The 72,089-nt window shown below is 34.6% G+C and overlaps 6 protein-coding genes across 6 annotated transcripts in view; 2 read left to right on the top strand and 4 right to left on the bottom strand.

Moving 5' to 3' along the window:
• Window positions 1-16,925: 16,925 nt before the first annotated feature.
• Window positions 16,926-21,928, bottom strand: LOC133188139 (uncharacterized). Its single transcript, XM_061323521.1, has 2 exons — window positions 21,847-21,928; window positions 16,926-18,193 (listed from the first exon to the last, which is right to left on the bottom strand). Exons 1-2 carry the CDS (start codon window positions 21,926-21,928, stop codon window positions 16,926-16,928), a joined length of 1,350 nt encoding a protein of 449 aa, XP_061179505.1.
• A 4,305-nt stretch (window positions 21,929-26,233) lies between these two features.
• On the bottom strand, window positions 26,234-27,159 carry LOC133188908 (uncharacterized). The gene is made up of 2 exons (XM_061324384.1): window positions 26,937-27,159; window positions 26,234-26,667 (listed from the first exon to the last, which is right to left on the bottom strand). The coding sequence occupies exons 1-2, from the start codon at window positions 27,157-27,159 to the stop codon at window positions 26,528-26,530; spliced, it is 363 nt and encodes a 120-aa protein (XP_061180368.1). The 3' UTR covers window positions 26,234-26,527.
• Window positions 27,160-32,464: 5,305 nt separating this feature from the next.
• Window positions 32,465-33,619, top strand: LOC133188907 (uncharacterized). The gene is made up of 2 exons (XM_061324382.1): window positions 32,465-32,705; window positions 33,053-33,619. The coding sequence occupies exons 1-2, from the start codon at window positions 32,483-32,485 to the stop codon at window positions 33,190-33,192; spliced, it is 363 nt and encodes a 120-aa protein (XP_061180366.1). The 5' UTR covers window positions 32,465-32,482; the 3' UTR covers window positions 33,193-33,619.
• Window positions 33,620-36,023: 2,404 nt separating this feature from the next.
• On the top strand, window positions 36,024-42,641 carry LOC133188906 (cobalamin trafficking protein CblD-like). The gene is made up of 8 exons (XM_061324381.1): window positions 36,024-36,070; window positions 37,423-37,480; window positions 38,672-38,795; window positions 39,009-39,214; window positions 39,605-39,695; window positions 40,425-40,561; window positions 41,877-41,963; window positions 42,206-42,641. The coding sequence occupies exons 2-8, from the start codon at window positions 37,469-37,471 to the stop codon at window positions 42,491-42,493; spliced, it is 945 nt and encodes a 314-aa protein (XP_061180365.1). The 5' UTR covers window positions 36,024-36,070; window positions 37,423-37,468; the 3' UTR covers window positions 42,494-42,641.
• Window positions 42,642-44,265: 1,624 nt separating this feature from the next.
• LOC133188138 (mitochondrial protein C2orf69 homolog) lies at window positions 44,266-49,931 on the bottom strand. The gene is made up of 4 exons (XM_061323520.1): window positions 49,706-49,931; window positions 49,320-49,450; window positions 48,006-48,257; window positions 44,266-44,988 (listed from the first exon to the last, which is right to left on the bottom strand). Exons 1-4 carry the CDS (start codon window positions 49,929-49,931, stop codon window positions 44,284-44,286), a joined length of 1,314 nt encoding a protein of 437 aa, XP_061179504.1. The 3' UTR covers window positions 44,266-44,283.
• A 2,912-nt stretch (window positions 49,932-52,843) lies between these two features.
• LOC133188423 (DNA-directed RNA polymerase I subunit RPA2-like) overlaps window positions 52,844-72,089 on the bottom strand; it is a 30,344-nt gene continuing 11,098 nt past the window's right edge. The window contains exons 15-30 of the mRNA XM_061323849.1: window positions 68,698-68,804; window positions 66,471-66,606; window positions 64,342-64,415; window positions 63,461-63,667; window positions 63,053-63,250; window positions 62,811-62,918; window positions 60,574-60,750; window positions 60,237-60,320; window positions 59,442-59,599; window positions 58,983-59,124; window positions 58,486-58,544; window positions 57,926-58,023; window positions 57,425-57,550; window positions 56,765-56,892; window positions 55,798-55,962; window positions 52,844-53,379 (exon numbers count right to left, since the gene is read on the bottom strand). Coding sequence (XP_061179833.1) covers window positions 53,146-53,379; window positions 55,798-55,962; window positions 56,765-56,892; window positions 57,425-57,550; window positions 57,926-58,023; window positions 58,486-58,544; window positions 58,983-59,124; window positions 59,442-59,599; window positions 60,237-60,320; window positions 60,574-60,750; window positions 62,811-62,918; window positions 63,053-63,250; window positions 63,461-63,667; window positions 64,342-64,415; window positions 66,471-66,606; window positions 68,698-68,804 — 2,201 coding nt within the window. The 3' untranslated portion in view covers window positions 52,844-53,145. The remainder of the gene's footprint in view (window positions 53,380-55,797; window positions 55,963-56,764; window positions 56,893-57,424; window positions 57,551-57,925; window positions 58,024-58,485; window positions 58,545-58,982; window positions 59,125-59,441; window positions 59,600-60,236; window positions 60,321-60,573; window positions 60,751-62,810; window positions 62,919-63,052; window positions 63,251-63,460; window positions 63,668-64,341; window positions 64,416-66,470; window positions 66,607-68,697; window positions 68,805-72,089) is intronic.

Below are 72,089 nucleotides of genomic sequence, written 5' to 3'. Positions count from 1 at the left end.
ATATTTTCTTATTAACGAGTATCATGATAACAAAAACACGTTATACGAAGACATTAACGACATAAAATACTAGTAATGGCGTTTCCTTTGTTGATAGGTTACGTTGACATAAATCGAATTTGTTTTACTTCTTATCTGTTACTGTATTTAGGATTTTGTTATTTATAAAACCACACTTACTCAATTTCAAAAAAGAAAAATGTTAAACGTACGTACACGAAACCATACTATTGAAGAGCTCTCGAGAACTTTCCCTTAAGTAGAAACATAAAATTCTACCAGAAGTTTTAGAAATTGGAAGAATTTATACTATCATGGTTATTGAAAAAAAATTGAATTTCTTTCGACAGCATCATCATGCAACCTAAACCTCTAAAGGACCTATATTAGGGTTCTAAAAAAATAAATGTAAAAAGAATAATAAAACAGTTATTTAATAACTTAAGGAATTAATTTAATAGCTACCCAATTTATACGGCATAAAGTGGGTTGAGCAGTTTACGCTTTATAAACCGCCAAGCGGTTTATAGAAAAGCGTAAACTGTTCCAACCCAGTTTATACCGTATAAATTGGGTAGCTATTAAATTCATTCCTTATAATTTAATTTTCATTCATTTAGAGTAAGAAAAAAAGATGATTGTCCTTAAGAAAGACTTCAAATTGTACAAAATAGGTGTATCGATTCGTTTTTGACGTAATTCATTGTGACGTAGGCAACCCAACTTATACGATATAAAGTAATATTTTTTTTTATCCAATCAAATACCGCATTATAACCAGAATTAAATTATATGATTTTATTGTTATTGCTTTTATTGCTTTAAGACACACTTATCAATATTTTCCTCTCGAGCCATCTCTTTTTTTTATGCTGCCAAAATCTAGTATACTTTTATATCTGTGTTGAAATACGATGTAAAAACATGAAAAAAAATGAAATTCTCCTCCAAATAAAATAAAGCAGGATTAATACTTATCAAAATTTATCATGTAACAAATTAGAATGAATCTTAAAACAATGAAATACAAGAACCAAGGATAATAACCCACTTTCACCAGATATTGACAAGTTTATGTTCTTAATCAGAATACATTAAATGTGACTTCTATTGTAAATAAAAGTCATTTATGGCTAATGGCATATTGTTTCATTATGGTAGACGCATATATTGTATGCTTGTATCATAAGCCTAGGCTATAGAAATTCGGACCGCACCACACACACACACACACACACACACACACACACACTCATCCGAAAAATAAAGGAAAAACGGAGGAATGAAGACTAAGTACATATATTTTGAATCCGAGATCAAAGATTAAAGTCATACATATACAGTGTATGTACAACATTGCAGTACATAACATATACATTTGTAGTCCTATATGAAAACCAATTTCCCAAACATCAAAAGGAAAAAGTTTCGAAAGCACGTTTGTTGAGAACAAGAACAAAAAGAGGAAAAATAGGGTTAATTAGCTAAAGTTATAGGGTTTCTTTTTTTTTTTTCAAAAGGATAAATAAAATAATGCCTAGTACAACAGAACACAAAAGTACATTTATAAGTACGTATATATTTCAATTCGTTGAAAAAAAAGCTCCTTTATTCCTTAAAGGTGCATAGACACAGATTTGAAGTTTATATTTTCTCAAATTTTTTGTATAATATCACAACTTATATGTTGCTATAGCATTTCACACGAAAATAAAATTAAGAACTTATTTAATCTGGGAATTATTGAAACTACGAATTTCAGAAGGCGTTTGATTAACACATCCTTGCACTTTCACAATTTTTAACTTTATCCTTAATACTTAAGAAAAGTAGCAATTTTGTTGTGTATTAATGAATAATATTACATCTATAATCCAGAAAATTCAGACTAAAAATAAGCGAAAGCAAAACCCACTCACTTAAGTATTGTCAGCCCGTGCTCAGTGTTGTGTAGTTGTGTACAGAGTTTAACAAATTGAATACACCCGTGAAACGTAAACTGTTTTTGTAAACAGGGCACGAGCTCTGTTGTTGTTAATGTTTACATTTCACCGGGTGTGTTCAATTGTTAAACTATGCACACACAACTGAGCACGGGCTGACAATACTGGTGAGAGGATTTTGCTTTCTACATTTCTACTTTGAAATTTCTGCATTATAGTTTTAATATTTTTCATTAATAAATAACGAAATTGCTATACTTTTCTAAAGTAATAAGGATAAAGTTAAAATTTGTGAAGTGCAAGGATGTGTCTATCAAACGCGTCCAGAAATTCGAAGTTTCAATAACTTCCAGATAAAATAAGATTTTTATCAAATTTTCGTATGAAATGCTATAGCAACGTATAAGTCATGAAATTATACAGAAAATTTGAGTAAATATTAGCTTCAAATCTGTGTCTAAGCACCTTTAAGAAAACCACGGTCGGTTATCAATACGTTGAGCAAGCAACCTGAAGGATTTCTTGAGCAATGGCTCTTCCATCAATGAAACATAAAATGACGTACATATTGATATGACAATATTTAAGGTACCTCATCCTATTTTATATGACTATTTATAGAAACATAAATATAGACAATTAGCCTTTCTTTGTTTGACCTAAGACGTAAACATAGGTAGTGACTGGTCCTTCGCCAATCGCCCGGCACTAGAAGTGAAAGTCACGGGTCTTTTGGATGAGACCATAAAAACCGAGGTCCCGTGTCACGGTAGGCGTTGGCACGATAAAGAACCCTCACTGCTCAATGGCCCTAAGTGCCCAGTATAGGCCTTCACCGGCATACGGTGACGTCTCTATATGTGTGAAAAATTCTCGAATGGGACGTTAAACAACATACAATCAATCAATCAATCTTTCTTTCTTTGATAGTATGGGAATTAAAGAAGTCGTTTGACCAGTTCTGAATTCTGATCAGTTCCGAATAATTAATAATTTAAGAGCTGATAATTAATAAATTCCTAAGTGTAAACATAAATTCATACATGTGGTATGAAGGGTTATCTATGAGTGTTAGAATTATGTGAAGATTTGATTTTTTGCCGTCAGTTTGTGTTCGCTATCGTACTTGAAACAGGCGACTTACTTTTACAACAAATCTGAATCATCGAAACGCGTTTGTCTGCAGAAAAACGTCTGTAAAGACGTCAATTTTTTACAAAAACAACATTTCAACTATCAAAAGTAAGTTTCATATGTATTTTAACAAATACCAAAAGCTTGCCGAAAATAAATAATTAAACCATAATTAAAAATTTACTAGTTCCGAATACCCATTATAAAACTATATAATACGTTAGTTTTCTGTTTACTTATTGCTTCATTGTAAATGTGACCGTTATTTTCTCTTTATCCTTTGGAAATCCACTTACTTACTGGTAAGCATTTATTTTAACTTTTCCTAGGCATGTCAATTGATAATGTGTGGGACGGATATTTTTAATTTAGGATCGAATCGCATGGGATTTCCTTAGGTATCCGGAACTCGTCGGCTTATTCCTAATTAGTAAAATGAGTACCCATGTTAACTTGCTAAAATAAAAAGTTTTATTGAAAGGCTGAACTTTTTATGACACAACATTTAATTCCGTAAGTCATTGAGCTACTTTGACAATCGAATTAGAAATAATGCCGTCATATATTTATAGCAGCGCCTAATCGGTTCCCTATTCGCAACTGATCAAACGACTGTACCTATTCCGCTTACATGGGTTATGTTATTTTATACACCTGTAATCGAAGATTCGGGGACATAAGTTTTTGCTCGGTCCGTCTGTCTGTTTGTCCGCAAAAACTTTAACCTTGCCCATAATATTTGATTGGTTGAAGCTATGGCTTTCATATTTCATATATTTCACATATATGTATCCTTTGTGACAAGACCTTACTTTGGGTGCCAACATATCTGACCTCTTGACCTTGGAGTTTGACCCACTTTCGGAAAAATTTTACCTTGGCCATTAAGTTTTGAATGCTTATATATTTCACAAGAGTATATCTTGTGACAAGACCTTCCATTGGGTACCAACAATTTTGACCTTTTGAACTTAACCTCGGAGTTTATCCAACTTTTGGAAAAAACTTTAACCTTAACCATAGCTTTTGAATTCTTGGTGTTTGGGCTTTCATATTTCATAGGTGTATTCCTTTGTGACCTTTTTCTTGCATACCAATATTTTTCACCTCATGACGTTAACCTTGGAGTTTGACCTACTTTTGAAAAGCTTTAACCTTGACCATAATTTCTGAATGCAAAGGCCTTCATATTTTATAGGTGTATTCATTAAATTGTGACAAGACCTTTCTTTGGGCACCAAGAGTTTTGATCTCTTGACTCTGGAGTTTGACTTGCATTTCAGAAATTTGAGTTTTCGCCAAGAGCTGCCATACGGGAGCATCAGTGTTTCACAAACACATCTAAATTCCCATAATAACAAACAAAGAAAGCATTTTATTGTTTAAAGAGAGCACATGTACCGTAACAGAGTCATTGGTACACGAACATAAAATGATATTCTGCTATAAATATATATTTTTCTACATAAGGTAAGGTTTAAGATTTTTGCACTATACTGATGTTAGAGAAATGAAGAAAATCTTAAATCAACAGGGAATTTTCAAAATTTAAAAAATTTAAAAAAGCAAAAGAGAGAAATGATCGAATTGATTAGAATTATTATGTTCTAACTGGTAATAGCAACTGGGGAAAAAAAGATTAAAGACATGGGATACTCAAAAGAAAGTTAGAGAAAATTTTAAAATAGCTTTACAGGCTTTTTATATTATTGACAAACACATGTTTATCAGGAAGTTTCCTCGTAATGCATCATAAGTTCTGCAATTCCACACTTACATATCTTCATTGAAATTTAATCCAGAAACAGAAAAATGACCCCCCCCCCCAAATAAAAGGTATAAAATTGATGTACTCTAATTAGCTGTAAATTTGGATGAGTTTCTTTCCGATTGTACATTGAAAGGATTGAATGGATTCTGTCCGCGCTCAGTGACGTCTTTCTCTAGTCGGAAATATCTGACGTTTTCCAGGCGTTTTTCACGATTTTGATATTTTACGTGCCAGGAAACGTCAGAACCAGTGTCATTATGAAAATTGGAAATTCGCCGCCTCCAACCGGAGGCGGCATTCTCGAGTCGATTTTCATGCAAACCGAATTAAATGTCGAACTCACATCTTATCAACAGTACAATGTTTCTAGTATTTACCAATATCCCTTTTATTGTCCCTTTGTAATATAAAATATCTGGTGCAAACATTCTATCACCCTGTCGACGTTTGTTTTGATTTCGTGCATTTTTAGAAATCTTGTGAGACCTGATTGAAATGTGGAGTATATTTTCTTTTAAACGATATTGTTGAGAGCTAGAAGCATTGTGCATTGTGAGTATGACTTTTAATTTAATTTGCAAGTATCGAAAATCGAGTTCAGTTGGGGGCGGCGATATTTCCATTTTACTCCCTAGTGGATCTTTAAAACATGAGATTTCAGCTTTCAAACACCTACATGTATATAAGCTCTTTTAAAATAATTTTTAATTTATTTTTTTTATTGTATTTTTTTCAGAGAAAATGTAAAAATTGAAATTATTTTGGATTCCAATAAGACACGTAAGAGCTTAAAAGTCATACATATTTAGACGCCACCACTTGCCGGTGGAGGGCTGCAAAGTTAGACATGTACTCGGCACTTATGGCCTTTGAGCAGTGAGGAATCTTTTTTTTTTGTGATAGTACCTTCTGCGACACGGGACTTCAATTTATATGGTCTCATCCGAAGGGCCTGCTTCTGCGTCAAACAGTTGAGTCGAATCCGCGACGTAAGGATCTATATTATTCCTTACTTCGCGACTCTAGAGCAAACGCTCTAACCATTGCGCAACAGTGGCGACTATATGAACTGAAAATATATAATAAAAAAAATGACCAAACACTTAGTTAAAGATTAATTTACTTGAACTTGCCAAGCAAAAAGATTTCTCAGTGGCAAGTATAATATATAGGCAGAAATTTGAAATTTTTGATTTTGTATTGATTTTGATCGGAATGATTATATTTCAATCGGGATCATTTGAAAATTAGATTTTTTTTCTTTACATTTCCTAATTTCTTTTTAATATATGATTGCCTGGTATTTGTTTTCTTAAAATGACATGTTTATGAAGGTTTTTTAAATAGATTTAAAATAAAATCATCTTTTAAAATTTAAAATATCTGCTTGACTCTTGTCAGGTTTTTGTTAGATGTTTATGTTTTGCATTAATTTACACCAAATTTTAAGATTGAAAGGTCTTTTTTGCAACTAACACTTTTTTACTTTTCCTGAATAATACACAAAATATATATTCATAAAATAATCAAGTGCTTATTGGTCATTCAATGCTGAAATCGTATTTCAAAGGAGTTGATTTAAAAGATCCAGTGTATGAAATTTTGGTGCTGTTTTCTTCCTGAATAAATAAGTAATAATACATTCCTGTCTGACGATGAGGTAATTTGTACAATTTTATTCATGAACAAAGAAAGACCATGTTAGAGACAATGTACATTAAATAACCTTAAATGATTTCACCTGAATCCAAATTTAGCCTCTTTTTACTACATGTATTTCAATATGAATATTCATAGCTATTTTAAGAATTCGGGAAATTCCGGTAAGAATGCTCGCTGTGGTCCGCTCTTGTTTACGTGTATCAGTCCGCGCCTCGAGCGGGCTTGTTCACAGGTCCGTTAACACGTGTTTTTACTTAGTTCACTGTTGTACGTGACAACAATTCTTACTATTATTAATTTCGTTAATTATTTCGCTCTTTCCTTCCCCCTAAGTAAGCTCATTAAATATATCACTTAATGTGTAAACTATCGCAAGGACAGTAGAGAGACAAAGTGTGTTCGATTTTTTATATATCTTCAAAGAAATGCATTTCAAATTTATTTCGTAAGGATCGGAATTTTATATGCTTTTGGTTATCCAAAAATGATATTCTATCATTTAAAGTTACGAGGTAAGGCATTTATTTAAACACTAATATCATTTTAAGATAAAGAAAAAATTGATACATAATTTGACAAAATGATGTTTTTCCTTCATGTTGATAATTGAAATTAGTACATTGTATATTGTTGTAAGTACTCAAAATTAAGACTTTTGCATAACACATAAAAAAAATATTGTTCGACCTTCTGAAACAAAAGAAAAAACAAAAAAACATGAAGCATAAAGATTATGTAGCAAAAAATATTGATGCGTCATGCAATGAAAAATTACACGGACGTGATTAGCACATGAAGATTATTCATGAACAAGATAAGATGAACACGGCCCAATTTAACTGTATCCCCAACTGATACAAGATCATTCCGGGATATAAAAATATACTGCACTCTCAATTAAGTTAAACTAAGTTTAAGATTTATGTTTTGAATACGTCAAGAAATAAACGGATCAGTATTTCTAAAATCTAAGAGAATTTAAAATATTTTAAATAAAAAAACATAGACAACGCAATTTAAGACTTTTGAACTCAAGTGTTCAACACATTGCAAGATGTATTTATCATTTAATTTCATTACCCCTCATAATTTATCGGATTAAATTTAATTCTGTTTATGATCCTGGAATTAGGTTTATTTTTATTCCAGAACCTTCCTAGCCATGGACATGCGGATACGAATGCTATATTGTCATCTCATTTGGATGGGAATTTATTTGCTTGCTTCGTCCGCACCACAAAAGTTTGATGTGTATGTTGCTTCCGATCGGGGCATTTCTCAGGCCAAACTTTCTTACCTTGTCAAGCAAACTGAAAAACCTCCACTTGTCTACTCTACAAAGGAAGATCATGGTCCTAAATTCCAGTTTGCCAACACTGTTAAGAATAATAAAATTGTGCCTGCAGATGCTGAAAATTTCAAAAACTTTCGTCAATATATCAACGGTAGGAATTATTCAGCAAACAAACAAAGATATGGCATCAGACCAATTACTGAAAATATACAACAAATTATTCCATCTAGATTTAGATACCACACCAATCCAAGTGTGAGAACGGGGGACTTCTCTAATGGACTGAAATCCTTTACAAAACAATATGACCAATCTACAAGTGTAACAAAAGATTCCTTAAGCAGTGTATCGTTTCTATCTTCATCCAAACGAAACACGCGAAGCAACAAGTCTCCTAGTATTTTATCCAGTATGTTTAGAAATATGAAAGGGTTCCGTGATATTGTGCCCCCAACTAATCAGCTCCAGAGGCCCCGTGATATTTCGTCCTACTGGCCTGATATCGCTAATGACAGACTTCAGCCCATCTTAAACGATGCCATGTTTCAGGAGGAAGATGCCCGGATATTGAAAGGTAGTGGACATGTCTTTCTTCCTCCTTCGTCTACAACAGAAGTCACGACAGAGAATATTCCAGAAAATCAAATCTCAATGTCTGCTACAACTAGATCAATCTACGAGACAGAGCAAAATAGTAATATGGATTTGCCGCAAAATAGTACATCTAAAGATCTGCAGCCGAAGCACAAAATTGAAAGTCATCCCAATTCCAGTGATGATGTTCATCAACTTCCCATTCATTATAATATTCTAAACCCCACAATAGAAATTCTTAAGGACAGAAGCCAGCAAACAACAATTTCTCCGAACCAAGACGTAAACACGGACACCAGAAGGTTAATGGTCTCTTACACAGATTCAAATATATCCAATTACAGTTTTGGAGAAAAAAATTTACATAAAGATGTAAAAGATGCAGACATTAAAGGCACGATTGATGAGACGCTAAAAGGAATGACCTATGAAACAAAGAAAGATTTGGTACATCTCCTTCTTCACAAGTTTCCTTACAACACGATGGAAATTTCTTCAAAAGCGAAAAATATCAAGGAAAGACACAAAATATTAATTGATAATGGGAAATTGTATAAAACTTTTTATCAACTTGCGAAAGCCATTCCACTAAATAAGGTGTCAAATGAGAATGTTATAGATCAAACAGCATCAGAATCGGATACATTAAGTAAAAACATTGAGACCGATAACAATACAATGATCCAACAACATTCAAGCAAAAATAAAACAACTCATGGAAAAAATATTCGTTTTGTGAGTAATGAAAACACAACGAAAAAAACACAAATGACAAAACAAGAAAAGTCTATTATTTCTCAGTCTAATTCTATTATTACGGTTCGACCTCCAATTGCTTTAATTGCTGCAAAAAATAAAAACACAAAGCAATCAAACATTGAACAACAAAATTCATCTAAATACAACGACAGTTTTCCTCCAATAAACATTTCAAGGTTAACAGAGAGGTCAAATGCCACAAAGGAAACACTGACCGGTAAATCTTTGGCAAGAATTCCCCGTTCCACAACGCCCACTCCTTCCTTTTTGTTAGCAAATCTGCAAAGCAATTTGGTAGCAAAAGTAGGACAACAGACGGATAAGGCCACTGGAACGACAAAAGATATTGCTGGGCTCCTTGTAGTCGGTTCTGAAGCTACGAAAAAAGATCCATATTCATCGACACAAATGATTACTTTAGGAACATCAAAAGACATGCCATCAAAATCAACATTCACCCAGAGTAAATCGTATCCTACCACTACAATAACAGCTGACAAAATACATCATACTGGGACCGATTTCAGCAGTACAACGTCTTCATTTGTGTCTGAAAATACAGAACAACAGAAATCCACTTCACTAACAACAGGGTATTTTAAGAATAGTACATTGGGCAGTTTGCCTCCAATTACCACACCAAATACAAACAATTTAACAGATATCTTGCTGACATTTAAATCTGATCTAACCATACCTAATGGAAATATGACTGATGTATCGACGATGAAAGCAATAAAATATGAGAAAGATGTCTCCGACTTTGAAAGCGCAAGTGAAATAACTTTACCCTCTACTAATATTGGAAGTCAATATCTTGTAAGGCTTGATGAAAACAAAAATAACTTTATAACAACAGTACAAACAGTGACGCCAAATGAACTTTCTATTGATCTTGATGAAATCAGTGATTATATTGAGCAATTCATAAATTCAAAAAATAAATCGAAGCATATTGAGAAAAACAAGAAAGACACAACGATCATTAGCACCGACAAAGGTAGTGAAAACGAGGATGCCAATGTTCAGATTCATAATTTTACCGCTAAAAATAACTCCATTGATAAAGACAATGAGAAGATTAAATTACTTAATACTGATGGCCAACAATCTTTACTCTTGGAAGCTTCTGAGAATGATATTACGGACAATATGAGACAAAAAGTTAAGGATATTGAGGATTTGGTTCCTATTAAGACAATCGAAGGTAAAAACGCACAGAAAGGACGTAAAGGTGATATATCAAAAGTTACCGTCGAACTTAAGGACAAGAAAACAGTTTATGACTCAGTCTTAACACCAACAGAAAATTCTACGTACAATGGCAAAACTAATTTCTCTTTAGAAAGTAAAAATTTAAAAGGAATGAATATATCGTCAAAGAGCACAAGGCGTGACAATAAAGAAGCTTCAGACATTCAAATGTTTAATTCAGCTGTCAATGCTAGTTTGGGAGGAGAAATCAATTATTCAGTGAATGTTACCAATCCAAAAGTTTCAAAGGATGTTGAACAAAGCAAATCTAGAGACATGCACATAAAAAAAGCAGTCGCATTTAAGAATACAAACATTGCATTCGGAAAAGACACAACTAAAACTTGTACAAATGGAAAAGATGATAGCTCTCTCGCAGAAAAAGTCAGAAGTGAAAACACATCAGTGGATACTCAACGTTTTAAGAAAGCAGGACCAATGAAGACAAAACACAACAAAATCAAACTCAGTAAGGGGAGAAGTAAGAGTAAAGCAGAAGAGTCAAGAAGTGACATTGCAATAACAAAGCATAACGCAAAGGACACGAAAGGCTCAAAGAATGTTACAATGAAACACAAAACAAAAGTTTCAAACACTAAAGAGAGAAAGGTCAAAAAAGATAATAAGAAATCCCACAAAAGAGAGACTGAGAAAAATCAAATTTCATCGGATAAAAATACGAAAGTTCCTAAAGAAAGAAATGTCGTATCAAAGCAAACAGTCTCCAACAGAAAAGGAAATAACCTCAAAATAATGAAAAACGTTTCAGGAAAAGCAAAAGATGAAGTTAAACAAGAAAAAGTAAGGTTGAGCAAAACTGTAAAAACACTTGCAGATGGAACAAATAAGTTGACAAAGATAAAGAAAAGATTAAAACAAAAGGAGTCCCAACGAAAGAAAGGCGTTATAAAAGCAGATAAAAAGAAAAGTCATATAGCTACTGTTAAAAAGAAAATGATGAAAGTAAATGATAAATCAAAAAGGAAAAACACGACATCAGACAAAACAAGAAATAAAACCAAAAACGATATCGTTGAAGCAAAGGCTATACTTAAACAAGAAAGAGTCCAACCAACTGAAACATTTCGTAAAGAAGATAGGAAGAAAAATTTTGAAATAAACATGACAAAGCCCATAACTAAAGGAAAGAATGGTAAGAAACAAAGAAAGGATCTGTTCAAGAAAACCAGTCCTAGAGATGAACGAAATATGCTGAATGTAAAAGAAAAAATAAAACAAAAACCAACCAGACTAAATAAAACTTCTCCAGGAAGTGACGTAAGGAAAAATAATATAACAGAGGCAAAAAGCGTTAAATTGAAAGTAAAGGATAAAAATTATCCAACAAATACTACAACAAAGCACGTACTTGTAACTAATAAAGAAGAAAGGAGCAATGCTTCAAAAGCTATCGAGACCATGAGACCAGTGTTTGTTATGTCAAACAAAAACGCAGCGGGGAGAGACAGAAAAGTTATAAGGGTTAAAAATGCAAACGATAAAAAAAGTCAAAATTCATCGACAAACAAGACTATAGCAAAAGCGATTGCGAAGGAATCTGTTTTGAAAAATGGGAAAAAGAAGCAAAAAATAATGAAACAGAGGAGAAATAGAAAAAGCAAACAGACCAAAGGAATCAAAAATACAGATGGAAATGAAAAATTGCAAATCAAAAATACGAAAAAATCCGATGTAGGAAAAAATGCAACTAAAGTAGAGAAGGTAAAAGAAGGTAACATTAATGCAGCAGCACCAGCTGAGGAGAAGATGAAAAACACACTTCCATTGCCACGTATACCAAGTATTAAAATGGATGTGATTCGGAATGTAAATACTTCCAAGACTTTCTCTGTCAAAGAGAATAATAAGGGTATAAGCAAAAAGCGAAGTAGGGACAAGTTTATTGAAGTCACAAAAAGGTTATTAAAGAGAAAGAATGACACTAAAGTGTACCAAAACGAAGATAAAACTCCCAAAAATGAAGAGCTCTTTTCTAAAATATCAACTCCGAAGGAAAATAAAGAGGGTTTAAAATCCAAGGTAATATCAAGTAATAGAGAAACTGAACCAATACGTAAAAGAAAACTTTCAGAGACCAGTCTCAGCATTTCAAAACAGACTGAAAACTTTCCAAATACATCAAAAGAGACATTTCGAAGTCAGAAAAACCAGAGCATGCTTTTACAGCACAATCCCGCAAAATTCAGTTTGAGCACCAACGTCACTCGGCGTACAATTGTTACACAGAATAAGACAATGATAACAACAATTCCCAAAAAGGAAGAAAAGAAAAGAATTGACGAAGGATATACTAAGTCAAACAAGCTAAAGGATGGACACAAATTAATTTCAGGCACTGAAACTATTTTAGTTCCGGCAAATGTCAAAGAGGAAATTAAAACCACTATAAGTGATAGAGCGGAAACTTCATCAAAAAAAGAAACAGTGTTACCCTCAGAAGTCTTCTCTGTAACAGCTTTGACGTCAACACAAGTCACCCCGGTAAGAACTGATACGTCAATGCTACCTTCGCCAATACCATCAATAGTTGAACGTACTGTAGTGAATACTTTGCTTCCTAGAACTACAAAACCCTTGTCTGGTCAAATAAAACAAACTTTGTCTAACCGAATTAGTGATTCCAAATTGCCATACGGTTTGGTGTCTTCTGTAGAAAAAGGATTCCTAGACACACTATCTTCATTCACTCAGACATCTAACGATGATGGAGCGATGAATAAAGTTATTGACAATAAACCTTTAATTAGAAATGCAACTGTAACAGTGGTTCAGCCAAAAACTGCAGAGACAGTTAACAAAACATCGTTACGGAGAGGAGAAAGGGGTTATTTGTCCCTTATACAAACAAACAGGAAACCAGATGAACGCAAAGAAAACAGATCACAAAACACAAAAGATTTGGACTCAGAACTAGAGTTACCTTTATCTGAAAATAAGTTGGAGTCAATGATACCCCCGCCTCCTGTGATCCCGACATCAACAGCCCGAACGGCAACAGAACAGATTATTCGATTCATAGGGAAAGCGTCTGATCTTGTAGAAAAATTAAATGGAAAAAAGAACAAAATGTCGAATATGTTGATAAATAATGATCATGAGAAGGGAAATGCATTACAACCTACTTTCGAACCAGTAAAAAGATATAACAATTCATCTATTGAAAAAACAAAGAATTTAACAGAAAGTATTTCTAATGGTTATCAAAATCCAGACTTTCTAAACAAGAATCACAGAAAAGTTACAAGCGAGTTACATGATTTGGACAAAGATCTTGGAAAGGGACAACGCATTCTAGAAGATTATAGAAAACTTTTGATCGGTAAGAAAAGAAGCATTAAAACTTCTGCTTTTGATTCCGACATAAATAGCATGCATCAAAATGTTCTCCCTGGAGTTAATTCTAAAACGGTTCTTAATAAAATCAATCCAAACGGGGAACAGCCATTTGTTGAGTGGTTAGCTCGTCGGGATAATCTTCAACAGAATAAAGCTATTCCTCCACAAATTCCCACAATACCTGATGGACCTCAAAACAAGAAAACAAAAGTTTTTTCAGGTAATTCTATTCCAGATATTCTGAAATCAAACCTAAATTCCGGAGGATACACAAAACCCCTATTACCATCTGTGAAAATAAACGGAACCTTAGGGCAACGATCATATTCCTTACCGTGTAACTCCTCACTGGGAAAGGAGGAGATAATGTCTCTAGCGGTGAATGTGCTTCGTCTCCTCGTTTCTAATTTGAAATTACAGCAAGCTCTGCAGCGTTCGCATGAGAATATTGTATCGACAAATCTTCTCAGTCGAAAGTACCTTTTGATACCATTACCACAGGGAAACACACAAACCAATGACTCAGATTTCCATGCGAATAAAATTGATAAGCAGATTCGAAAAGCCAGTTATTCATCTTCAAGGTTTTTACAAAATCAGATTGAAGCTTTTCTGAAGAAAAGTCCTGTGCAAGCCAACATGGATCAGACACCCCTAGTTAAACGAAGGTCAATTCTAGAAAAAACATCTACGAAACAATTGAGCCAAAAATGGTCGCCTGTGGTAGGCAGGAAAATGAGAACAAAAAACAGTCAGAAAGGTAAACGAATTCGTCAAAATGCATTATTACGCAAACTGTCTACACGGAGTGTGCAACACAAAGAAGAGAAAGCTTTACAGTCAACATATCGGAAAAATGAATCTAAAAATGACGGTGTTGAAAATCTTTTATCAAAACCAGAGACACGGATAAAATTCCATCCAAGAAAATATTAAAATAATTTAAAGATCTCTTCATACATTGTGGTGCTTTAAAGTTTATTTTATCCATATATCTTGGTTTGAAAAACATATTTAAAGTGATTTTGTTGTTTTCCATTGAGCTACAGAGATTGATTTAACTTTACGCTGATACTCACAGCCCTCAGGAATAAGTGGAAATAATGGAGGCATTTTCGCTGAACGATGCAGGACTTTATTATCATTTAGCATCTTATTTCTTAACATGTCTAATACACCAATCATAAGGAGGGTTAACCTATACATGGATGATAGTTTATCATTAACTTTGTGTAACAATTATATTCTGATTCATTAAAATTGTGTTTTCCTCATAAACAACCTCTATGTAGATCTCAGAATTCAAATATAATGTAGAATGGTCTCATTAAAGATTTATTAAAACCAACAAGCAAATTAATTCTGATTTACAGACAATAATTCCATCGATCCTTTACAGGGTATTATATTTGTGTAACCGTTAAGACCCTTGGACCTCTTGCTTGAAAGATATTACATGTACTGTTTTATATAAATTATATATTTGTATTTAAATATAGTAAAAGACCGATAAAAGACACGAGTAAGATTTTGCTAAGGAAATAAGATGAAAACGCCCATTATTGTAGATATGACTAAATTTTTTTGTTGTTGTTGGAAACGTACCATTTTAGGAAAAATTCTCAATACCTATTTTAGGTAATGAAACCAAAAATCGAGAGAAATTGGGCTTTTATTACATTAGATTCTTGATAATGTTGTTTGAAATTCAAATTAATTTGGTAAATTAGAGTATATATATATATATAGAGAGAGAGAGAGAGAGAGAGAGATTTCAATTTTCTTCATGTTTGTCTAACATGCGAGTAAAAATTATTGTCTAATCTGAGTATTTTCATTAAAGATCATAGCAACAATACACGAAGGGGATTTTTATGATTTGCATTTTGTGGTTGTTCAAGATCACATCTCACTCTCATTGTGAACGTTCGGCAAATCAATATGTCTTCTTTCTGTTATTTTTTAAAGAAATTAAATGCATGTATTTTCTTAGCCATTGCGGGAATTCATATATATATATATATATATATATATATATATATATATGTATATGTATATGTATATATATATATAAAGCTTAAGCACAGATGATACAAACAAACTTTTTTTCAAAATCCATAAAAATAGCAACTAGTTAAGTTTTATATAAGCAAAATGAATAAATTTAGCAGCTTAGATTTTAATTATTCATTCAAAATGTGTTCTATAAAGTTATTTAAAAATTGTATAGATTTCTAAGGCTGATTGGACAAAGAATTTTGAACATCATTGAAAGTTTACAATCTCTTAATATTTTAGAATTTGTTATTTTCATCATTTACAACCAAAATAGGTCGAAACATATATTTTTTGTTTGCATCATCTGTCCTTAAGCATTCTTTCGCCCGTTGTGTGCACTTTCATGGATTGGGCCACGAAACAAATATTTTGCTAAACGCAAAAAATTTGTCTTTTGTCGAAATAATATCAAAACACCTGGAAGTAAAATTTCCAATCGATGTTGAAGGGGCAAGACCATGATTCAATAAGAAGTTTTTTTAAAAAAACGGGATTTTTAAAGATTTATTTGATTCTAAAGAAATGTGACTGACATGAGGGATGTGACCTTTGGTCCTCTCTGTGGCTTTATTGCCTTGCTCTTAATTATTTCATATGTCGAAATTATGTGAGTGGGTTAAAGTAAAAATTACTTAAGATCACAAAGGTGCGTAAAGTTTTATTTATTCATCTGTATTTATACATTTAAATTCTTTAAATAAATCAAAAATTGAAATCTTAGTCAAAAGTCAAAAACTGGATAAGCAAGTGTATATTACAGCAGTATGCATACAAGATATTATGGTTTTTTTTTAACATAATAAAGCATTAAAACTCTTGCATCTCCTTCCATAAGAAAAAATAGCAATCCAGTGCTTTGAATTGGCATCACACTTCTTCAGATATGATTTTGTTACATTACTAATATATATATTTATGGAGACAAAGGATAAAGCAAACTTAAGTTGCATATGAATGTAACGAGAGCAAGTCAATTCACTTATGTAAAACATGCCACGAAAGACTGGCTGGCTACTTACGGTAGAGCAGGAAAAATACATTTCTTAGTAATTATGCAAATGTTGGTTACACTTGTCGCATGCAAATGTTTGATAAATCGTTACACGTGCACAATAAACAGACAAGTTATTAGAGTCGCAAGGACTCCTATTTTGATTTTGAGATTGTCCCCGTTGGTTCCACGAGATCCTGACCTAGGCGTTGTAGACGGTGTTTGTCTTTCAGTAGTTTTGGATGCTTCCTCGACCTTAGGTGGACTTGTTTTTACATCATTCAATTTGGTTGAGAACGGGGATGTTTTGCTGATAGTTGTGTGACGCCCAATTTCATTTGTCTTCGTATGCGTGCTCTGCGAAGTGACCTTGACTAGAAATGATGTAGTCGTAGATTTATGTGTGGGTGTAGAAAAATCAGCTTGCAGTGACGTATCTAACAATGTTTGATTCGGTGATGATGACGTTAAATGAAGTTTTTTGGTTGTAGTTGTAGTTGTCGGTGACGTCAGGTCCTGTAGAATTTTTTTTGTCGTCGTAGGTCTACACAAGGTTAGGTAGCTTTGATACCAGTCTGACAGACTAATTTTCTGAGAGTCTTTCGTCATTACATCACAGTAGTTGTAGTCTATAAATAGCTTGTAGGAGGGGTTTTCAAAAATCCAGTTTATTTTACAATCGCACTTGATATTGTTACTAAACATTATGAAAATATTACTTATTTTTGGATCATATAATTGGGGTTCAACACTTAGGAAATGATTATTTGAAAAGTCAAATGACGTAATGGATGAGAAGTTTGTAAAACAATTCTCTCTGACGATTTCGATGGTGTTGTTTTGAAACTGGAATAACTTCGTTTTCTGTACATCACTGAATGACGCAGTTTGGAGTTCCCCGATATAATTGTTAGTGCATACGATTTGATCATCTGCTTCAATTATTGAAAGAGCGTGCGACTCAATAATGTCAATATTATTGTATATAATTGAGATTGACGAAATGTTCATATCAAAGAAAGCAAACGACTCAAATCGAGTAATATTGTTTCTTTGGAATTCTACGTCGCTAAGGTTAAGTAGATTCGTGAACGCAAGACTAGCAATGGTGTCTATATTAGAAAATCTGACGTAGACACTTTTAATCTTAGGTGACAGAAAGAAAGCGTTTTGTGGAATAGAGCTCAAGTTCGAGTACAGAATTTGAAGTTGGGCAGTACTTTTTGGAAAATATGAAGGAAAATCCTGTAGACGTTCGCAAATGACGTCAGTTTGCTGGGTATCGTCATCTTCAGTGCATCGACAGCCACCGGGGCATAGCGTTGTGGTACTCACAAAGGATATTCCCAAGGAAATAACCAAGTAGAAATATGACACTGAAAATAGAATTCTCAAAACTGTGGTATCTTTTACTGTTTGTCATTGTTTTTCAAGGTACATTAAATAATAGATATTTGTTGTTTAATTTTTTTTGTCCTTGTTGGTTCATTCTACAACACAATTTTTAAAGGGAAAAAGACATTCTTACCTGAAATCAAGGGTCTATTAGTCTCTCTCATTTGTTTATACATTTTGATTTTATTTTATTCCTTTTTTACATTCATACGTTCTAGATATAATAATTAAAGGTTTTTTTTCTAAACATTTCACAGTGTTATCTCTTTGTTTCGCATTCTGGGAAAGATATTTATTTAGAAATCTGAAGTGTAAAATTCTATGTTTTAAAATATTTATTACTTAACACTCTAGAAAGTACTTAAGTTACGTTTGTGCTGCCCAACCTCACAAGACCTTTTCTTTTTTTTCTCACGCATTTCAAACACCTTCTATCAGAACCTTCTATCTGAACAGTTTTTGTGCGTCGTTTGTATTTGTCATCTTTGAGCCGTGTGACTTCAAACTTTTACCAAACTCCAAACTCACATGCATATGTTATCGATGACTGACTTAAATAAAGATTTTGGAATTTTTTTCTTCTATTCCAAATAGTCAGCAAGACATTTTTACAACTTTGAACCGTTTAATTTACGCTTAAATAAGGCCATACTTGCTAGACTTCTTTTTATTTTGATTTGAAAAATGAATTTATAAGATAATAAGAAATGTGAATTTATCAAAATTGTGGGAAAGGAGACGATAGTAATTCTGAAGAAATATGAAAACTTACAGAGGTTTTTTTTTACCTAATAATTGATAATTTTTTCCCTCTATGGTTATATTTAACCGCGACTTGATTATAATAAAAATGACTTTTTAATCTGAATATTCTTATTACAAGTACAGTCTATGTGTGTTAAACGATCCTTGCAAAAAATCGCATGAATATAAAACGGCTGGTAAAAATAACTCAGTATTATTTTTTCACAGTTACATGTATTGTTTTATTTTTGTAGATGAAGGTTATAATTTTGCATTCAAACGTTTCATTCGATTGAGGAGGAAAAAATTACAGGATTGTGATAATAATGTTTACTTTTTTATAAGTATTATGCTTCATTATCAAAGCAATATGGACATCGACATTTAATGCAATTTAATTAAAATTAATTAAAATAAATAGAGTAACAAAGAAACTTCAGTAGATCTCAAATTCAATTGAAAATGAAAATAATGGACATTTATGCAAAACAAAATGTTTTTACTCTCACGTTAATTTAAAAAATGAAATAGAATTACTACTAGTAAATTAAATCAAACTTACTTTTTAGAGCGTTATGGTCTTGATGCTGGACTTTTCACAATGTTCTCAGGCAATGATAACGTTCTGTTTTTCTGACTCTTAAGATAATTATTTAGAAATACAGGTGTTATCGTGGATGTTTGACCATTTGTTTTCACCCCTCGGTTTTTCTGCTAAATTTTCCTGTTGACTCCTATCTTTTCGGGATGTGTATAGTATGCGAGAGACAGAAGTTTACGGCGTAAGGAAAAACACGCACAAACAGACAGATAAACAACGATATGGTAAATCAATAGCCCTATTCATAAGTACATTTTTGCGTCAATACATGCGACAAATTGGAAGTAATTTTTTTCCATATTAATGATTGCGAATAAAGAGATAAAATCAGCTTATTTTTCTTATCACAATAAAAATATACATTTAATTATCAAATGACTGATTTTTCTCCAGTAATAACAAAGACCTATCTTTAAGACAACAAGACTGGAGGAAAAAATACGATCTATATGTGTATAATATTTCATAATTTGCTTATACAATTGATTATTCCTTATATATATTGTCTCTGATAATTAAAGTATATTAAAATATGTTAAAGAATGTTGAGGAAGGTACTAGTATTGTTTTATATTCCACAATTTACTAAGTGCTTTGTTCACCTGCGTGGCGCAGTGGTTAGAGCGTTTGCTCTAGACTCGCGGAGTAAGTAGTTGATCCTTACATTGCGGGTTCGAATCCCGCTGTGGTCCTTCGGATAAGACCGTATAAACCGAGATCTCTTGTCGCAGTAGGTGCTGGCACGAAAAAGATCCCTCACTGCTCAATGGCCCAAAGTGCCGAGTATAGGTCAAAATTTGCAGCTCTCCACCGGCAAGTGGTGATGTCTCTATATATGAGTGAAAATTCTCGAGAGGACGTTAAACAATAATAAACAAACAAACTAAGTGCTTTGTCTAAGTCCGTAATCTGAAACATTTAATATACATCACTCTGTACTTTGTTCACATTAAATGCATGCATTATAATTGATGCAAGTACGTGTATGATGATGGATGTAAATGCGTCTATTATAGTGGATGTAAATACATGCATTATAATGGATATAAACACTACGCACACTGGCTTTAATGCGGAACAAAGAGGCGTTTACCTTGTCATTCATCTGTTGACAGTATTTTTGGACGAATTGCCGAGCAAACCCGGATTAAAGATTATCCATTTGTTTTTGTCCACAATGTCGTAAAGTAATGTCTGTTGTAGGTAAGCAGTCCATAAATAAAGAATGTTACGTATATCAGCCCGAGTGGCCCCATATGATCAGCCCTTGGGCTGATATGGGGTCAAGGGCTGATATGGGGTCCGAGGGCTGATTTGACATATGAAATGGATTTCAGTATGTAGTATTCTATTTATCATAGATATGTAAGTTCACATAAAGTCATTGAGGAATGTTTCGTGCATGTTTATGACCCTTTTCTTTAAAATCTAATAGAGCCGGTTTTAGGTCTACAAAGGTTACTTCCGGTTTGATATGGATTTTTGCACGCCGGTCCTATACGTGATATGGATTTTTGGACCGGTCCTTGATATGGGGTATTGTGACGTCACCCGTATTGCACAGTGCAGAATCGGTGTATTTACTCCTAAATAAAAAATTTTATACATACATTGTTGAAAAATCATCATGAGAGCTTCAAACATCGTAATGGATATAACCTTGACCTCTGACCTTGACATTAGATAATCATTGACTTCTGTTGTGGATGATCTATTGATATATGTATGACTATACTTGATAGATAGATAGGAGGAGATATTTCAAACATTACATTGAAAGTGGCCTTGGTCTTGACTTTGACGTTGAAACCGGAAGGAACTTTAGATTGCCTGATTGTCAGTCTGTCCCACTTGTTTTTCCAGACTTTTTTCTCTTCAGACTTGCAGATATTGAGTTCAATTTTTTTTCTATGCTATATATAAATGACCATAGTTTAGTCATTCTCTAGAAAGTTTTAGAACTAATTACAACGCAATGCTAATTTGCATATTTGCATATTTAAGTTTGTTCAAATCTTGGCCCCAAAGGTTACTGGTAATGTTAAAAATTTACACTGGAATATATACATGCAAGAGAAAAAAAATTATCTCAAGTTCAGTAAGGACTTGCTTGGTAATGTTCATTTGCAGGCATTCTCAGGCAGTACAGATTCAAGTTTGTTCAAATCATTGCCACCGGGATTATGGTAAAATGCGGCGACTATGTTCCTCTCTCTCTCTCTCTCTATCGCCCACTCCTCTTCTCCCCCTCTCCATTCTCCCCCTACTCTCTCTCCCCTCCTGCCCCACATATCTCTCCCTCCTCTCTCACAACCTTCTTTCTTCCCTCTCGCCCACTCTTTCTCTCTCTCAATCCTCTCGCTCCCTCCATTCTCTCGCCCAACCTCTCTCTCTCTCTCTCTCTCTCTCTCTCTCTCTCTCTCTCTCTCTCTCTCCAGTTGTTTAATTACAACTTTGATCACAACCAATGATTCTTCATAATTGTATTGATCTTTCTTATATAATTATAATTTACCAAAGGAATTAATCTACTTATTCATATCCACAAGATAAAACCATACAACTGTTTAACGTATATAAAACGTTTACGCAAAGAACACTGAACCACCGAGAGTACTTTCCGTCGCAAACTTTACAAGTTTATATATGTATGTCTGTTTGACACCGTTAATAGAAAGAAATATCTCTTAGAGTTTTCATTATAAAAGTATTTAGAAATAAAGATTTTGGTATCATCAAATAAATTCCTCTTCGGAATAATTCAAAAAAGGGTTTGTCCTGTCTCTTACCATTCTTTCTTGCCTGATGAGTCTTTCCACTTAATAAATTTAGTCTTTCTCATCTAAATAATACTCCATCACTTACATAAACCTTCCTTTAGACCTGCCACATTCATGAAACGTATTCTTAAATGTGATTTCTCAGAGCTGTTTTAATTTATATGTAGCAAAATTTAAGCAAATATATGCACCTGTATTTCAAAACAAAAAAAAGAATGACAGTTAAAACAAAAATATACATATAAATATTAAATATATAAAAATTGTCATAGCAACCAAACTCAATAAAATATTTTGTATGGGATGGTTCGACATGCTGAAACAAAAAATGTGTGGATGGGGGAGGGGGTTTACCAAACGGCATTTCGGAACATATTGGTGTTCTTAGAGCATTAAAAATGCACATAGTTCCTACTGTGAATTCTATCGAGCAGTGACAAGGTTTCGTGTGTTTTATAGGTTATTAAATGTTGTAGATTGTATTTCCAGTGGATTTCATAAAGAAAATTACACTGAGTGTAAATATTAAATATTTGTCAATATTGATTCTTCATTTCTTTCCTAAAAATATGGAACTCAGACACAAATCATGTGTATAGCTAACTTTTGTTACCATGGCAACCATGATGTTTATTTTAGACTAATATTGCTGATTTTTTTCCCATTTAGTTAAGGTCAAATATTTTTTATTGTTTTTACTGTTTCTCTGATCATACTTAGCCTATCATTATTGAAAATTGCGCTTTTTCAGGCTAAAAAAGATTAGCCAAAATATCTCTATGGTTAACTCCTATTTAGATTTTTATTCAAAATAATTTCTTAAAAGCACAGGTGGCAACAAGATGTAATGATGTGTTTACCTAGTCATTCTGCCCGCGTGGCGCAATGGTTAGAGCGTTCGCTCTAGAGTCGCGGCGTAAGGTATTGATCCTTACGTCGCGGGTTCGAATCCCACTGTGGGACGTGGAGACCTTCCGATGAGACCGTATAAACCGAGGTCCCGTGTCGCAGTAGGTGCTGGCACGAAAAAGATCTCTCACTGCCCAATGGCCGTAAGTGCCAAGTATAGGACAAAATTTGCAGCTCTCCACCGACAAATGGTGGCGTGTCCATGTATATGAGTGACAAATTCTCGAGAGGGACGTTAAACAACATCAAACAAACAAACAAACCTAGTCATTCTTAAGCCTCAATAAAAATTGTGAGCAGCTTCAATTTTTCTAATTTCACTTTTCAGGACACTTCTATGCAAACAAAATTCTGTTTCAATAATTATAAGCAAGTTTTCTGATTGGATCATTGGAGACAAAATGGTTTGGTTAAGTAGTTTCAGAGAATTGCCATTAAAATTTCAGTGTTTTGTATTTATTGTTGAGTATTTTTAAATACTTGCGTTTGACGATTTTTTTAAACTTATTTTATCAAAAGCGCAACATAAATAAAGACTTTTCTTGGTTTTTTCATGTACTGTAGTTTTATTTCCTATTATTTTTTTGTTATTCTTTTTTATTTTACCATTTGATTCTGTGTCTCTCATTCATGAATAGATAACATGATGACCACCATACATGTATGATTTTGTTTAAGTTTTTCACTGTTAATTCAGATCATCCTATACATAAATTGATAAAAAAAAACTTGGTATCGGAAGTAATTAGCTTCCAGGGGCGTAGCTAGAACTATGATGAAGTATAGGCACAAATTACCCTGTGTGCGGCGAGGGGTCTGGGGGCTGCCCAAGGCCCTCAGCGGGTCCAGGGCAGCGCCCTGGTAGGGGGTTCAGGGAGGGGGGTGGATTTCACGATTTTGAGACCCGTGGGTGACAAATTCTCGGCGTTTAAAATACAAAATTCTGGGTCTCTAAAATGAAATTTCATATTAAGTAGAAAAACTAAGAACGTGCAGTCCAACTTTTTAACCAGAAATCTTTTGTTAGAAGAGCTTTCATATTTTTTCGGCGTAATCAAATTTAGAACTTGAAGAAGATAGTTATTAAAAAAATAATCAGACACAAAGCAATTATTTTACAATAAATAATAAACAAATATATATTTTTTTTTTCAGAAAAAAGCTAGTCTACCCTCAAAGAAGTGGTAAATTTGGATGGACAGCCATAAAATAAAGTTAATTGCTGTTAATTCAAATTAATTAATTATTAATACCAAACATAACATATCTAGTGAGCGTCAGGGGAGTTTTATATCTATATTTATAATTACATGTACTTGCATATAGAAAGAATCTGGGGGGATAAGACGAGCCATGTGCCCATGCCCATTTTTCGGCTATGCAAGAACATTTATTGGAAAAAATCTCTCAATTGTTCGAATTTACTTAAGCATTTTAATGTTTACCGTAGTTTTCAAAATGATATTTATATTCTAAACAAGCTAAACAGTTGACTTTCATTTAATGTCACAAATGTCTAACATGGGTAAGGACTTCTATTAATTAATCTGCATATTGAGTGTTTACACTTATTGTGGAGATATTATAAAAATGTTAACATCGTATATAATAATAATGGTGATCTAGAAGCGCTTTTATTTAAAATAAATAAAACGGGAATAAAAGTATTCAAATATCTATTATAATTTTTATCCGGCATTTTAAATAATTTACTGTAAATAAGTTCATTACTACATGTATTTATTTTATTTCCAGTGAAAAATATGTTATTCCTATAGACATTTTTTATAAAGTAAAACAAAATTAAAACCAAAAAAATCAACACCAAAAAAAAAAAAAAAAAAAAAAAAAAAAAAAAAAAATCGGAGCATGACTCGAACACTTTCCTCAATAAACGTCCCTTTAAAGAGCTCATCGCTAACTACTAGACCACGGAGTCACACTAACATTTCCATTTAAATAGCATACAGTTCTCTATATTTAGCAAGCGTTTTTGGACTTAGATTTTTTTAAGACCACGGTGAAAATTTAAGTAAGTTAACTTAATTTTTTATGTAGAGTGGGTCTTCATACCAAATTTTTGCAAGTGTAAAAAGTAACATCTTTCCATTGCCTTTCATTAATCGTTCTCAAAAAAATGGTACGATGACCCACTCTATTTAAAAAATGTAATTATATCATCCAATTTATGTCAGTTTCTGTGAAAATTGAGCGTGATGCCATTTTGTTGTGTTAATCAGAATCATTTTCGCTGTTACAGTATTCAGGTTTTGTCAAATTTATATGCAAATGGTAATAAGCATTACATTAATTCAACAAAAAGTGAAATTTTTGTAAAATGAATTTATTGATTTTTTATCGATCGTTATGTAGGCATATGGCTCGGCTTATCCCCCCAGTTTCTTTTCAAGACATTTTATAAGAAGTCCTACAATGAAACAGTCGGTTAACTATTACAGGTTATTATACTTTGCACAGATCGGTGTTTATCTATACATTCATGATCCCTCTATATAGCAATGGCGAAAATGATATGTAGTCATTTATTTTCTCTCTTTTTTACGGTTTTGTTTCTAAGTTGTGTTTTTTTTTTTTTTGAAAAAAATTAAGTGTAGGCACGTGCCTTAAGTGCCTAATGGCTTCCATTATGAGTGAAAATTTTATGAAATGACTGGACTACCATAAAATTTAAGCTAGACGGGAAAACGTAAGCTGAAAATGGGTGGAAAACATAAAGGGGAAAAAGACAAATAAATGCAACAAATTGATAGTGATTATATTTAGTTTATTAAGAGATAATTAGCAATGAAATACAGACTTTTGAAAAGAGAGAACAACGGAGCTATTGGACACCTCTAAATGGATGTTTCATTTACAATTTAGATCTTTTGACATGGAACCCCCATCCCTGATCACTGACGGGATGGGTGTTCCAAGGAAATACCCATTCCTGATTACTGACGGAATGGGTATTTAAAGAACCGAAAGTTCCGAAAGATGTGAAAATTTTTGAAAAGCTGAATTTTGTCCGCCATGCTAGCGCTTCAGATCTGTCTCCGAGGCCAACATTTTGGAAATTCAAATTCCACCTCCACCCCTCCCAAAAAAAAAAAATGTATGAGCCTAAAAAAGAAAGAAAATCAATTAATAGCCAAAACAAAGATTTGCAGCAAAAGAGCTCGGGTGTTCCCTCTTTGGTTCCAATCGTTTTGAAAATTAAAAATTTCAAAATAAATTGTCCAGATCGTTAACAGTGAAATTATCAGGAGCTTAAAGTATTTTTATTCTGCAGTAAGGTTGACGTATTTTTCGAGCCTCTCCATCTCCTTGTGGGCGACATCGATCTCTTTCTGGATACGGGCTTCCTCTCTGTTCTGTTGAGCCCGCTCCTGTTTTTCGGCTTGTGCCTTCTCTTGAGACTCTGTAAAATATAAACAGGGAAATGTTTATTGATTTTTGAAAGACACATGTATAATGGTAAGGACTGCTGGCAAATTTAACCAACATGAACAATGGGGCCTTAACCTTACTAATCACTGGTATCCAGGAAGACAAGTTTGAAGGGGGGGATTATTTCTTGTTTCCTTGTATGATCATATTTAGGCAAACCAGTAGCATTACCTGCTTTAGTGTAATTTAAGCAAAAAAGCGTGTTTGAAAGCATAACATTAATGAATAGTATAAATATACCTCTCCATTTTTCAAAATCCTCCTTTTTATTTTCAAGCAATCTTGGTGGAGGCATCTTTGGAGTTTCCTCAGAGACAAATGTAAGATCAAAGGCCACACCACCTTTCCTTTCTGTCACTTCCTCTGTGACCATTGTTTTCCGTACTTTCTCGTACGCCTCCATCTCTTCTTTTGCGACACCCACTTTGTTTTTTCTAGCAAAACAGCTCTGAAGGAGACCCATCGTCTTTTCAGAGCAGAAATGGCTGTATCCAACAACAAAAGTCTTCCGCTGATAGACTGTTTGTGATGTCATAATATTGGTTGATTATGACGTCATAAATAATCAAAGTCCCGTGTTTTGATGTTTTGTCACCCTTGTTGTGGAATTTTTTTGAGATGACTAAATGTGTAATAATATAAATTTCTAAAAACAATAAAATAAAACCTCCTGACTTATGCATAAGTATTTTATCAAACGGGTAAGTAAACGGGAGTCTATGACCTTGACCTTTGGTTGACAGTTTTAAAGACAAGAAATTAAAAAAGAAAAAAGAAAAAAAAGAATTACCATCTCAAGAGTGAACTTTCAGAAGATTATTGTATTATTTCAAGATCGCGGAGTGAACTTTCAGAAGATTAATGACTGAAATATGAGTGACGGTTATGCATGGTACACCGCCTATAAGAGGTCAAGAGGTCTTTTTTAACAAATCAGTTAAACAATTAATATATTACAATCTTTATTTTGATGAGGTTTAACAAGAACACACATTCTGAAAACAACAAATACAATAACAACAACAGCAAAGCAAAAGGATTTTGTTACATGTATGTGTTATCAAAGCAAAAGGAGTCTATCACATGTATGTGTTCCCAAAGCAAAAGAAGTTTATTACATGTATGTGTTATCAAAGCAAAAGGAGTCTATCACATGTATGTGTTATCAAAGCAAAAGGAGTCTACCACATGTATGTGTTCCCAAAGCAAAAGGAGTCTATTACATGTATGTGTTCCCAAAGCAAAAGAAGTCTATTACATGTATGTGTTCCCAAAGCAAAAGGAGTCTATTACATGTATGTGTTCCCAAAGCAAAAGGAGTCTATTACATGTATGTGTTCCCGAGGCAAAAGGAGTCTATCACATGTATGTGTTCCCAAAGCAAAAGAAGTCTATTACATGTATGTGTTCCCAAAGCAAAAGAAGTCTATTACTTGTTCGTGTTCTTAAAGCAAAAGAGGTCTATTACTTGTTTGTGTTCTTAAAGCAAAAGGAGTCTTTACATGTACATGTATTTGTTCGCAAATCAAAAGGAGTCTATTACATGTATGTGTTCCCGAGGCAAAGGGTGTCTATTAAGTACAAATAATTATTCCGGACGTTTGTGTTCCCAAGCAAATTGTCTGGATTTATAAATGAAGCGTTCGGATTAAACATACTTTATATATACATGTATAACTATAAATTATTCCCCACAAATTTTATCCAGAAGGTGGAGCGTCAGGATCATTGGTGTCCAGATGAACGAGACTCCACTGTACATGTAGTCATGTACCCTAATTAATTGTAGCCGTTGTCTACATTTTGGAACCCCCCTCCCTGTCCCTTTTTCTAACTTTTCAAAATAGGTTTTACAGAAGAATAATTTCTTGTAGAACATTGATAATGAAAAAATACAAAGAAGATGGGCGTATTTGACGTGTGGTCTGCGGGAATAATGCGTACGAAACATTTATAGTTTAAATTTCTACGATTTGGTCGGCTGACCACAGCTGGACATACATTACAAAGTTATGCACATGGGAAAATGTTTCATTTAGTTTGAATATTTAATAAAAATGATAGAGAGATGACCTAGAGAGAGCAAATTTTTAGAAAAAAGTGTTTAAAAATGTAACATTTTGTCCCAAATGACTCATTTAGTTAATTTTCAAGTTCTTTTTAAGCAAATCAAAATACAATATCGGGAAAATATTTCCATTTCCTATTATTATTATTCCTATATTAGGAACCCGATACATCAAAAGAATGCTAAAATTTTATATGACAGATCAATGGAATTTTCACTTTTCAATTGCGCCCAGATTCCTACCGAATGCCAATCAAAATCGCCCTCGTTCTTTGCGGCAAATCTCTTAATCCCTTCAGCAAGAATGCTGAAGAAAATACCTTATAGATAGCGAAAGTGAATGATCCATCCTGACACTGATTTTAATTACCAAAGATTCTCCAAATTATTGTTAAAATCGTTATCTGCATGTCTACAATTTTCAATCTCTTATATGTTTATGGTTTCACATGAAGAACTTCTCACCACAAGGCACAGCCGCTCAACTATGACGTCATAGCGCCTCAATAGGGGCAAAAGGAAAAAAAAATAAATGTAATAAACAGAAAATTCCATATATCCAACTACAGAAGATTGAAAATCCTGCATATATCCATTCAGCTCGCTACCATGAAGAAAATATTGCTGGGGATAGATAAATGGGTATTTTAAAAGTCAAGTCAGGTCGGAGGGCGTAGCTACATGTTCGTGTATAGGTGTACGCAAGTGCTTCCACATCATTTTCAAAATAAAAGATCGAGGAAGAAGAAAATTTTAAATGAAAAAGAAAAAAAGACATACTTTTTTTAATAAACGATGAAAATGTTCTGATATCTTCAGCATTTGTATCAAGTATGATAAACATCTCGTTCTCAATTTATCCATAGCAGTACACAATTTTTTAACTACAATGTTCATAACTTGACAATGATAAAAATAGTTTTAAACACATAGTATATTAAATTAGTTCCTTCTCCAATACTTTGTAAGGTGGCATATTTCTGCCGCTACATCAAGTCTGCCAAAAGGGTGGGGTGTGCAACCCAATGCATCCCTTGCGAATAAAAAAAATCGAGAAAAATATCTTTCTGAAACAAAATAAATTTATCATTTTATATCTGTTTAATGTAATGCTGCTAGATTGAGTGAATTTTATTTAAAAATTGACTCCCATAATCCACCAGAACAAAATGGCATTCCCCCTTTTTTAAAAAAAAAATCTAGGTTTACCACTTGGAGTCCTTCCCCTGCAACCCCCTTTGCAGAAACCTGGTCACGGCATTATACGTGTAAGATCAAGTATATGAACATGCAAGAAATAAATATCAATGAAATCAACATTTAAACGTTAAAATTCAGACTAATAAATTTACTGTGCTTTTTGGCATTCAATTGTGTATATAGCTGAGCAGAACTGTTCAGACGCCCCTCACCACCACCCCCAACCCCCAACCCCCCCCCCCAACCCCCAAATAATTTTGCCGATACATAGAATACTATAGAAAACATAGCTACTTTTAGTATATGATTATGCCCCCTCAATAATAACGTCTAATGACCTTTCTTTTGCTTGTAAAGGAATTTTGGTAGTTGATAGCGCCCCCCCCCCCCTAAGTTTATTAGTATATAAGTTTTTAAAACTTTGTTTCCGAATCCTTTTTGATTTTCTGTACTACTTGCCTGTATTTTCTGCTTGTCATTTTCAAGTAAAATGTGGTTTAAAATAACTGAAAATGTATGGTTGTGCCCCCTCAAAGTGAAATTGCTTCCTACGGGCCTGCAGACAAAGTGTCTTCTACAGTGTACATGTGAAATATAAAACACAATGTAGAAGAAACGACAAATCTAATCGTGCTATCCATAAGAGATTTTGCATATTATAGTGAACATTCATAAATTGATTTCTTTCTTTTCTGGAGTTGAAACAAAAGTCTCAATAATTTCCGAATAGCTAGCCCTCGTAAATACTCCCCTGGACTGTCCTGTGTGTCACCCTTCACCTCTTCGATTAATTTTCTACGACCCCTCGCAAACAATATATCTCTATTTGACCAATTGAAAAATATCAAGTCTGCATCTTCTCAGAATCAGTTATTTTCTAAATTTGATGATAGAAATTTTAAACATAGCTCTTTTTTCAACTACAAAACGATACCATGCACACCGGAATATTTTAAACGTGTGGGTAATTATTAATTCCACAATTTCTTTTATTGTATTTCCAATACATCATTGATATTTCAGTGATCAAAAAATGCTGAATTTAATTAAAATTAATTAAATTATTTCAGATTAGATCGTTTATCTCGCACTTTGTTTGGATTCTGTCGCTCGTGAAACGAAAGTTCAAATTTTGATTAATATAGTCTATCGGACAGTGTAGAGAACTTCTACTGCCTCGTTAGTGCATGAGCTAGTTTTCCTCAGTTTCAAGTAACTTAAGCTGCGGCAAGCCTGTATATAGCTCTTTAATGGATGACCTCTTCACGTTACAAATTTGGCAGGAGCGGTGAGATTCTAGTGTTTGGTAACCTGCTTCAGAAAGCTCTAGGACAATGGGACTTTGTGTTCATTTTCGGACTTAGTATCCTTGGACGGCAGAATATACTGAAGAGGTCCCATCCATTCAGAGAGGACTCATGGTGAGGTTTGGGATAAAGAGAAATTATCTTTGCTGCCTCCCGAAGGAACTTGTGATCTAGCTTCTCTGGTGATACGGTTTTCAGATACAATAAGTTGCAGCGAGCATGTGTAGCCCTTTAATGGGTAACCGCTTTGCGTTACAGGGAGGATCCCGTTTTTTTTTTCGGGGGGGGGGGTCATATCACACTCCGAAATTTTCAGGGTGGGGGTTTCAAGGTCTTTTTGTCCTTGCTTTTACACAAAAAATAAGAAACTCTAAAAATTCCAGTGGAGTCCGGATCTACCCCCGATCCCCTTTAGATCCACCCCAGCGATACAATACACCGGCACTTGGGGGCTGGACCCCCCCCCCTTTCCATTTTTTGTTCTTTTTAAATCTGAAATCGACACACCCTTTCCGATAATGTAATCCTTTTGTCTCAATAAGGTGATTTTAAATATATCATATTTGACTGATACATCTTTTTATGTATCGGTCGAAAATGATATATTTAAAAACACCTTATTGAGACAAAAGAAATACATAATCGATAACATGTAGTGTATATTAGAGTACAAAAATAGGAAAAAGGTGTGTCGATCCCAAGATAAAAAAAAATGGAAGGGGGGGGGGGGGAGGAGGGTCCAGCCCCCAAGTGCCTGTGATACATTATTGCAAAATGTTTATAGAACTTACTATAGATAAATGTACATGTATATGTATGCGCAGTAATGCTGTGTCCGACATGAAGCGCACTTGATTAAACTGAATTGGGATCCCCTCCCAAGTGTAACAACATCCACCTATTACCGAACCGTAGGACCCCCCCCCCCCCCCAGCAATTTGCATGTAAATTTTCCCTGTCCAACGCTATTCAGGCCTGCTTTCAATCAGATGCTGACAAGGATTTTAAAAAAATCTTTTTTTCTTGCAGCAAAATATGTTGACGCTCACATCACTCGGTCTTTTCCGTCAAGTTGAGATTTTTTTCTCGTATGACGGAAAAGGCCGAGTGATGTTAGTATCATGACGTCATAATCATTTTTCTTACTGTGATGTCACAGACTCTATCAGGATTCGTTGATAGATACAGCGAATTGCCGCTCTGAAAAGATCATGGGTCTCCTTCAGAGCTGTTTTGCCAGAAATAACAAAGTGGGTGTCGCAAAAGAAGAGATGGAGGCGTACGAGAAAGTACGGAAAACAATGGTCACAGAGGAAGTGACAGAAAAGAAAGGTGGTGTGGCCTTTGATCTTACATTTGTCTCAGAGGAAACCCCAAAGATGCCTCCACCCAAATTGCTTGAAAACAAAAAGGAGGATTTTGAGAAATGGAAAGGTTGGTGAATACATCCACTAATTTTCGAAGCTTAAAATAAGTACTCTGAATAGGTCAGATATCTATTTCTCTTAAAATTTAATTTTTTTAAACATATTTACCGTGAAAATGCTCACACATCAAGGTATTGAATTTGTGCAGAAAATCTGGTGTTAGTGACACGTTACAAACAGTAAAGTTCAGAGGATCTTATGAAAATTATTATTTTCTTAAGCGGGGAAGAGGGGTGATCAAGGTCAATCATGCATGGTTGACGTTTGAGTCTCGTGGCATTTAATAAAATTTGAAAATGAATATTTCTAACGATTTTCAATATTGATTAGCATAAACCTTCTTCTATTTGACAGAGTCTCAAAAGAAGACCCAGGCCCAGAAACAGGAGCGGGCTCAACAGAACAGAGAGGAAGCCCGTATCCAGAAAGAGATCGATGTCGCCCACAAGGAGATGGAGAGGCTCGAGAAATACGTCAACCTTACTGCAGAATAAATCTAATCTGAAATCTTAACATTTTTTAAAGTTTTTGACCTGGATAAATGATTTTATAATTTGTAATTTTTACGCTGATTGGAACCAAAGAGGGGACACCCGAGCTTATTTTTTCAGTGTCGCAGTTTTTGGCTTTTAATTGATTCTCTTTCTTCTTTCGGATTATTTTTTTTTTTTATGGAATTTTCCAAGATGTGGGCCTCTGAGACAGATCTGAGGCTAGCATTGCGGACGGAATTTATCTTTATTCAAAAATTTTACACGTCTCACGGAACTTTCGGCCCTGAGAATACCCATTCCGTCAGTAATCAGGAATGGGTATTACCTTGGAACACCCATCCCGCCAGTGATCAGGGGTGGGGGTTCCTTGTCAAAAAAGATCTAAATTGTAAATGAAACATCCATTCAGAGGTGTCCAAACGCTCCGTTGTCCTCTCTTTTCAAAATTTATTTTTCAAATTTTTGATAATCTAAATATCTCAATAAAGTATGTGCAGACTCTTAAATTATCATCTTGTCTTTCTTTCTCCACCCCCCCCCCTTTCCATTTTTCCATAAAATTGTATTTATGTACATATTTGATTTCTTACACTGTAAAAAATGTGCTTAGGAAATAAACACTTCCATTACGTGTTTAGATCTAAACGTATTTGATATTGTGTTTAAAAACAAAACACTTATGTCTAAATGTATTTAAAATCTATACGCGTTTAGATATTGAACATGTTTTTTTGTTTTAAATTCGGTCAAGTGCAGAGTTATCTTCCCGGAAATGATACATATTTGAACGTTAATAAGCGCGGTTGTCGAAACAAAGAAAATCACAACAAAACAGTAAACGATGTTTTCAAGAAAGCTGATGAGAATTTGAGTGCCAACCACCGCAGAAATAGTGAAAAACATGTGAAAGGCTCATTGTAATTGCTATAGGGTATGTATGCTTTTGTTTTTATATAAAATAAACATGATGAGCAAAGTAAATATAACATTGCACTTTATATCAAGAATGTCTTTCGGTGTCATATCATGTATTCATTAATGAGAGTAAATATTGAATCTATAGTTGCAATAATATTTATTTAAACATTTTTTATATGCTTAGTAATTGATATAAAACTTCAGCATGTTCAGTGAGGAGCACATACTGTTACTTATGTAACGTACGTCCTTTCTTACAGGTTAACTTAATTGGATAGCCGAGAGAAAGAACAAAATTCATTTCTGATAATATATGGATGTGAATTATACTGCCGTAGAAAATACCTTCAAGATTATCCAGATAACCTGCTGCTTTGTTTACATCACGACGGATTTGAAATAGTGATCCATATTGCATCACACTGCAAGAAGCACACCATAGCTGGAGTCTTTTACATATATGTGCTACTGGTACAAAATGCAGACAATTCAACAACTTGGATGTTACTAACTCTTCAGATGCCAGACAGTTTTATATGTCAAAACATCTAAAAGACTTTGTGACAAACAATGGAAACCATTCACAAGTAAAAGGAATTCCACCGGACAATGATTCCGTGACTGCGTGAGAACACTTTACAGTTTACTGTGTGTTAGGCCTTTTTTATCATTTTAATATGATGTTTAGAAGTAAATAAAACTTGAAACGGACACACCTGTTACATTTTTGGTTTTCTTGCAGATCCTTGTTTAAAACATTGAAGTGTTTAGCTTCTAAACGCGAATCTAAGTGTTTAGAATTGCGTTTAAACTCTAAACATGTATGTATTTAGGTTTAAAACACTTTCCATTACGCGTACTGAAATTCAACATGTTTAATATTTAAACGCATTAAAAAAAGTGTGACAAGAATGTGCTTAGAAATGTGTCTATCATCTAAACACATTTTTTACAGTGTAGGATTGTCAGATTGAAGGGGGAAATGAATATCGTTTAATTTAATTAAGCCATGCAGAGAACTGGGAAAACAAAAAAATCTACAAAAGCATTTTTAGCTACATTAATTTCTTAATCTTATTAACTTAAGGTCAGTAGATGAGAATTAGAGTCAACCATAACCATGTGACTTCTTTGGATTGCACGTTTCTGTGGGTGTCATTAGATCTGTCCAGTTTCCAAAATCCAAACTTTTTAATCAATATTCGTAAATGTACAGTTCTTGAATAATGATTTAAATTGATTCAAAAGAAAGAATATCAAGACTTTTTTTCAAAAGGAGGCTTCGGGCATAAAAAGAGGGGGTTAACTGGCATGAGAAGGTGTCTCCCAATATAATATTTAACAATATTTGTGAATATTATGCACAAATTTCTTCGCTTGTCAATACAACCCCCTCCTTCCCCTCCCAGTTTATTTAAAAAATACAATGCTGCATGTCTGCTTTATTCCCTACTCTTCATATAAACAATGTAAGAATGGAATCAATGAAAATGGTTCATCTTTTTAAACTTGACAACATGTGCAATAAGGGGATGGCCATTTGATTCTGAGGGGGGCTGACAGATTTTGGAAATAAATTAAATAATCTGTCCTCAAAAGTGTTGAAAATAAATAATCTGTCCTCGACTGGCGAGAAATTAAATAGCCTGTCCTTGATTGGTGCTACTACCCCCCCCCCCTTCCCGAAGTAGAGTTTTGGAGTTTGGCCGTTCTACTTTTTTTTTTTTTTTTTTTTATCGTCCCCTAACCATGCTAACTTCGTAGTAATACATACTACACAAAATCCTTTAACATGTCATAAATTCAAAATATTTTTTCTTCAATATTTAGACATTTAGTTTATCCTTCTTCCTAGTATGCTTGCACTTTTCCTGGCAATTAGTAAAATCGCTTAACAACCTCGATTTCACGACGAAGTTTTTGTTTAGCCTTCTATTCAGTTCTAAGTTACTTCTTAGAGGTTTGTATACATTAGTCAGTTAGGTATTAACATTCGATTTAGTAATATTTCATTATTAAAATCAACGACCAAGAAACAGGCCTTTTAATAAACCCCTATATTAATCTTGTTTTTTTTTTTAATATGCCCGAATTTCCTCGCAATCAGACTTCGTACGCATTTTCATGATTTTGTCAAAACGAGAATTTAAATAGGCGGATAATAGATTATTGTAGTTTTAGTTTAGTTTTAAAATATCATTTTTTGCAAATTTTATTGAATCTTCTTTAAATTGTATGATTCGGATATTATTTAGCTTATGTCATCATATCACATATGCCCATTTGTCTGTTTGATTCAGGTCCAGTACAATCACTACATTTAGCTACGTAACTTGAATTACCGGACCTGTTGGTAGATATACGTGTACTACCTAACGTAAAAATCATGTCCAGAGGCAGAGCTTTGCGAAAGTATTAAGAATGACAGGATTCTAACATTTGTTTTTCGAGAAATTGGGTATATTGTAGTTGGAATAATCTAACTGTGTCTCGGGACAGGCCCTCACCACAGTTAGAATACGTCCCATATACTTGCAATGTAGCAAATCGGAGTGGATCCACTCCGAAATGATTTTGAAGAATACAAAAGGAGTTGCACTGAAAATAACTACCAAATTAATCATAACAAACCTTTTTGAGATGCCTTTTAACCTAAAAAATAATCAATATAAATACGAAAATTCAACTCATTTTCTCAACGTTTTTTCCTCTCTTCAAATTTAACACCATGTTGACATTTGGAACTCTCTGAATTGTTCATAGAAATTGCAAAGAGTTCGAGTTATCGCCCGTGTTTATTTTGCAACATTGCCAATACACGGAACGAATTCTATCGTTAAACCGGGTCAGTAGGACATTTATCATTTTAACGATAGAACATTCTGTCTAGGTATATTGAAACAATATTTGCATCACCAAAATCAGTATTGATCAGAAAGAGACTTGTTCTTTCACATTTTGCTGCTTATCTTTACAATCTAAACCTTCTCAAATGCTGTCAACATTGTATTGACTAAACTGACATTGAGATTGACACTGAATTATTTCATAAGTTATGCTTTAAAATTTTTTAAAAATCCATCCCAATAAACAAAAAGAACAGATTACATTTAATTATCAGAATACAGACCTTTTACTGGGAATGAACATAGTTTGAAAAACTTGTAGTGTTGTGCATGATGTTTTGGGCAAATAAACGTGCTTGGTGCAGAAGGAGTTGCCTTTCTCATTAGACTACATATAGTATATATATATGTCCCTGGAAGTATTGATTGATAAGCTTTCAGTTAACTTCAGAAAAATTAATTTCAGGTAGAGCAGAGTCAGCAACAAAGAGAAGATCTTCAGTCTAGCCATAATGGCTACCAGGGTATTTATATAATTCTGAAAATTTGTTGTAGAGTTGTGTCAGCATGTGTATAATGATTAAGATTTATACATTAAACAGGGTTGCAATTAACTTAAAACTTTAGGGGCTACTAGGGTCATCGACTTTACAAGTTTTACTAGCTCACATTAACATTTTGGGGCCCACAATTTTAAGTTAATCCACTTAGTAAAAAAGAATTCTTGATCTTTTCATATCTCTGAGAATTGTGCTTTTCTGTCCACATTCATTCATTTTTCTGCAGATTTTGACACCATTTGTTTGAAATTCTGTGTTCTCCTTCACTTTGAATACAGGTCTAGAAAATGTTTTGAAGGTAGGGAACAATGAAAATAAAAATGCATAGAAGATAGAAGAATCAAACCATGCTAGGGTTATGGAAAGGTTCCGATGAAACTCTTACCCACCTTGTGGGCAATAACGTCCGCAATACATGTAGTTGGTTGCCCATGGACAAAATTACTTGCAGTTGCAAGTGGGAAAGTGGTTATTTGTAACCCTGATTAATCCTTGAAAGAATGTCCTATCATTTATTGGTGAAAATTTCTCTGTTATCCGTTATCTAATATTAAAATGACCATTTCAGTTTACACTTTAATGACTCTTTCCATGTATTTTATAACTTTCTGTAAATCAAACATTCTTCTACTATAAATGCTGAGGAGAACGATAATTCAGTATGTCCAGATACTTTTGCAGTCTATGCATGTTATTAGTTATCCAGGTCCAATCAAGGGTGTACGGGGATTCACCCCGGGTTTTATTCCATACACCCTGAGGCCGAAGGGTGTATGGAATATAACCCGGGGTAAATCCCCGAACACCCTTGATTGGACCTGGATAACGAAAATCGTTTCCTATGTGCATGATGTGTTAAAAATAATTCTTTCTAAACAAGTCTAATCAACTGTTTCGAGCTATCAATAAGATTTACTACGTCCTACAATGCATCATGACGTCATGTTAATTGCTTTTTATCATAGAGAAACTATGCATTGTGATGTCACGTTTTTTACCCCCAGCTCAAGTCGGGTGTATGGAAATTTACACATGACTTTGTAACCAATCAAAGCTCGTGTTACAAGCTACAAAGGAAATAAACTTTTTTTATCTTCATACATAGAAATCTCAGTATTCTCAGCACTGCCTGAAATAAATCTCTTGTATTTACAGTTGTTCACTTCACATGGCAGAGTGACAGCCTACCTTCCTAACTTCAGAGCTGCTGTCCAACATTTCCGAAACTTTTCTTCATATGACAAATTACCAAACATTGAAATTGAAGATATTGAACCAGGTAATCGTCATTATGATATTATCAAAATTATGAAAATTATAAGTAAAAAAAAGCAATATAATAATAATGTAAATCTAGTTCCTTTGCTTTTACTTTTGATATGAGGGCAAGATTTATGATCTTGATGATATATATGTAACATCTCAAAAGGATCATACTTAGTTTTCAAAACATTTTCCAATGCTTACATCCTTTATATTTTTTTAAATGTAGAAAAACACACAAAGAATCTAGGAGTGTTTGGTCCTGGAGATAAAAGATTCCCCCTGCCAGGGAAGATTGGGGTAAATGTTAGTAAGGCCAAAGTCCGCCCCTCCCCTCTCAGCCCCAGCAGTTGTCCACAGGAACTCTTAAAAAATCACCTCCCTGAGGAGAGACATTCTGAAGTTATTGAACAGATAATCAGCCAAATGGAGGAGGTGAGTACACTTGTACTTAGGGGAGAAATTAGAAGTCAATTACATTTATAAAACAGATTTTCTTAAATCATAAACCTTATACAGTTGAACTTCAGTATCTCAAAAACCAATATCTCAAATATCATGGATATGTCAAAATAATTTTGAAGCCCCAGTCACTTCTTATTTATGTTATTTACCCTCAATATCTCGAATCCTGGGATATACTCAGTCCCATTGAGTTTGAGATAATGAGGTTTGATTGTACATCATGCACATCACATATTTGTTGTATTGATTGTTGCAGTTTCAGTTGCTCCTATTAAGCTTTGAAAACTTACCTTTCTTACACATCAAATTACCCTCCAAAATAAAAATGACAATGGAGGAATAATTAATCGTTTGTTGTAGTATGATGAGGAATTTCTGAGTGAATCTGATAATAGCCCTATGGAGATGCTGGAATGTGTCGCTCAGCCTTGTCCTCAGATCCTCAGGCGGGGTAAGTAAACTTATGTGTCGCTCAGCCATGTCCTCAGATCCTCAGGTGGGGTAAGTAAACGTGTCGCTCAGCCTTGTCCTCAGATCCTCAGGCAGGGTAAGTAAACTTACGTGTCGCTCAGCCGTGTCCTCAGATCCTCAGGTGGGGTAAGTAAACTTACGTGTCGCTCGGCCATGTCCACAGATCCTCAGGCGGGGTAAGTAAACTTATGTGTCGCTCAGCTGAGTCCTCTGATCCTCAGGCGGGGTAAGTAAACTTTACTTACATACATTGTACAAGTACACATATTATACATTAAGATAATACTTCAGCCATCAGGAGGTTACATATTTCCTGTGATGGAGCCTTTTTGATGGGATGTGTAAATTGATTTTAATAAATTAGAACCATTTTTTTTATTTTAGGAATAAGATTAGTGTATACAAGAGTTAATGTTTTGCTCATGTTCCCTATAAGTTTACTTCTTGTGCTAGGGTTTTGAAACATACATATACATGTACCAAACTAAAATTTATACTGTGTAGTATGTATAGAGTGTTTAATACCAGTACCAATTTACTTTGTTGGTGATTTGAACACAGATACTATACTATACAACTTAAACATGTAAAATATTGTAAAAAATACTATATCATATGTAAAATTTATTTTGAATATTCAATATCATTCATATTACCTGTTTATAGAAGAATGTTTTAACTTGATATTGGACTCGTATGATTTACACAGATATACAGGAGCTATTCCCAAGCCGAAACCTTTCCAAAGACACCCTTACAGTGATTACGATTAGCCACAGGACGTCACATGACATGAGTGGGTGGAGCGAGGAGGTGGAGGAGGAGAGAGAATTGTTGTTAGCTGCCGTAAGTCACAGACAGACAATCTTTGTTAGCAAGAGGTGTTTCTGATCCACTCTATTCTCACAATGCTTTGGCCTATAGTGTTGTCAAAAGTTTTTTTTTCTCGAGCTGTGATTGGAGTTTATTGATATATTATTTGACCAATGATCATCGAGAGAATTTCAAAGCTAGTCAGTTACAATGGCTCCACTCAGTTGATTTTCTTGACTCTATAGTCTAGGGAATGAAACAAACACAATGATTCATAAAATAACATGTCACTCTATAGATAGTGGTGACATCATCCAACTTCATGATGTTATTCACAGTGATGATTCTGATATTTAGCAGAATTCCACTAATTCGAATCCAAGAATCAGATATTTACGAGTGTTTTCTGATATTTCGGTACTTTCTATTTTTGCAGCAATCCGTTTTTGTTTTCGGGGGGGGGGGGGGGGGGGGGGTAAAAAATTCAAGTTGTTTAGTCCATGTTTTTTTCTAGTCTGCATCGTCGATGTTTGCTTCTATCTCCAAGTAAGGTAAACACAAACATAGAGATGATTGAGGCTTCCTTACAATTGCGTGGCGGTCCATTCAGCAAGGGCAGGATGTAAAAGTTGTTTAACTGTCACACTTCAATTTTTGTCACTCATTTAAACTATTTTGGGCTTGCTGAAGCCCATATTTCTTCTGCCCCTCAATCCCCAACCTATTTCAGATATTTTGGCCAATCCACAGAATCATCACTGTATTCGAATCGGATATTGCAGATAAAGACTTGGATCCTAATTTACAAATAAACATCACTGTATACCTGCTAGTTGAGTGTTCTTATAATAGTTCAAATTTTGAAAGTGCTCTTCAGTTTTGTTAAAGATGAAAGCTGTGTGTATGTGGTAAGATTTGAGATCATATGACCTACTGACCTACACAATCGTGACTTTTGATAGCACGGTAGGCCAAGGTTTGTAAGGAATAGATTGATCAGAAACACTTTTTTAGTGGAGATGCTGACATACTAATTAAGTCTTGTTATAATAATTGTTACCTATGATAATTCATTGACAAACAAGTTTTTTTTTAAGAATTATTTATAGAAATCTTCTTCAAAGTTAAACATTAATTTTTTCTTATGCATACAGTTATTATGACATAAACATTTTGCTTCTTTCATAGTAATTTGAAGGCTGTCTTAAGTGTCTTAAATGTAAATCACTGAAAGACATGCATACTTAGTCATTTAAATTACATGTACTTCTTTGCAGACAAAAAGTATGTCACATAGCCAGTATAACTTTACTATGACAAGAGTTCAGAATTTGTTTACTTATTTCAGTTCATAAAAGGAGCTAGTGACATTTGTGAGGCATTAACGAATTGTGGATTCTGGGCAGATTTTATTGATCCTTCTTGTGGGAAGCCAGTAAGTGTGTCATACTTTTTGGAGCTGTTTTGAAGTCGGCTGCAAGGGCTCTTGTGAATTTAATTTGATCATAACCTTATAAACTTTCTTACAGGATAATCTTTCTGTTAATGTAGGTGCATAAGTATTGCAGTTAATTGAAAGTATTTATTAAACTATTTTTCACTATATAAATGTTCCTTACTTGGTTTATGTATTTTATCCATGCCCAGAAGTTTTTAACTTATTAATATGTTTTGCAGTATCTAAGTGACCATACAAACTCCACATTCTTTGAAACGGATGAAAGGTACAGAAAGTTGGGCTTTGAGATAGAAGACCTCGGGTGCTGTAAGGTTATTGCTCATCATCTGTGGGGGACACATGCCTACGTGGGTAGTCTGTTTACGACTGCACCCACAGATCACCCTCTCATTGCATGCATGATACAGATTAAAGCCCAGTCAGTCAAATCAAAAAAGGGAGGTAATTCAACATGTAAGGAAGACAACCAATCTCAGCACTGTCAAACAGTGGAGCAGGAGAACTAGTGACCTTTGAACTTATTATTAATTGTATTGTTGTGTTAATTACTCCAGGGAAAAGGAATGTGAATGCTAAGCCACATTATTGCTTTCTGTTTTAAAAGAAGTGCTTGCTTCAGCATTTTTTCCCTTTATTAAAAACAAATAAAACATCTGGGGGGGTTTTCTTCATTTTTGTCAGTATCTACCATTGAAATCGTTTGTATTATTTGAAAAGATAGAATAAATCTAATGAATGAATAGATTTTGTAGCATAATCGTTCCAACATGGCTATATAAAAGATTGGAGGTAAAAAAAAAAAGACTGAAGACCTTGACAATCCTTAAACAAAAAAAATTTATTTCAAAATTTATTTAAATTAATATTTGAAATTTATATATGATTCCTAACTGATGGATCGTGCAGGGTTGGGAATTTGTTACAACCATGCAAGGTTACAGTTTTTGAAAGTCAAACTTTGAGGCCCAGGTCAGGAGGTCAAAAATTGTAATACTATTGGAGAGGTATTGGCACATTTGGAAAAAAATATGAAATCCTTGTCTCCTCTGCTGCAAAAGTTATGGCCAGCGTTAAAATTTTTGGAAAGCAAGTCCAACGTCAACATCACAAGGAAAAAACAATCTACGTTTGGAAAGGTCAGAGGCAATGCACAAGTGAAATATGAATAATGAAAGCCCTGTCTGCTATGGCCAAGGGAAAAAAAGGTTAAAAAGCAGGTCAAACTTCAAGGTCAACAGATCAAAAATTAATATTTACATTTGCTGTGTTTTTCTACTAAGCCAACTGTGAAATTGATTTCAAAGTCATATTTAGGTATACTCACGCGTAGAAATATACACGGTGAAACTCGCGCTAAAGTGACGTCACATTGAGGCTACAGAGACATTAATAAAAATGAAATGATATAGGGCAGCAAGAAATTTAAATATTGAGTATATCATTGGTTCTTTTTAACTTGTAAAATATAAATATAAGGAATGTTTTTTAATTTAGAGTGAATTATTGGTGTGTAAATCACACAGACTTGCACGTAGGCATATTTTTCATGAAGCTAGCGCGCTTTATGAAATATGCCCACGTGACAAGTCTGTGTGATTTACACACCAATAACTCACACAAACATTCCTTAAATACAAACTGAAACGTCTTATCATCATTATGTACATTTTTAATGTAGAAGCCCTATCTTCTCTCATTCAAAAGCTACTTTAGAAATTGAAAGTAGGTCAAACTTCAAGGTCAAAAGGTAAAAAAAATCATAGTACATGTGAAATATGACAGTCTTATCTTCTCTCATTAAAGCTTAGCCAAAGTTCAAGTTTTTGTGACAGACAAGTAAGATTTGATATCCTGTGAAAAGAGAGGGATAAAAAATCTATCGTAATTGGTACATGTGTATGAACATGCAATTGTTATATTTTTCAAAGATGCCTTGTTTAAATGGAAAAAACTGTAAGTTGTTGATTTGTATCCATTTGGAAAAAACAAGGATTGATAAGTTTGTATTATAATAGATGTTACAGTCACACATACAAGCATTAATGTACCAAAAGCATTCTAATCAGTAATTTAACAACCTTTACTCATATTAATATATAAGACATACAGTGTATTCTTAAGTACATGCGTATAAACTTTTATTACTTTTGAATTAACTTTTAATAAAGTCTTATCTGATTTTTATTTTTTTTTTAATTTCTCCACTAATTTTTTTTCTTCTTTGCATGAATCAGATGTGAAATCACCGACAATAATTATCCTGAACAAAATTATCAAATTCTAAGCTTTCTTGAAATCAAAACACTTTCAGTATTTTGAAATGATTCTCAATACTTCCAGGCTCATCAAAGAAATGTCTGCCTTCTGTAATGTTCCCATTTAAATGTTTTAATTTCTCCACAAACTTTTTTTCCTCTTTGCCGATCCATTTCCTAAGTGAATCACGGATTTGATAAGGTGTTACATGTGCGTATATATTGAGACCTTTGTCTACCATTGCTGATAAAATTGTGTCATCTGTTAACCATGCGTCTCTATCACCCACGTGACCACTATCCAACCAGTAAACAGAGGATAACCTGTCTACAAAACCCTTCACGTTGACGTCTTCAATTTTTGTACCAGAAAACATTTCGAACATTATTTGATTCAACACCACACAACCTTTGCTGAATCCAATCAATGCGATTGGGGGAAAGTTGCTAGGGAGGGAATTATCCCGCGTCATTTGACGCATTGCGTTATTATAAAGACGAACAAGATGCGTCAAACCTTCGACTCCACTTTTATTTTCTGGATGATTACCTATAAAGGGAATTCCATCGTCGGTGAAACTTAAAAAATTCTTGTAAATGCTAAATGTGTAAAAGATCATTTTGGATGGTTTGACTATGAAAATGACACTATCAGGAAATCGACGCGCGAGAATCCGGGCTGTATTCTCCAAGTTGTATTCCAAGTACTCCTGATTTCTGCTGGACGCCATGTTTTCTGGGTATGTCTAAAAATAAAATATTATCTACATGAATATATTATATTTATAGAATTAATAAATAGTCTTTAATATCTCTACCGAAGTCTCAGTAATTTAATTCATGTCCTACATTATAACAGCCAATGATGGAAATAAAATTCGTGGACATGAACTATTACTATAGTTAATTCATTTTAAATATAACGTAAAAATATACAAGTTAGAAATTTGGTCTGTTCTCGATAACTCTACTTACAGACTAACCATCCCACTTCTTTATTTATGGGTTGATGTTTTTTTTTTTTTTGGGGGGGGGGGGGTAATTAAATCTTTAATCAAAAGGAATGAACTATCATTTAAATACACAATACAAATACATAAACTATCAAATTAAACAAACAATATGTTTTGCAAAATTATGTACAATAATTTTAAGAAAAATTGTGTTATCTTTACCCAATTGCTCAGTATGACAAGTTTAAATTGGTTGAATAATGAAGGAATTCAGGCTTCTATACCTCCAATATGCATATGGCGACCAATGGAAAATAACTCTTGCTAAAATCGTGTCTATCAAAAACTATATTAGATTTTTTTAAAGGAGAGAAAGCTTCTCTCTTTTTATGTATCAGTCGAAAACGATATATTTATAAAAACAGCTTATAGAGACAAAAGGGTTACATTATCGATAACATATAGTGCATATTAGAATACAAAAATAGGAAAAAGGTGACTTGATCCCAGGTTTAAAAAGAAAAAAAATTGGAAAGGGGGGTCCATTCCCCAAGTGCCTGTGGGAGGAGGGTGCATGTCACACTCAATGCATGCAGAAAGGAAACTTGTCCGAGAACTGTACTTAATAGATTTCATGCAGTAACTTATAAAATCTGGAAATCTGTATCCCATGCTTAAGTAACGAAAGTAAAATCTCATGTAAATTTAATTTTTTTTTTCTAAATTATGGACGAAAGGTTAGAGTTGGCTAAAATCAGGATCGATTTTTACATAATGTATGTATACAGGAAAAGAATTTAAATCTCGATAACTGCAAGGCCATGTAAGTCATATTGATACTGAGACCCCTGAGAGTTAAGGTAGGGTCGTAATTTTTCAAGGAATATAAATTTCCTTAAAATTTTCTGAAGACTACAGGGCTAAAGTAACTCAAGTGTGCGTTGTGGCCCATGGGCCTCTTGTTTACCACTGCAATACCCCTCTTATCGCCTGGACACTGCTCCCATGAATTTCACATTGTTTCCATATCTGAACGCCAAACTGTGTAGACAGTGATTTTTACAAACTTCTTACCTCGTTCTAAAGATTTCTCAAGGAGAAAGTGAATTACATAAAAATATGCAACATCATGATCGCATTGATATTTTCGCTAATAACAGGAATAACAGGAACCCTCATATTAAACAAAGTTATTGTTATTCGTCTTGTATTGTGCACGCAGTTACATTTGCCGGGTGTCTCATATGGAATCAAATAAGATCGACCAAAGCCGAAAACAAAAAAAAAATTATTCTCCATAATTACAAGGCCAAGTTAGTCATATTGAGCATCTCTATGTTCTGTGTTCAGAGACCCCTTGGAGTTTCAGTTTGGGCCATGACATGGGATCAAATTTTTTTCCTAGGAATATAAAGGAGAAAAATCTTACGATAAAATTGGAAGGAACAACAGGACTCGAGTTTCTCAGGTGAGAGTTGTGGCCATGGGCCTCTTGAAATCATAAAATATTGTATATGATGAGGCAAGTATGATTTTTAATGTTAAATGAAACGTTCATTCTACTTTATTAATTTTTCACTTAATTCTTGGGGGTGGGGTGGGGGTGTCATACCGAACACATTTTATATGCTTGCAAGAAGAAAAAATTATAAAAGCTAGAGAAGAACAATTTAATATGAAAGAAAACTTTAAAAATCCCTATTTCAAGTTGTGTATATATATATATATATATATATATATATATATATATATATATATATATATATATATATATATATATATATATATATATATATATATATATATATATATAGGGGTATGGGGGTCCCATCCACAAGCAGCTGTGAGGAGGCCTCGGTCACAAAAAAATGTAATAATGATCTAATCAGTGTAAAACAACGTTGGCATATTAACATTCTGGACAATAGAATGCATATCATGTATTTATATTTAGAGGGGGTAGGATTTTTCATTCTATAGTAGGAAATTTTTCCGGAGGGAGGTTCCACCCCAGTCAAAAAGTTTTCAATCCAGAAATTTCTTGACAAGAAAAAAAAAAGGTAAGGACCATTCCCAATCATGAAAAAACTATTTCGTGGTGGTGGTGGTTCACATTTTTTTTTGGGGGGGGGGGTCCAAATCATTTTTTATTTGCTTTAGTATATACATTTAATAACTCTACAAATCCAGGAGGGAGGCAGACCCCCCCCCCGACACCCCCCTTCTCTAGATCCGCGCATGGGGGTTTGCTACTTGATGATTAAAATTAAGATGCCTGTGGTTTCAGTTCCAATCTAACTCTAAATGAGTATATATTTTATACATTATAATAAAGTTTAGGAGATAGTGGTGTCATTTGTTTTGAGGAAGGACAGTAACTCAAAACCCATATTTTCTGAGCGAACATGTTTTATTCCAGATGAAATGTAAACATGCAGGTAAACTTTGTTTTAAATTTTTTTAGATATAATTTTAAATTCAAAATAAGGGTGTTGAAAGAGTGACGTTTAAACTAATTCTGTTTCATTCAATTTCATGCTATAAATAAAATATGTTGCTAATGCTCAGATTTAAATTGCGTAATAATATGGGTTTTTCAAAAATTTCTTGGGGGAGGTACCACTACCGTTGACAGCGAGGAGTTGACGCCCCCTCCCGCACCTTCTCCGAATTCCGTGTTAGCGCATCAGCAAAACCTCCCATTGGTTTCACATCTTGTGTCGGTTTCGCTCCCCCCCCCCCTCGTTTTGGTTTGATTTTTGCTAATTTTGTTGGTAAGAATTGTCGAGGAAATTCGAGCCATGGCTTACCTGCACATCTCCTCCAAAAAATATAACATGTTGTTTCTCTTGGCCTGTGATCTCTAATGACGGACATACGATAACATCATTATGTTTCCCCTCCAGTCCAGGCACATCAATCAGTCTACGTACATCCACCTTTCCTCTTTGCGGACTCGAGTCTACTTGATTAGTTGCCATCTGACGGTATACATTTTTGTGTTGTACTGTAGGAAGTGAACAAGCTAAAGACCGCTCTATACCCATGAAAAAGTCACCGGTCTATACCCAGGAAAAAGTCATTTTAAGCAGATTAATAATTAGTTTTCAGTAGTGAGAGGCCAGAATTCATTTCTTTTTTTAGTTCCTTGTTCAGACAAATAACTTTTTTTTAACAATTACTTTCAATTTTAATTTCATAAAAGCAAGACATGGGGAATAGCAAAGGTTAATATAAAATCCTTTGGAAAGAACGATAAGCTTTAATGGTTGTTCTTCCATCAGCGAATTTAACTCTGAACCCATCGTGGGATTTAAAGTGTCCCTTATATTCAACTTTTTCTTTTAAACTTGTCCGACCCCCCCCCCCCCCCAATTAAACACACACACACCTACACACACACAATATTCGGCCACGCGTACGCCATTAAAGCAAAGATCGAGGTGGCTAATCTTAATTGTACCACAGTTATAGGTTTCTTTTGTTAAAAGTGTGGCTGGCTTATCTGTATACGTACCTTTACAATGTCCAGGTTTTATAATTAACTCCACACAAAACTTGATATCGTGAAAATGGTAAAACAGTTAAATGAAGAAAACACAACACATTTACAGTATCTGCACATACCGGCACTTTGTACTTTATTAAATATTAAACTAATTAACATTTTAAAACTTTTGAAAAGAGAGGACAACGGAGCTTTCGGACATCTCTAAATGGATGTTTCATTTACAATTTAGAATATTTGAATACGAACCCCCATCCCTGATTACTGACGGGATGGGTGTTCAAAGAAATACCCATTCCTGATTACTGACGGAATGGGTATTTAAAGGTCCGAAAGTTCCGAAAGACATGAATGTTTTTGAATAGTTAAATTTTGTCAGCAATGCTCGCCTCAGATCTGTCTCCGAGGCCCACATCCTGGAAAATTTCTCCACCCCCTCCCACCCCTATCGACGAAAGAAGAAAAATTATAAATTAAAAGCCAAACAACTATTTACAGGAAAGGAGCTCGGGTGTCCCCTCTTTGGTTCCAATTTTTTTAATTTACACATTCCAAAAATAAATTTTTCCAGATCGTAAGCATTAAGAATCAAGAGTTCAGTTCAAATTTATTTGGCAGTAAGGTTGACGTATTTCTCGAGCCTCTCCATCTCCTTGTGGGCGACATCGATCTCTTTCTGGATACGGGCTTCCTCTCTGTTCTGTTGAGCCCGCTCCTGTTTTTCGGCTTGTGCCTTCTCTTGAGACTCTGTGAAATTTAAATAAACGGTAATAATTAAGTTGTCATAAAAATCATCCAGTACGAAAATCAGAATCCCTACGTACGTTACTTAATATCACCAGTTTAATTATTATTGTTTATTTAAAATATCCTTTTATTTCCTTGCAAGATTTATATACGATAATAAATACGCTTTACACAAAAATATCAAACTAAAGATCTGAAGCCTAAACTTGTCTATTTTGTCTAATTTGCATTGCTTAAAGAATAGTATCGACTTACCTTTCCATTTCTCAAAATTCTCTTCCTTTTTGTTTTCAAGCAATCTTGGAGGAGGCATCTTTGGGGTTTCCTCAGAGACGAAGGTAAGATCAAAGGCCACCCCACCTTTCTTTTCCGTCACTTCCTCTGTAACCATTGTTTTCCGTACTTTCTCGTACGCTTCCATCTCTTCCGTCATCACGCCCACTTTGTTTTTTTTAGCAAAACAGCTTTGGAGAAGACCCATGATCTTTTGCGAACGTGAAAGACTGCATCCAACAACAAAACTTTTGCTGATCGACTGTGACGTCACAATTGATTATGATGTCATAAGGAATCAAAGACTGCGTGTAATTGGTAAAAATGGTTTTCCGGGTTTCAAAGGAACGAGGAAATTAAAAAAAATATATACGTATTTCAAATGGTAATCCAATGACAAAATAGATAAAGAAACTGTCATTGAAGAAATCAGATACCATTTTTAGAGTTTCACTTGGATATGACATGACCGTGATCAAATCCTGCCCGATATCCTAGTGAAAATAAAAAAAATTCTTATACTTATATTTCTATTTTGATTTGTGATACAAAGAAAAACATAGGTAATCAGAGATTACAGAGCTCACCTCAAGGAATGTTGGCTTTAAGTAAGGCAAAGTCCCACACTAAACTAATAATCTAGGAGTGTGCATTCCTAGATGCAACATTTATGCAATTTTGGTCTGATAGGACTTGCAGGTACTTGGGAATAGACTTATCTGAAAACTTAAAACTAGTCACTCATCCAGAAAATGTAAGTCAAATCCAGCATCCGAAGCAAGTTTTGAGATTGTTCGTCCCTTGATGCATCATCCATGCAAGTTTGGTTCAGATAGGCCTTATAGTTACTTGGAAATGAGATCTGCTCCAAAAACTTTAACCTGGTTACTCATCCGGAAAATGTAGGTCAGATCCAGCATCCGAAGCAAGTCCAGTAGTGTGAATCCTTAGATGTATCATCCATGCAAGTTTGGTCAATATAGGGTTTATAGTTACTTGGAAATGACATCTGCTCCAAAAACTTTAACCTGGTCACTCATCCCAAAAATTTAGGTCAGATCCAGCATCCGAAGCAAGTCCAGTAGTGTGCATCCTTAGATGTATCATCCTTGCATGTTTAGTAAATATAGGGCTTATAGTTACTTGGAAATGAGATCTGCTCCAAAAACTTTAACCTGGTTACTCATCCGGAAAATATAGGTCAGATCCAGCATCCGAAGCAAGTCAAGTAGTGTTCATCCTTAGATGTATCATCCGTGCATGTTTGGTCAATATAGGGCTTATAGTTACTTGGAAATGAGATTACTCCAAAAACTTTAACCTAGTCACTCATCCGGAAAATGTAGGTCAGATCCAGCATCCGAAGCAAGTTCAGTAGTGTGCATCCTTAGATGTATCATCCATGCAAGTTTGGTCAATATAGGGCTTATAGTTACTTGGAAATGAGACCTGCTCCAAAAACTTTAACCTGCTCCAAAAACTTTAACCTGCTCCAAAAACATTAACCTGCTCCAAAAACATTAACCTAGTCATTCTTTAGCTGAAATTGCAGCATCTGAAACCTTGACTGGTACAATAAAACACACTAGAAGCATCGTCCATGCATCTCTGACTAATATGGGCCATAGAAGTACTTGAAAAGAAAACTGCTCCAAAAACCTTAACCTGGGACGCCGACACCGACGCCGAGGGTATTACATAAGCTCCCCCAACTTCGTTGAGTTGAGCTAACTAGAGGTACTGTGAGCACTGAGCTCACAAAATGACGCACCCCTTTGCCATATCATGGCCGTAGGAACCGGGGGTGGGGGGAACGGTTTGGGGGGGGGGGCGTGCCCCAATAAGTTTGCCGATATATAGATAACTATAGAAAACAAAGCTGCTATATGCTTGTGCCCCCTCGATAAAAACGTCCGATGACCTTTTTTTTCTTGTCAAGGAATGTTTGGTAGTTGATAATGCCCCCAACTGAAAATGTATGGTTGTGCCCCAACTGAAATTGCTTCCTAGGGGCCTGCGTATGATTATAGACATAAGAAGGGTCACAATTGCACTATGTTATAAAAATTCATGTGAAAGTCTCATTAAATTTTATTCAGTGGTATACCCTTACCACAAGGGTATGGAGTTTACCCTTACCACAAGGGTATGGAGTTTATGTCTCCCAGTTGCTTCGTTACGCAAGAGCATGCTCTACTTACGAACAATTTCTAAAACGAGGCAAGCTATTGACAAAGAAGTTGCTGAAACAAGGATATCAACAGTCTCGTTTAAAGTCAACATTTTGCAAGTTCTAGGGATGCTTACTCCCCCTTGGCACCTGATCCCTGATCAGGTGAGATACAGTTATTTGAACATTGGTTTTATTAGAGGATCGTTACCGATACATATTGTAATGAATTAATTTTATTTATACAGCATTTTAAAACAACTCTTAAACTAACATAACTGCCCTAAGTGAAGAAATAGATGGCCGAGCAGTCTAGCACGCTGTTCCTGTACTGCTAGGAGACAGATTCCGTAGGTCGAGAGTTCAACCCCGAGTTGGGGCGAAAGTGGGTATCCTTATAAAAGTGAATTTCTTTGTGCTTTCTATATTAATATTTCTTCACTTAGGACAGTTATGTTAGTTTAAGAGTTGTTGTAAAATGCGCGGTATAAAAAAAATTAATTCATTACAATATGTATCGGTAACGATCCTCTAATAAAACTAATGTCCAAATAACTGTATCTCACTTCCATTCTCAATGACCGTGTAGTGTAGGACAGCGCCGCGAGAATTCCATCGGCATCGAAAGGAGGCTATTTGACTTGCCTAGATAGCCGAGCAGTCTAGCGCGATGTTCCTGCACTGCTAGGAGACAGATTTCGTAGGTCTCGAGTTCAACCCCGGGTTGGGGCGGAAGTGGGTATCCTTATAAAGTGAATTTCTTTGTGCTTTCTATATATATATATATATATATATATATATATATATATATATATATATATATATATATATATGCTTTTCTTGCCTTTGTCAAAAGAATTTTGAATTGTTCGTGAGACTTCTCCAAGTGAAAATCCGGGATCCACCTTGCATGTCTGCAGTGTTTTTTATAATGAAATAATAAATACAAATCTGTTTCAACATGTGTTTTTATGTAATATATTTCATCACTAAACAGAAAACAACAGAATTTACACCCACTTTTTTTACAAACTGAATCATTTGTATCAAACCTCAGAATAATTATTTCTGACTTTTATTAAATATTGCACATCATGCACACCTTTTTATAGCACAATTCTCTCTCTCTCTCATTAACATTCTCTCTCAACATCCAGTCACTCCTCTCTCATATCTTCTATTCCCCTTTCAGCGCCAGCTGTCCCTCCCTTCCACACCATTACATGTAATACATGTACCACACATAGAGGCATTACTGACTGCTAACTGGAGCCACATCTAACTTCACTCTAATGTTCATGGCTGCAAGCTCAGCTACCAGGTATCGGAAAACAAAGGGGATGGTGACAATTTGTACAGAGTCAGTTTTCTTACAAGCACGACATTTCCATTGTCTGACCTTTTCGGAGACATCTGCCACAGATCCCTTAGAAGGCTTCTCCAGATGAGGAGCTAAAATACTGCCGCATTCCATACATACATGTGCCTGAATAAAAAGTCAAGTAGGATCAATGTATTCAGCTTCTAGACAGAAATTTTAGCATCATCATAATTGCATTCTTAGTACTTTGAGAATCAAAATAGTGTAACCAACTTTTCCTTAAAAGCATCAGTACATTCTCAAATTATGAAGAATTTATTGGACATTTTGTACAATATTTTTTTAATCCTTGCAAAAATTTTGCAACTGTTTACAAGTAAAAGAAAGTTTGTTCAAACATTCCTTCAATTCTTACGGATTCTTACCTGGGAGATATCACTACGGTCCAGTAGGCGGTCCTTGAGGAGATAAGATGTTCTGTGTGATATGATTCTTACCTGGGAGATATCACTACGGTCCAGGAGGCGGTCCTTGAGGAGATAAGATGTTCCGTGTGATACGATTCTTACCTGGGAGATATCACTACAGTCCAGGAGGCGGTCCTTGAGGAGATAAGATGTTCCGTGTGATACGATTCTTACCTGGGAGATATCACTACAGTCCAGGAGGCGGTCCTTGAGGAGATAAGATGTTCCGTGTGATACGATTCTTACCTGGGAGATATCACTACGGTCCAGTAGGCGGTCCTTGAGGAGATAAGATGTTCTATGTGATATGATTCTTACCTGGGAGATATCACTACAGTCCAGTAAGTGGTCCTTGAGGAGATAAGATGTTCCGTGTGATACGATTCTTACCTGGGAGATATCACTACAGTCCAGGAAGCGGTCCTTGAGGAGATAAGATGTTCTGTGTGATATGATTCTTACCTGGGAGATATCACTACAGTCCAGTAGGTGGTCCTTGAGGAGATAAGATGTTCTATGTGATATGATTCTTACCTGGGAGATATCACTACAGTCCAGGAGGCGGTCCTTGAGGAGATAAGATGTTCTATGTGATATGATTCTTACCTGGGAGATATCACTACAGTCCAGGAGGCGGTCCATGAGGAGATAAGATGTTCCGTGTGATACGATTCTTACCTGGGAGATATCACTACAGTCCAGTAGGCGGTCCTTGAAGAGGTAAGATGTTCTATGTGATATGATTCTTACCTGGGAGATATCACTACAGTCCAGGAGGCGGTCCTTGAGGAGATAAGATGTTCCATGTGAAATGATTTTTACCTGGGAGATATCACTACAGTCCAGTAGGCGGTCCTTGAAGAGGTAAGATGTTCTGTGTGATATGATTCTTACCTGGGAGATATCACTACAGTCCAGTAGGCGGTCCTTGAAGAGGTAAGATGTTCTGTGTGATATGATTCTTACCTGGGAGATATCACTACAGTCCAGGAGGCGGTCCTTGAGGAGATAAGATGTTCCGTGTGATACGATTCTTACCTGGGAGATATCACTACAGTCCAGGAGGCGGTCCTTGAGGAGATAAGGTGTTCCGTGTGATATGATTCTTACCTGGGAGATATCACTACAGTCCAGGAGGCGGTCCTTGAGGAGATAAGATGTTCTATGTGATATGATTCTTACCTGGGAGATATCACTACAGTCCAGTAGGCGGTCCTTGAAGAGGTAAGATGTTCTATGTGATATGATTCTTACCTGGGAGATATCACTACAGTCCAGTAGCGGTCCTTGAGGAGATAAGATGTTCTGTGTGATATGATTCTTACCTGGGAGATATCACTACAGTCCAGTAGGCGGTCCTTGAGGAGATAAGATGTTCCGTGTGATACGATTCTTACCTGGGAGATATCACTACAGTCCAGGAAGCGGTCCTTGAGGAGATAAGATGTTCTGTGTGATATGATTCTTACCTGGGAGATATCACTACAGTCCAGTAGGTGGTCCATGAGGAGATATGATGTTCTGTGTGATATGATTCTTACCTGGGAGATATCACTACAGTCAGTAGGCGGTCCTTGAGGAGATAAGATGTTCTGTGTGATATGATTCTTACCTGGGAGATATCACTACAGTCCAGTAAGCGGTCCTTGAGGAGATAAGATGTTCTATGTGATATGATTCTTACCTGGGAGATATCACTACAGTCCAGGAGGCGGTCCTTGAGGAGATAAGATGTTCTATGTGATATGATTCTTACCTGGGAGATATCACTACAGTCCAGTAGGCGGTCCTTGAGGAGATAAGATGTTCTATGTAAAATGATTCTTACCTGGGACATATCACTACAGTCCAGGAGGCGGTCCTTGAGGAGATAAGATGTTCTATGTAAAATGATTCTTACCTGGGAGATATCACTACAGTCCAGGAGGCGGTCCTTGAGGAGATAAAATGTTCTGTGTGATATGATTCTTACCTGGGACATATCACTACAGTCCAGTAAGTGGTCCTTGAGGAGATAAGATGTTCTGTGTGATATGATTCTTACCTGGGAGATATCACTACAGTCCAGGAGGCGGTCCTTGAGGAGATAAGATGTTCCGTGTGATATGATTCTTACCTGGGAGATGTCACTACAGTCCAGGAGGCGGTCCTTGAGGAGATTAGATGTTCCGTGTGAAATGAGGGCATCCCTCTCCATTTCTCCAAACCTGACTCCACCTCCTCTCTTACGACCTTTGATGGGCTGCTGAGTGATGGGGTCAACAGGACCAGTGGTTCTCACCTAACAGTCAACATAGAGAGACTTCAATTAAGGAATGTTTTTAAGTTTTGTGTGAGTTATTGGTGTGTAAATCACACAAGACTTGTCACGTAGGCATATTTCATGAAGCGCGCTAGCGTTTCATGAAAAATACGCCTGCGTGCAATTCTGTGTGATTTACACACCAATAATTCACACTAAATGTAAAAACATTCCTTATATTTACATTTTATATGTTTAAATGCATCAAAAATATACTCAATGTTTGAATTTCTCGCTGCCCTATATCGTCATATTTTTATTGACGTCTCTGTAGCCATGTTGTGACGTCACTTTAACGCGAGTTTCTCCATGTATATTTCTATGAGTGAGTATACACAAAAATGGCTTTCAAATCAATTTCACAGTTAGCTTAGTAGAAAAACACAGCAAATGTAAATATTTTCTATTATTTTATTACCATTTGATAAGTAGGAATGTACAGTATTCATTTCAATATTCATTTTGCAAGTACTGTAGATCACCAAACTTTTGTGACACCTCATTTACACAAGATAGCTATTTGGTATTTGTAAGTGAGACAAAATTTTCATGAATTCTGATTATTGCCTGTATATAATCTTAAATGAAAAAATGAACACGAGAATAATATTTTCATGAGCAGACAGTTTCGTGTAATTGCATGGAAATAAAGTTCTTGCCAGTGGGAATAAAAAGTGATCAATCATTTACAGTAACATAATGAAATACTGTCATATCATTAATGACACCTCTTGTTTTAGAGTTTTTTTATTTTTTGGGGGTTGGGGGGTGGGGTAGATACCTGGAATTTGTCAGACACCATGTGTCTGAGCCTCTGATAGTAGACCACTCCAATAAAGATGTCTGCCTCCAGTTCAAGTCCATTCACACCACTGAATAATCTCTCTGTACCATAGTAATTATAACCCGCTGTAAACAGAAAATATGATACATCACTGAATAATCTCTCCGTACTATGGTAATTATAACCTGCTGTAAATAGAAAATATGATACACTAATGAATAATCTCTCTGTACCATGGCAATTATAACCCGCTGTAAACAGAAAATATGATACATCAATGAACAATCTCTCTGTACCATGGTAATTATAACTTGCTGTAAACAGAAAATATGATACACTAATGAACAATCTCTCTGTACCATGGTAATTATAACCCACTGTAAACAGAAAATATGATACACCATTAAAATGATACTTCACTAAACAATTGCTCTGTACCATGATATTCTAGAGTGCAGTTATCAGAATAAAAAAATCTGACTTACACCATTAATCTCTCTGTGAATCTTCTGTACATTATACATGATTTAGTATTAGAGCATTTAACAGTTTCTGAAGATCATTTTAATTAAAAGAGCATCATGAATAAAATCCCAACAAAATTCGAAATGAAAAAGTTTCTATGAAGAACACCCTACACCATTTCAATGGCCTTACCTTTCACTAACATTCTGCCAAAGTAATCTATGGCAGGTTCTTCCTCAGAGAACTGGAAAGGCGTGGCATCGTGACAAAGCCCGTGGAGGGCCGCAGATTTCCCTGCCATACTCTCTATCATCATTCCTTAAAGCAAAACAGTAACAATTAATTCATTGGCCAGTCTATATTTACAAATTATTGAGTAACCATAGAGCAGTGTTTTTTTGACAGGTCTAGTAAAATCTTTTTGGACTCTCCTTTGATGCTAAAAATTATGGTAAACAGTCATACCTTGCTATCTCAAACTCAATGTGATTGAGAAAAAAACTTATGAGATATCCAAGGATTCGAGACACTGAGTATAAAATACATGTACTTAAAGAATATTTGGTTGGGACTTCCAAATCACTTAGACATATCCATGAAATTTGAGATATCAGTGTTAGAGATACGATATTCAACTGTACAATTTTGGCAAGAACACAGTCAAGCCAAAAACATTTCAAATTTGGATCTTACCAATTGTCATTCTGGAGGGATAGCCGTGGGGGTTAAACAAAATGTCTGGTGTCATTCCGCTCTCAGTGAAAGGCATGTTTTCAGCTGGCCACATCATACTGAGGGTATTAACAATGTAATATATTATTTCTTATTAACTTTCAAATTGATGTTTTGGTACACAAAGGTAAAATTTAAACACATTGGAATATTTCAATCTTGATAATTTTCATAATCATTTTCCTTTAAATCCATGCACACAGAATATCTATATGTGTATTGATAATTATAATTCAACTCTCTTTTGCATGTGACTAATTTTCACAATTTTGTAAGGATGTTATCAAAGGCAAACACAAAAGAAAAGAGAAGTCTTTGAGGATTTTTTTGAATGATATTATTGCAAAAGAAAGCAAGTGCTACAGGAAGTTTTATGTATAGCAACTTTAAAAAATGCTGCTAAAACCTAAATTTTTTAATATATATAAATATCCATAAAGAAATATCTTCTAAATTTTTTGAATATTTAAGGCAATTCTACAGGACCACTATATATTTTCATATACTGCTAACACACATACCTACAGATTCCTTTCTGGCCATGCCGGCTGGAGAATTTGTCTCCTATGATGGGGTTCCTCTGTTAGGTAAGAAAAATAATTGCTGAATCATATCTACTATATCAACATTGTGATTGTTAACAGTTTAAATCAGCAAAATAAAGTTTTATTTTTAATTATGCTTACATACATGTATATGTGAATTTTGATGTATCGGTACATATGTATATAATTTATATATATTTATATATATGATTTAGAGATTCCAAAAGCTGTGAAAATCTGAGACAATCATGCTTTGAGATAATTTAACTGATACTGGCTTTCTTAATAATACAATTCTTCTGCATTCATTCACATTGACAGCTGTAGAATTATATACTGGTTCTCTAGAAAATTTGTGATGGCTGATGGTGAAAAAGCAACAGATCCTAGCAGGTCAAGTCACTTATAACAATTTATCTACACTGGCAAGTTAGAGCTCTAAAGCTATTGCTATGGTAACAATGTGACCTCACCTTGACCCTAAGGAGGACACAAACTTTACACAGTTCCTGTGTCCCTGTGTTGTCCCCCACGGCTTTGATCTGCTGGACATAGGCTGGTTCATCTGATGTGTAATTCTGTGTATGAGACTGCCCTGTTTGTATGTTGATTACACTAAAAAAAAAAAAAGAAGTCTCTGATGAGACTGTAGCTCTACTGGTTTATATTTATAGCAACGAAGAGAAAAAAAATATTTTTTTTTTTGGTACATGTATTACATCTACAGAATTACAAAAAAAAAACATATGTATCCAAATGTTTTTTTTTGAAATTTGTACAAAGTTTATTAGACTGATACTAAGTCTGTATGAGGAGTAGCAATTTGAAAGATTCCTTATAGATTTAAATTATGAAACATCCATCAAAAGACAGATACCAATTTAAATATATTTTTATATACAATATATATCATAAATGTAAGTAACATTCACCTGTAAAATGGATCCCCCTTCTGTAGGAAGGTTCCTATGTGGGGTAGTCCCTCCTTTGTCAAGCTACCCCCAAGAAAATGGCTGTTGTCAGGAAGACAACCAAACACCTCCAAAGGTCGACCGTGATTTTGATCCCCCTTGCTACGGAGGTCTATGATCTGGTAACAGACACAAAATGAAATGAAGACTCATGGATCAATAGCATTGCTAAGAATTCATGAAGCTGATTTTCACAAAATAAAGTTCCACATTAATGTAAATATAGAGAAAAATATTATCATCCCCTTCATTCAAAAATTAATCAATGCTCTGTATTTTGATCAGTGTTTGAAATAACCATGCGCCCGACCGCCGGAGATGCACAAATTTTGCAGAGGGCGAACAAATTTGCATGTATTGACGCCTGACTGAACGTGTTAAAATTTTCGATAATTAAAATTAAAATATTTGACAAATCTCTCTTGTATCAACTAATAGTATCCACTGCAAAGTGTAACAAGCCAAGAGGAATAATTCATCAGTCTACAGATTCTGGTTCGAAGTTATGGTGACCTGGTTCCAGTCACATAATCAATAAAAACAAATTTATAAAAGAGCAATTATTTTCTCGGACTAGTAGATCTTTGGCAGGGCTGACAACTTTTACTAGCAGTCAGCCCTGCATGTCTGGCTAATTTTGCAGTGAGTTTCAAACACTGATTTTGATCATGCAATAAATTGTTTACAAACAAGATTTAGCAAAACAGCACAATCAAGACACTGTTACACAAGACTTATACCTAAAGGTCTACTTACCTGTGTTTTGTATACACTTGCATGAGCAAAGCCTCGTTCAAATGAGGATTTGTTTAGAATCATGGCATCTTCCATGTCATACCCCTAAAAAATATAGAATTACAAAAGCATGCTAATTTATGCATACATGTACACTGTACATATATTTCAACAAGAGAATGAATAAACTAAAACTTACTTGATACATGTACATGTATGTCTGATTTGTTTGTCTCAATTTTGTCTGATATGTCTAGTTCACTTGATCCAATCTTGTCTGATACATGTATGTCATACTCACTTCATCAAATGAAAATGTGGGATTTTGTTTAAAGTATCCAAATCATCTCATACATACTGTATAGGACATGACAGCCACTATAGCATTTGTCCCCAGTGGGTAGTTGTCCATATCGTAGTGGTCATACATGACTGGCCGGACCACAGGAGACTGGGGGGTCTGTAATCGGTACAACTTGTTGTCGGAGCGATGGTCCAGAGCATGAAGAGGGGTCCCCATAGTCTGCTTACCCATCTAATACGAGAAAATTATTAAATGAAGATTAAAATGGTTAAAGACTGAGAAATGGAGAAGACTTACCAGGCACTGATACATGTTCCTAGCAGGGATGGGGTAATTGAAAAAAGTAATTGTAATTGACTGTAATTAATTACATTTTTTGAAGTAATTGGAAGTAATTTGTAATTGAACATTTTTTCAATTACTTGTAATTGTAATTTAATTAATTACACTGAAAAAATACCATGTAATTTCAATTACTTTTTCAATTACTTTATATAATACACATTTATGATATATTCATGATGTATCATCACCACTACCTCCCCATTTTACTGGTTTATTTTATTGTTAAACATATCTTCAATCTTTCAGTTATACAAAATTTTAGGTTAATGCTTACAAAAAAGTAATTAAATGATTGGCTTGATAATGATAAACTAGTTTCTTTCTAATCATTATGTAAATTTTGAATTTTTTTATCTATGTTTCTAAATATGAATTTTGAACCACCCTTCTTAGGTCTATTCAGCTATGAAACACACATTTATTATATTTCAATCTTTGTTGTTTGATCAATAATAAAGAAAAAGAAGGTGTGTGTCATTAATTAAGTTTTCTCTTGTTGGGAAGAGATAATTGCCCTCCAGATCACAGCTTTAAATTGCAATCAAAACAAATCAACTCCTCTAAAGAGATATTCATTCCATGATTTAGAAGACAAAGCCAATGGAGATAATTATTTCAATTTAAAATGCTCCGCTAGCTTTAGAAAAGAAAAACTTTCAATTTAATAATTATTTTAACATATAAACAGATTTTTATGAAAGAATTTTCTATCTGTACAATTCTGATTTATGAAGTAAAATTGTCCAACGTAAATAGCAATTTAGGATGTTCAGGTTACCTTCAAATGAAGGGTTACAGTTGCGACTCATTTCACTCTATTAAAATACTCACTTTTAATCAAATATCATAAGCCATGCAATTTGTGTACATGTAGGTTTTGTGTGGTGGAAACTGCATCAAACTGATCTTGGATAGTTCTTTAAGAGATTCTTTAATGTTTATAAATCAAACCACAATGATACACAATGCCTGTAGCATATTATTTCTTGTATTGTTTGTGCAGAGGCTGGGCTTATATACAAATAAATGATGTTCTGTATATTCATTGACAAGGATTATAAAAATTTTCAAAAAAATTAAAAAATGTAATTTGTAATTTAATTAATTACTTTTGCAAAGTAATTGTAATTTAATTAATTACATGTCTTAGAAAGCTTGTAATTTAATTGTAATTGAAGAAAAAGTCAAAGTAATTGTAATTTAATTAATTACTTTTTAAAGTAATTGAACCCATCCCTGGTTCCTAGTGCTCTGGTTAAAGACTGAGAAATGGAGTAGACTTATCAGGCACTGATACATGTTCCTAGTGCTCTGGTTAAAGACTGAGAATGGAGTAAACATACCTGGCACTGATACATGTTTCTAGGACTCTGGTTAAAGTCTGAGAATGGAGTAAACTTTCCTGACACTGATACATGTTTCTAGGACTCTGGTTAAAGTCTGAGAATGGAGTAAACTTACCAGGCACTGATACATGTTTCTAGAGCTCTGGTTAAAGTCTGAGAATGGAGTAAACTTACCAGGCACTGATACATGTTTCTAGTGCTCTGGTTAAAGTCTGAGAATGGAGTAAACTTACCAGGCACTGATACATGTTCCTAGAGCTCTGGTTAAAGTCTGACAATGGAGTAAACTTACCAGGCACTGATACATGTTTCTAGAGCTCTGGTTAAAGTCTGAGAATGGAGTAAACTTACCTGGCACTGATACATGTTTCTAGAGCTCTGGTTAAAGTCTGAGAATGGAGTAAACTTACCTGACACTGATATATGTTTCTAGAGCTCTGGTTAAAGTCTGAGAATGGAGTAAACTTACCTGGCACTGGTACATGTTCCTAGTGCTCTGGTTAAAGTCTGAGAATGGAGTAAACTTACCAGGCACTGATACATGTTCCTAGGACTCTGGTTAAAGTCTGAGAATGGAGTAAACTGTGCTATAGTTTTTACCTGACACTGGTACATGTTCCTTGGGCTCTGGTTGAAGTCTGAAAATGGGGTAAACTGTGCTACAGTAGACAACATGGCCACCTCACTCAGCTCCTTGTGGGTTGTTACCTACAAATGATTGAAATTAAATCTGTACAAATATCAGATGGACAATTACTATCCTATTTCTGTTTGAATTTGCCAACATGCTACATGTACTTTCTTCATCATTTACTTCAACATGTACACTTTTGAAAACTTACCCCTTGCTTGGCCTCTTCTGAGGTGACACAGATATCCATATAAACCTGTTCGAATGTCCCTATCCACTCTTTACTGTCTGTTGCAAGGTTCCACACGGGGCGAATCATTCGAGCAGTGCTGGTGAAGATGTACAAGCCTGGAAACTGGCTGGCAAACTTTGTTTTGGGGACCAGACAAATCTCGGACATGGGAGGGACCTGGAAAAGGATGTAAAATCTAAAGACCTAGCCCCAGGACCATGAAGCAGTCTGAACTCAAAAATTTCAATTATATATTCATTAAATAAGATTTTTATTAAAAACTGACAGTTAAAAATGAAAACATGAGAACAATCTCATAGAAATATTAAACTCCTTTGAAATCTTTCTGTCTTTCATTTGCTATTTTAGTTTGATTGTGAAACTGACCCTGTTTAGACCTTTGACCTTCATGAACCTGAGCCTCTTTTCCACATTCTGTGCAATATCTTCATGGATGTATCCCAGAATCCTTCCATCCAGGAAAACTGTAAAGCACTGTGACATTGGCCCCATTGCTGGAGCATGACATGGGGTCGTTCCCATAGAGAACAAAAGGTCAGCTACATGTGAATTACTATAATGTGATGTCACAGCCTAAAAAAACAAAGATTAAATAATTTTCACTTTCATAGGGATCAGTTCTTGATTACAACAAGTACTGCAGGACCTTAATACTGTGAAATCACTAATTTTCATGGGGGTTTAATTTTCATTTGTTCTTTGGTATGACAGGACCCCCAATTTATGTCTCTCACAAAATCCTAAAATTTCATGTAATAGTATCATGTTTCTTCTCCAACCATGAAATCAAATCCCTTCAAATCAGTATTTTTTTCCCAATCCACAAAGATATGATCCCTCCAAAATAGGTGATTTTACAGTAGTTGATTCTCTAATACATGTATTTTTTATTAGAACAACAAATGTGCTAAAGTTCCATATTTAATACATGTAAATTACATACATGTACATGTAGCAAAATCAAAGCAGCATCGTCCTTATAAAAAAACAATGAAATCTGCTCACAGCTAACACACTTCCTCTGAATATCTCCATTTAATAAGGTCAAATTTAGTAAACCGTATGACCAAAAAGTTTAAACTCATGAAATACATACATGTATCAACTGGATGTAACAAATTATACAGATATCGCTAAATAAAGCAGGTTTTCCCTCTAGTATTTAATTTGCTTTTAAGAGGACTGATGTTGATAGAAACATATTACCATAGTTTATCAAGTGAACTAAGAAAGAGAGAGTGACTCACCCCTGCCAGAGCTGTAAGATGATTCAGGAGACCACAGGGACTACCATCTGGAGTGTGAACAGGACATAGGAAGCCTAAAATGGTCAAAGTAATGATTATTGCACGGTTATTGTTTGATTATTTTCTTTATTGGCAGTTTTAAGAACAGTTTTTCTCCCCTGAGGCCAAGCAGGTTTTTGTTTGTGTCCACCTATCATTCAAAAGCCTGCCTACCTATTCTCAAAAAACAAACAAGTCAAAAAATAAAACACAGATGATATTATCATAAAAATGAAGTGATTCCACAGATTGAAATTCATTAATCTACTTTCCTCAAAGAAAAATATATTCCTTTGCTTAATAAAGTATTACATGTATAATGTATACTTATTTAGACTGATTCTAGACAAAAAAAAGAAGAAATAAACAGGATTCAAAAATTTCCTCTAAAATAATCCATTTTGGGACTGCTGATTTTGTTTATTTTTTTTCTGATCTGGTGTCAAAAACCAAGGTGCACAAGGATGCTAAACAAAGAAAAAATTTGGAATGGGAGTAAGGATTTTTCTAATCAAATATAGAAAATACTCAGAATGTACAAAGGTGGGAGGGGGTTAAAAAAAAACAGCATTTTCTCGCATTACTGGCAGTGAGAAACAGATGAATTCCCTGAGGAACAACAGAGTGATATTTCCTTATCTTGCATCACATGATGTGATGTCACCAATTCTTAACACTCCTCTCTCTCTCTGTGACATCACAGTGTACAATACATCATACATGTGATATGTACAGGCTGTACGCAAAATGTACAGTTTTTTGAGCCCATTCATCGTGTACCGGCGGGACACCAAAATTCACGGAATATGAAAATTTGTACAGTATTTTGAATTTCTCGCTAAATGCCGCCATTTTCCTCTCATTCTCGCTCGCGAGACACTGAAAAACGTCACCTGTGTTTGACACTTGACCTTCTGATAATAGTGTAGTGTACACAAACCATCGCGTGCGAAGGTGTGAACTGCCAATTGGGATAATTATCTTGCTATAAATCCGTATCAAATATCCCTTTAGGTAGCTTTATTTTTTAAGGGGCACTTAATTACTGTTAATGTTTTGTATACGTAACTTGATTGAAAAAAATAAAGCCAACTTCAAAAGTTGATATACATGACTTTAGTCTTAATATATGTGAATCTGACCCAGATCTTCGTAGGTATAAAATATACGATGTTTATTACAATGATTACGATGGAATTTCAGAAGAATTTAAGCAATATTTTATACCATTTTTTTGTACCGTTTTTTGATAAGCAGTGTACAGTTTTTTCACCCAAATTCCAGTTTTTTTATGGCTCCTGTACAGTTTTGTGGTCTTTGACTTATCACATGTATGATACATATATATTATTTTAACAGTAACTTGATCTGAAGAGCCATATGTCAAGTTGACAGGCGCGGATCATCAGATCAAACGAGACACAAAGCGTCGAGTTTGATCTGATGATCCGCGCCTGTCAACGAGGTGTGATACGGTTCTTCGGATCAAGTTACTCTTATAATTATAAATTTATTATATACCCCTTTACAACTAGCAAAATATAATAAAATGAAACTTTCTGTATCAATTACATAACTTTTATCCATTAAACAGACCATTTTGTCAAGGAAGTTTTTGAAGTGCGAGAATAAATAGGTCATTTATCTGTGTACTACGGCATCAGTTTCAGAGAGAGGTGATATGGATTCAGAAAACCACAGTGTGGTGATCCGGAACATCGGATCCCACCGTCACATGATTGTATAACATGACCGATTGACAAACAGTTGGGTATATAATAAAACATTAGCTCAACACAACATTACATTAACACAACACAACATTAACATAACACAACACATTTACAAGAAACTGACATGGACAGCACAATGACTTTTTGATATATAGTCAAACCTCATTATCTCAAACTTGATTGGAATAAGAAAAAACTTTGAGATATCCAAGGGTTTGAGATATGGAGGTTTAAATACATTAGGAAAAAGTGGTAGGGATTTCCAAATCACTTCAACATATCCATGGTATTCAAGATAACAAGGTTCAAGATATCAAAGTTCAACTGGACTGGGCCAGAAACAGTATGTGTCCCTACCCCAGGCTTCTGGAAGGAGTTTACGGACAGCCGTTGTTCTCATCTCACTGAAGAAAGATCCTCTGTGTACACAGCGGAAATGTGAAATGTATCTAAAGAAGTTCAGCTTGTCTGCCACCACAGTCAAACCAGTCGCCTGAACAAATAACAAGAAAATAAATATAGTAAATGAATATCAAGACATGTATGTGAAAGTACAAGGTCACAAGCCATAGCAATTACAGTCAAACCTGTTTTTTAAGAGGCCATCTTAGGGAAGTTTTGCAAGTGGCCACTTAAAACAGGTGGCCTCTTATTCCAGTTTGCTCTCAAAATAGCCAGTCAATCAATAAACGAACATAGTTCAACACTACAGTAAAACTTGGTTATAGTGAAGTTCTGGGGACCTGCAAATTTACTTTGCAATATAAATAGTGAACTAGCAATATAGATTTTTTTTCCTTCAAGTATGACTACAAAATGTATTCATGGAAGTATAAAATACAAAATTTACCTTGGAGTTCAAAGGTTTCAGATGAATTGAGTTTCAAATATATATACTTACAAAATTAATGTCGATTCAATATATTAAAAATTAAGATCTTTAAAAATTACCTATAAAAGATGTCAATTTGGTTATTTTTAACTTCTAAGGGACACAGAATCAATTTGTAATAATCATAAATTGGCTAAATCCAAGTTCGTTATATCAGTAAAATTTTACAACTTTGTTAAGAATTTAACCGGGGATTACAATAAAGTTCACTACATCCATAAATTTGCTATATCCGTGTTTGCACTGAATGAGTTTTACTGTATAGTTAAATTAATTAATAATTTAAGAGAATAAAATGGACGAATATTTGATGTCTGATCTTACAGTTCGATCTGGACTTGAATAAGCTATAGTCCATGGCACTTTAGTTCAAAATAAGACAAAAAGTTGTACAAGTTCTCTTAATGGATTCATATTCTATATCTCCTTTTGTTGAATAAAGTCTCTCTTCATTTATCAGGTCAAGTACACTACCTTTTATGGAAGGCACTTTTCAACATGATGTTTTCGTCAAACCCATTCTCCAATCAATTGAATTAGTCGCAAAGCATGACGGTCCACTACGTGTTTACAATTCAATAGTGACATGTGGTTTTCATCGGTTTACTGCATATTTACTTGGTCAACGGAAATACCGTAAAGCTTCTTTTTTACTTTATAAGGCTGAAATTGAAAGATTATATTCCGAAGACACAGTTCCATGCTCACATTTGATATTTGAGTTGTTTTAGATGATTAATAGTTGCTTCAAATCTGTACAAAAGCTTTGATGTTTGAGTGTACATAAAAAAAATGTGATGGTATCGAGGAGTTAAATAATAATTGCGCACCTTGTACTGCTGTCTAAAACTATGTACATGTATATCACATGAAATAAAACACACCCAATGCTTTATCGACACAATAGCACCTACATCTCTGTGACAGTGCTGAACAATGGTTTAGGCCGATGTATTACAAGTTGATATAAGGCTTCATAAAGCAAATTTTGTAAATGTGAGCATAGATATGAAAGATTTTACATCATTTTCAATATTTATTTTATAAATATCAAAAAACGAATTAAAAATGAGTTTCCAAGGGACAATTCAAGTTGCCCTTTATTTTCAACACAACTGAGTTCATATTGATATTTGTAGTAGCCCATAATGCATTGCGACTCATTCAACAGTCAGTAAAGTAAACAGATAGCTAATTTACATGCAAATTTATGCTGACGTCAGAAAATCTAGTGGTCTCGACCTGTTTATATAAGGATCTAAAGGAATGGCTTTAACAAAATAAAATGCAAACGCCCGTGCAGACATTTGTAATCTAGGAAAATACACATAAAAAGTTTAAGATGTAAAACTGTTCACAGGCTTTCAAAAACTGCTTCATCAAAGAATACAACCACTAAGTAAACAGTACATGAATTAAGTTAAACTGCTTTTTTTCAATTAACATGCAAAAACATTTTTCCTAAAATCATGAAACATCAGTCAGTAAGGTTTATCAGAGAAACACTTAAATGATATCCCTATAGACCTAGTGTTTCTGTTCCTGCCAGAATAAAGCCTTTAAATTGTCATGCTCTTATCTTCTCTTACTTAGCATATTGCATCCCTAATTTTTCACAAAAGTCCAACTATTGCTTACCATATTTTTTTCCAGTCTCGAGAGTTATAATGATTCATTTTTTAATGAACTTACTTGCATTAAACCAAGTCCACTTTTGGACATAAGTGTGCCACTTGCCATAAAATAGTCCATCGCCTTAGTTATATTTCCTGTGTGTCTTAAGGCATCATTCATGGTTGCTGAAATTATATAAGAATAAGAGAACAATCTCTCATTTCATAATTCAATTAATTTTGTAAATTTTATCTATTTTTCCTCCTAAATTTACGAATACATGTACATTGTTGATCATTTTTAAAGTGAGATTGTATTCTCAAACAAGAGGCCCAAGGGCCTTAACGGTCACCTGAGTATAATACAACAATTTAGAGGATCCCTCGAGTATAAAATGAACTGAAAGGTGAAGCTTTGTTGCCCAAAAGCAAGAAAAATAGGGTGATCAGGATCAACAAAATAATTAGTCTAGCATTCATTAACAGTTCATAAATTAGGTTCTAATCTGTTCCCCATTTATCACCATCACCATACAGTATATTAACAAACTCTCACTGCTTCTGTACTATCTTAATTCCTTGTTGAAGTCTCTTACATTGGCCTCTCTTAGTCTTTGATGAACATTTAATGACAAGTTATTTTTGTCTCATTTTTATTTATGTATTACTTACAAGTCTACCTGATCATTAAAACTATGAAAGTACTTTTTGTATTATACAATAAAAATTCTTGCATAATTCTCTTATTCTATTAACCTTTCAAGTACATTATTTTCAGTGATTTTAAAATTATCAAAGTAAATGGCAAAGGGGAATAACTCCTCTCAGTAGATTACAAATTAATAGAGCCCTAGCCAGGACCAGAACACTTGACCAAATGGTCCAGATGTTCAAAAATCTGGTAAAAATACCCTTCTTTATTAAAACTTTACTTTTTTGCCTCTGATATGCCCAGATGCAGAGAAGATTTTTAAAGAAATAATGCATTTTTACTACAGATTCACTATATTATCAATAGAGCCCCCCCCCCCCCCCACTTCCCATCGAGAAACACCAGAGCCTCTCACCCTGGGACCAGAAGTTTGCTCATCATAAGTAATCACTTTGTTTATCTGCTTAACACTAAGGAGCAGACAGGATTATTTAATAGAATTAATGCATTTTCACTATATTACATGTATCAAGAGCCCTACCCTTACAAAAGCACATCTGACCCAGGGGTCATGCAATTCACTACTCTGGAAGAAGCACTCTTGCTCATCATAACTATACACTTAGCTTCTTTGCTTTTTAACCAGAAGCAGAAAAGAATATTTTCAAAGAAATTTTGCTTTTTCACTATATAATCATTAGAGCCCCCCTCCCTTTCCACCAGAACCCCTGACCCTGGGGCCATGAAATTCACAATTTTGGAAGAGGCATCCTTGCGTATAATAACAATGTACTTAGTTTGTTTAAATAATACCGGGGCAGAGAAGGAAGATTTTCAAAGAAATAATTCACCTTCACTATAGGATCTATAAAGCCCCACCCTAGCACCAGAGCCCCTGTCCATGGGGCCATGAATTTCACAATTTTGGAAGAGGCATCCTGTTTAAATAATACCCAGGAGCAGAGAAGAAGATTTTTAAAGCATTAAATATTAAATGCATTTTCACAATATAATAAATAGAGCACCACCCTAACACGAGAACCCCTGATCCAGGGGCAATGAAATTCAAAATTTTGGAAGAGGCATCCTTGCTTATCATAACTATGTTTTTAATTTGTTTAAATAATACCCAGGAGTAGAGAAGAAGATTTTCAAAGAAATAATGCACTTTCACTATAGGATCTATATAGCCTCACCCTAGCACCAGAACTCCTGACCCTGGGGCTATGAATTCCACAATTTTGGTAGAGTCACTCTTGCTTATCATAACTATCTATTTAATTTGTTTAAATACTACAGGAGTAGAGAAGTAGATTTTCAAAAAAAATAATGCACTTTCACTATATGATCTATATAATCCCGCCCTAGCACCAGAATCCCTGACCCTGGGGCCATGAATTTCACAATTTTGGGCTCAATGCTTATTACAATCATGCCAACAGTTTGACTGCTTGATGTCCAGGAGTAAAGAAGAAGATTTTTAAAGATTGAATTAATTTTGGTTTTAGCCCCACCCCTCAGGCCCCAGGGGGGCAGGGACCATGAAATTCAAAAATTTTGTTCCCCTTCATACATAGATGCCATATGCTAAAATTGACTTAGATTGGTTCAGCGGTTTCAGAGAAGAAGCTGAAAATGTTCAAATGTTAACACACGACGAACAAAAACAGTTCACAACAGGTAACCTGAGTGACTCAGGTGACCTAACTAGAAAACTAACACAGTCAGAGAGAGTCCCACTGAGGGCTGTTATACAAAAATGACAACAGGGTTGTCACCAGGTTTCTGGAAAGGAGTACTGTAAACCAACTATTATTTGCTTCATCTTTTATTCACAAATTGTCAGTTTAAAATCAATCCACAACAATTAATTTTCACGACTGAGGGAACATTCCCTACAAATACAACGCAAAATAATTGGTTTGTGGTGATTACCCATCCGGTAGTATTCGCAAGTTAAAGTAGGTCGCAAAGCACGCGAATATTTCTCGCAAGCGAATAAAAGTTGGTTTACAGTAATCCAGGGAGGGGTACCCTCTACTCAGAACCAGATTATATTTTATAAAATTTGGGTTCTGGTGCAATATGAATTATGAATAAATAAATTTTATTTTTCAAAAATGAAATTTACAAGTGCTTTTAAAAGGGGGTGCAATCACATGATTTGCACCCCTCCCCTCCCAATTTCAATGGCTGTGTATAGTAAAATTCAGAATAAATACAGTATATATTAAAGGAAGAGGACATGAAAAACATTTTAAGTTATTATATAAAAACAAAAGTGTTGATAAACGGATGGACAGACAGACAAAGTGATTGCTGTTGGGCTCTGCCATTTCATGTGAGGCCCTAATTTTGCTTCTCATAATTTAAAGCATTCAATTACTTTTATTTAATAAAGAGATATTTCTGTAAAACACCTCATACTGTCAATCAGTAAAGAGATATTTCTGTAAGACACCTCATACTGTCAATCAATAAAGAGATATCTCTGTCAGACACCTCATACTCTCAATCAATAAAGAGATATCTCTGTCAGACACCTCATACTCTCTATCAGTAAAGAGATATTTCTGTAAGACACCTCATACTCTCAATCTATAAAGAGATATTTCTGTCAGACACCTCATACTGTCAATCAGTAAAGAGATATTCCTATAAGACACCTCATACTCACAATCAATAAAGAGATATCTCTGTCAGACACCTCATACTCTCAATCAGTAAAGAGATATTTCTGTCAGACACCTCATACTCTCAATCAATAAAGAGATATTTCTGTCAGACACCTCATACTGTCAATCAGTAAAGAGATATTT

The sequence above is a fragment of the Saccostrea echinata genome, unplaced genomic scaffold (assembly GCF_033153115.1).
Source record: "Saccostrea echinata isolate AGI-Se365-2 ecotype Australia unplaced genomic scaffold, CSIRO_AGI_Sech_v1 ptg000016l, whole genome shotgun sequence".
Classification (NCBI taxonomy): Eukaryota; Metazoa; Mollusca; class Bivalvia; order Ostreida; family Ostreidae; genus Saccostrea; species Saccostrea echinata.
Note: the sequence above shows the minus strand (reverse complement) of the source record. Positions and strands in the feature narration are given on the sequence as shown.

Coding starts and splice junctions, on each gene's coding strand:
- LOC133188139 (XM_061323521.1), bottom strand. CDS start 21,928: ATGGAGGGAGCGAGAGGATTGAGAGAGAGAAAGAGTGGGCGAGAGGGA. Junction 18,194..21,846: donor GAGAGAGGAGGGAGAGATAT/GTGGGGCAGGAG, acceptor TTCTATTTTCAG/TGTCATATTTCTACTTGGTT.
- LOC133188908 (XM_061324384.1), bottom strand. CDS start 27,159: ATGGGTCTCCTTCAGAGCTGTTTTGCTAGAAAAAACAAAGTGGGTGTC. Junction 26,668..26,936: donor GGATTTTGAAAAATGGAGAG/GTATATTTATAC, acceptor TATATTTTACAG/AGTCTCAAGAGAAGGCACAA.
- LOC133188907 (XM_061324382.1), top strand. CDS start 32,483: ATGGGTCTCCTTCAGAGCTGTTTTGCCAGAAATAACAAAGTGGGTGTC. Junction 32,706..33,052: donor GGATTTTGAGAAATGGAAAG/GTTGGTGAATAC, acceptor TCTATTTGACAG/AGTCTCAAAAGAAGACCCAG.
- LOC133188906 (XM_061324381.1), top strand. Junction 38,796..39,008: donor AATTGAAGATATTGAACCAG/GTAATCGTCATT, acceptor TTTTAAATGTAG/AAAAACACACAAAGAATCTA. Junction 39,696..40,424: donor TCCTCAGATCCTCAGGCGGG/GTAAGTAAACTT, acceptor TGATTTACACAG/ATATACAGGAGCTATTCCCA.
- LOC133188138 (XM_061323520.1), bottom strand. CDS start 49,931: ATGGGTCTTCTCCAAAGCTGTTTTGCTAAAAAAAACAAAGTGGGCGTG. Junction 48,258..49,319: donor AGAAATACGTCAACCTTACT/GCCAAATAAATT, acceptor TCCTGGGTATAG/ACCGGTGACTTTTTCATGGG. Junction 44,989..48,005: donor TTTTTGGAGGAGATGTGCAG/GTAAGCCATGGC, acceptor TTTTATTTTTAG/ACATACCCAGAAAACATGGC.